This window comes from Pelodiscus sinensis, chromosome 31 (assembly GCF_052426305.1).
Source record: "Pelodiscus sinensis isolate ZL-2025 chromosome 31, ASM5242630v1, whole genome shotgun sequence".
NCBI classification, from domain to species: Eukaryota; Metazoa; Chordata; order Testudines; family Trionychidae; genus Pelodiscus; species Pelodiscus sinensis.
The window spans coordinates 15,931,727-15,999,750 of NC_143082.1; the positions used below are offsets into that span (position 1 = coordinate 15,931,727).

At 65.3% G+C, this 68,024-nt stretch overlaps 1 protein-coding gene and 1 long non-coding RNA gene across 4 annotated transcripts in view; one reads left to right on the forward strand and one right to left on the reverse strand.

Moving 5' to 3' along the window:
• Window positions 1-28,011: 28,011 nt before the first annotated feature.
• Window positions 28,012-44,652, forward strand: CALCOCO1 (calcium binding and coiled-coil domain 1). 3 transcript variants are annotated; one of them, XM_089774658.1, is made up of 15 exons: window positions 28,012-28,115; window positions 30,575-30,739; window positions 31,328-31,430; window positions 32,669-32,865; window positions 33,286-33,444; window positions 34,095-34,243; window positions 37,065-37,155; window positions 37,253-37,408; window positions 37,894-38,148; window positions 39,677-39,802; window positions 40,005-40,100; window positions 40,259-40,370; window positions 41,097-41,311; window positions 41,806-41,912; window positions 44,325-44,652. In XM_089774658.1, the coding sequence occupies exons 2-15, from the start codon at window positions 30,578-30,580 to the stop codon at window positions 44,527-44,529; spliced, it is 2,133 nt and encodes a 710-aa protein (XP_089630784.1). In that variant the 5' UTR covers window positions 28,012-28,115; window positions 30,575-30,577; the 3' UTR covers window positions 44,530-44,652. The 3 variants fall into 3 exon arrangements, with proteins under 3 accessions (XP_089630784.1, XP_075757749.2, XP_089630785.1); XM_075901634.2 differs by having other exon boundaries at window positions 28,040-28,144; XM_089774659.1 differs by lacking the exon at window positions 37,253-37,408 and having other exon boundaries at window positions 28,040-28,144; window positions 44,325-44,650.
• Window positions 44,653-67,326: 22,674 nt separating this feature from the next.
• LOC142818902 (uncharacterized) overlaps window positions 67,327-68,024 on the reverse strand; it is a 41,176-nt gene continuing 40,478 nt past the window's right edge. Inside the window, exon 3 of the long non-coding RNA XR_016348161.1 lies at window positions 67,327-67,782. This is a non-coding gene — a long non-coding RNA (uncharacterized LOC142818902). The remainder of the gene's footprint in view (window positions 67,783-68,024) is intronic.

The following is a 68,024-nucleotide window of genomic DNA, read 5'->3' on the forward strand; positions in this document are numbered from 1 at the left end:
GTCAGGAGTAAGGGGCACTGGCAGAGCTGGGAGGGTAGGGCCGGGATGGCAGGGGCTGTGGGTCAGGAGTAAGGGGCACTGGCAGAGCTGAGGGGTAGGGCCGGGATGGCAGGGGCTGTGGGTCAGGAGTAAGGGGCACTGGCAGAGCTGGGGGGTAGGGCCGGGCTGGCAGGGGCTGTGGGTCAGGAGTAAGGGACACTGGCAGAGCTGGGGGTAGGGCCGGGCTGGCAGGAGCTGCGAGTTGGGAGTGAGGGGCACCAGCAGGTCTGGGGGGAGCCTGGAGCTGGCGCTGCCCATCAGACCAGATACCCACTGAAAAGCGATGCTGCTGTTCCCTCTGCCCCCAGCTGTGCAGCTTGCTCCAGAGGTCTGGAAAACAGGGCTGCCACCTCGCCCCGTCCCCAGCGCCGGGCGCGTCCTGCGGTTCCAGTGATGAAGTGCGCCCAGCAAACACACTGAATTAAGCCTGTCATAAATAGACAAAAAATTAACTCCGGCCCCTTCCCGGGCCGCCTGTGATGATGTCGCCAGCCGCACCAGCAGCCAACGGCCTTCACTCGAGCTGTGAATTACAGCCAGCCAGAGGCAGCCAGCAATTACGGTAGAGCAGGGACAGCAGGGCCCCCTGCGGGAACTACGGCAGCAGCCTGGGGATGGAATCACACAGGTATGTTTGGGCTTTTGGGGCCTCCTGCAGGAATTATGGTAGCCTGGAAATTGGGGTGGTGCCTGCAGGAGTTATGGCAGCATGGGGATTGCTGGGCCTCCAGCAGGAATTACGGTAGCCCGGTGAATTCCAGGTCTCCTGCAGAGCCAGGTAGGTCCAGCAGAGGGCGCACCTGGCTCTTCCCCTGCTCCTGCATGCAAGAGGTGTGACCTTGAGCCACTAGGGGGGTGTGCAGCACCAGGCCCTCTAGCGCCCCCTTGTGGTGGAGAAGAGACCGCACAGGGCTGGGATGAGCAGAAAGGGGGTGGGGTCATTCTGGGGGACAGACCCTGGGGTTCCCTCTGGCTCTCTCCCCATGTCCCACAAAGGGTTCCCTCTAGGGCTGAGTGGTGGTGGGGGGGGGGGAGTTTGGCTCCACGGTGCCCCCGATGGTGGACAGAGGGAAAGACGTACTGAAAGGTGGGCTCCGGGTCACCTCCATCCCTGTTGCCGTGGCGCTGAGAAGGGGGGACCCCGATGGAGCCTCCGGCTGTCTGCCTCTTGGTGCCCATCCCCGCAGTCTCAGGGCTGGGCGGCCTCGCAGGAACAGAGTATCCGGGAGGGTTGTGGGGCTGCCACCGTGAGGGGACAATGATCGGGGGTGTTATCCTGAGCCCTTACAGCTGGCCAGCTGGCAGCATGTGCTGAGCTCCGGGGGCCAAGGACACAGAGCAGGCCTCTCTGGCTGCAGCTTCTCCGCTGACCCCAGGATCTTCCCGCAAGGTCAGAGCCGAGCCGGTGTTATTGAACAGCTCCGAGCTGCACGCCGAAGAGGGAAGCAATAGGCAGGAGCGAGTGAATGGGGGAGAAGGAGGGGAGGAGAGAGTAATTGTGCCTCTTTTCCCCGGTTTCAAGCTCCATAGAGCGCTGAATGCCATCATTCCAAGACACACACAGAACATTGCTTTTTAATTTAAGCCGTTAAGGTCAGTGGCAGCAAATGGGGCAGGGTTTTAAATTACAATATAAAAAAGAGAAAGGGGGGATGCGTGGGGGGGAGTGAGAGGAAGCCGCCAGGAGAGGGAGAAAACACGAGCCGCAGAGACAGGGAAAGAGGGAAGGGGAGGTTTGCCTCTTGGCTGCATCTCAGCAGCTGAACTTTTCTGCCTCCCCCGGCGGAAGGAAAATGCTGGAAGGAGCCGCCTGAGTACAGTGAAAGAAGGGTGGGGGGAGTGGGAGGGGCTTGGCAGGGGCGGGTGGGGGTAGATGGGTGACTGTAGATTGGGTGACTTAGGGGGTTAACTGTAACCTGGGCTGGTTAGGAGATCAGCTGTAGACTGGGGGGTTGTGGTCTAGCCATAGGTTGGGGGTTAGCTGTAGATGGGGGGGGGGTGTGGGGGGTTAACTGTAGAAGGAGGGTTGGGGGTTAGCTGTTGTTCGGGGGAGGGTTGGGGGTTAGCTGTTGTTCAGGGTTGGGGCTTAGTTGTAGTTCGGGGAGAGTTGGGGGTTAGCTGTAGACAGGGGAGGGTTGGGGATTAGCTCTAGATGGAGGGTTGGGGGTTAGCTGTTGTTCGGGGGAGGGTTGGGGGTTAGTTGTAGTTCGGGGAGAGTTGGGGGTTAGCTGTAGACAGAAGAGGGTTGGGGCTTAGCTGTAGACAGGGGAGGGTTGGGGATTAGCTCTAGATGGAGGGTTGGGGGTTAGCTGTTGTTCGGGGGAGGGTTGGGGGTTAGTTGTAGTTCGGGGAGAGTTGGGGGTTAGCTGTAGACAGGGGAGGGTTGGGGATTAGCTCTAGATGGAGGGTTGGGGGTTAGCTGTTGTTCGGGGAGAGTTGGGGGTTAGCTGTAGACAGGGGAGGGTTGGGGATTAGCTCTAGATGGAGGGTTGGGGGTTAGCTGTTGTTCAGGGGAGGGTTGGGGGTTAGTTGTAGACAGGGGAGAGTTGGGGGTTAGCTGTAGACAGGGGAGGGTTGGGGGGAGGGTTGGGGAGCTCTAGATGGAGGGTTGGGGGTTAGCTGTTGTTCGGGGGAGAGTTGGGGGTTAGCTGTAGACAGGGGAGAGTTGGGGTTAGCTCTAAATGGAGGGTTGGGGGTTAGCTGTAGACAGGGGAGAGTTGGGGTTAGCTCTAAATGGAGGGTTGGGGGTTAGCTGAAGATGGGGAAGGGTTGGGGGTTAGCTGTTGTTCGGGGGAGGGTTGGGGGTTAGGTGTAGACGGGGGTGGGTGGGGGGGTTAGTTGCAGATTTTCGGGGGCTCCATCCCCCAGCCCTGATCCCAGGTGTTTACCTACTCGGGGGGTTCATCTGTCCTGCTCCAGCGGCGACAGTTCGCAGCTTTGGGGCGGTCGCTCGTCAGACCCAGCGGGGTAACCAGACCCATCCGGAACCTCTCGCCCCAGTGTAGACGCACCCTCTGCCTCCTGGGCCTCGCCTCCCGGGGCGGGCAGAGCAGGGGCCTGCGCGTGCCCAGACGCTGCTGGAGGTGGCTGGGTAAGGAGCCGAGAGAGGCACACGAGAACGTTATTACATGTGTCACTAGCCGACGTTCTCAGCTGGGGGAGGGGGGCCAGGCAGACCAGCCAACCGTGGCCGCATTGGGCAACCCAGTGGTGCTGGGGGGGGCTGTGGCGCCTGCATCGGGGGCCGAGGTTCCTCTACCCAGCCCCGGCAGTGCTCCCAGGCGGGGCCGCAGCAATGGGGCCAGTGGGGCTTTCCCCTCTCCTGGTCCGGTGCTGGGACCGAGGGCCAGGGTGGAGGTTTGGGGCGGGGGGGTCACTTACCTGGGCCGGTGGCAGACAAGATGGCAAGTCCTGTCCCCAGCTGCCCACTCCCTTTCTGGTGCAGCTGCCCCCTAGTGGTCACCGCAGGATAGCCCTCCCCTGGATCGCTGCCCCCTAGTGGTCACTGCAGGATAGCCCTCCCCTGGATCGCTGCCCCCTAGTGGTCACCACAGGATAGCCCTCCCCTGGATCGCTGCCCCCTAGTGGTCACCGCAGGATAGCCCTCCCCTGGATCGCTGCCCCCTAGTGGTCACCGCAGGATAGCCCTCCCCTGCGCTCGCTGCCCCCTAGTGGTCACCGCAGGATAGCCCTCCCCTGGATCGCTGCCCCTAGTGGTCACCGCAGGATAGCCCTCCCCTGGATCGCTGCCCCCTAGTGGTCACCGCAGGATAGCCCTCCCCTGGATCGCTGCCCCTAGTGGTCACCGCAGGATAGCCCTCCCCTGGATCGCTGCCCCCTAGTGGTCACTGCAGGATAGCCCTCCCCTGGATCGCTGCCCCTAGTGGTCACCGCAGGATAGCCCTCCCCTGGATCGCTGCCCCCTAGTGGTCACCGCAGGATAGCCCTCCCCTGGATCGCTGCCCCTAGTGGTCACCGCAGGATAGCCCTCCCCTGGATCGCTGCCCCTAGTGGTCACCGCAGGATAGCCCTCCCCTGGATCGCTGCCCCCTAGTGATCACCGCAGGATAGCCCTCCCCTGGATCGCTGCCCCCTAGTGGTCACTGCAGGATAGCCCTCCCCTGGATCGCTGCCCCCTAGTGGTCACCGCAGGATAGCCCTCCCCTGGATCGCTGCCCCCTAGTGGTCACCGCAGGATAGCCCTCCCCTGCGCTCGCTGCCCCCTAGTGGTCACCGCAGGATAGCCCTCCCCTGGATCGCTGCCCCTAGTGGTCACCGCAGGATAGCCCTCCCCTGGATCGCTGCCCCCTAGTGGTCACCGCAGGATAGCCCTCCCCTGGATCGCTGCCCCCTAGTGGTCACCGCAGGATAGCCCTCCCCTGGATCGCTGCCCCCTAGTGGTCACCGCAGGATAGCCCTCCCCTGGATCGCTGCCCCCTAGTGGTCACCGCAGGATAGCCCTCCCCTGGATCGCTGCCCCTAGTGGTCACCGCAGGATAGCCCTCCCCTGGATCGCTGCCCCCTAGTGGTCACCGCAGGATAGCCCTCCCCTGGATCGCTGCCCCCTAGTGGTCACCGCAGGATAGCCCTCCCCTGGATCGCTGCCCCCTAGTGGTCACCGCAAGATAGCCCTCCCCTGGATCGCTGCCCCCTAGTGGTCACCGCAGGATAGCCCTCCCCTGGATCGCTGCCCCCTAGTGGTCACCGCAGGATAGCCCTCCCCTGGATCGCTGCCCCTAGTGGTCACCGCAGGATAGCCCTCCCCTGGATCGCTGCCCCCTAGTGGTCACCGCAGGATAGCCCTTCCCTGGATCGCTGCCCCCTAGTGGTCACCGCAGGATAGCCCTCCCCTGGATCGCTGCCCCCTAGTGGTCACCGCAGGATAGCCCTCCCCTGGATCGCTGCCCCCTAGTGGTCACCGCAGGATAGCCCTCCCCTGGATCGCTGCCCCCTAGTGGTCACCGCAGGATAGCCCTCCCCTGGATCGCTGCCCCCTAGTGGTCACCGCAGGATAGCCCTCCCCTGGATCGCTGCCCCCTAGTGGTCACCGCAGGATAGCCCTCCCCTGGATCGCTGCCCCCTAGTGGTCACCGCAGGATAGCCCTCCCCTGGATCGCTGCCCCCTAGTGGTCACCGCAGGATAGCCCTCCCCTGGATCGCTGCCCCCTAGTGGTCACCGCAGGATAGCCCTCCCCTGGATCGCTGCCCCCTAGTGGTCACCGCAGGATAGCCCTCCCCTGGATCGCTGCCCCCTAGTGGTCACCGCAGGATAGCCCTCCCCTGGATCGCTGCCCCCTAGTGATCACCGCAGGATAGCCCTCCCCTGGATCGCTGCCCCCTAGTGATCACCGCAGGATAGCCCTCCCCTGGATCGCTGCCCCCTAGTGGTCACCGCAGGATAGCCCTCCCCTGGATCGCTGCCCCCTAGTGGTCACTGCAGGATAGCCCTCCCCTGGATCGCTGCCCCCTAGTGGTCACCGCAGGATAGCCCTCCCCTGGATCGCTGCCCCCTAGTGGTCACCACAGGATAGCCCTCCCCTGGATCGCTGCCCCCTAGTGGTCACCGCAGGATAGCCCTCCCCTGGATCGCTGCCCCCTAGTGGTCACCGCAGGATAGCCCTCCCCTGGATCGCTGCCCCCTAGTGGTCACTGCAGGATAGCCCTCCCCTGGATCGCTGCCCCCTAGTGGTCACCGCAGGATAGCCCTCCCCTGGATCGCTGCCCCCTAGTGATCACCGCAGGATAGCCCTCCCCTGGATCGCTGCCCCCTAGTGGTCACCGCAGGATAGCCCTCCCCTGGATCGCTGCCCCCTAGTGGTCACTGCAGGATAGCCCTCCCCTGGATCGCTGCCCCCTAGTGGTCACCGCAGGATAGCCCTCCCCTGGATCGCTGCCCCCTAGTGGTCACCACAGGATAGCCCTCCCCTGGATCGCTGCCCCCTAGTGGTCACCGCAGGATAGCCCTCCCCTGGATCGCTGCCCCCTAGTGGTCACCGCAGGATAGCCCTCCCCTGGATCGCTGCCCCCTAGTGGTCACCGCAGGATAGCCCTCCCCTGGATCGCTGCCCCCTAGTGGTCACCGCAGGATAGCCCTCCCCTGGATCGCTGCCCCCTAGTGGTCACCGCAGGATAGCCCTCCCCTGGATCGCTGCCCCCTAGTGGTCACCGCAGGATAGCCCTCCCCTGGATCGCTGCCCCCTAGTGGTCACCGCAGGATAGCCCTCCCCTGGATCGCTGCCCCCTAGTGGTCACCGCAGGATAGCCCTCCCCTGGATCGCTGCCCCCTAGTGGTCACCGCAGGATAGCCCTCCCCTGGATCGCTGCCCCCTAGTGGTCACTGCAGGATAGCCCTTCCCTGGATCGCTGCCCCCTAGTGGTCACCGCAGGATAGCCCTCCCCTGGATCGCTGTCCCTAGTGATCACCGCAGGATAGCCCTTCCCTGGATCGCTGCCCCCTAGTGGTCACCGCAGGATAGCCCTTCCCTGGATCGCTGCCCCCTAGTGGTCACCGCAGGATAGCCCTCCCCTGGATCGCTGTCCCTAGTGATCACCGCAGGATAGCCCTCCCCTGGATCGCTGCCCCCTAGTGGTCACCGCAGGATAGCCCTCCCCTGGATCGCTGTCCCTAGTGATCACCGCAGGATAGCCCTCCCCTGGATCGCTGCCCCCTAGTGGTCACCGCAGGATAGCCCTCCCCTGGATCGCTGCCCCCTAGTGGTCACCGCAGGATAGCCCTCCCCTGGATCGCTGCCCCCTAGTGGTCACCGCAGGATAGCCCTCCCCTGGATCGCTGCCCCTAGTGGTCACCGCAGGATAGCCCTCCCCTGGATCGCTGCCCCCTGGTGGTCACCGCAGGATAGCCCTCCTCTGTGCTCGCTGCCCCCTAGTGGTCACCGCAGGATAGCCCTCCCCTGGATCGCTGCCCCCTAGTGGTCACTGCAAGATAGCCCTCCCCTGGATCGCTGCCCCCTAGTGGTCACTGCAGGATAGCCCTCCCCTGGATCGCTGCCCCCTAGTGGTCACTCCACAGGATAGCCCTCCCCTGGATCGCTGCCCCCTAGTGGTCACTCCACAGGATATCCCTCCCCTGCACTTGCTGCCCCCTAGTGGTGACTGAGTATTGTGTCCCTTTGATCAGCCCTCTCCCTTTCCCTGGTATGGAAAACAATCCAATTCCAGGCACATCCCATTTTCTTGCCACAACCAAACCCTGACCTTGCTTTAAGATAGGAGAAGAGGAAGCTGCCTGTCAAATGTGGTGGTGCTAGGTCTTCCCATTTAGGAGAAGTCCTTGAACAAATGGACTCACAGACAGACAAACAGACGGATTCACAGACAGACACACAACGCTCTAATATATAAACAACAACAAGAGCTCATGGTCCCATTGACATGTTGTGTTCGTCTATAAAGTGCTGCCAGACCGTTTGTTGTTTTTTTCTGTAACAGACTAACTCAGCTGCCTCCTGAAGCTTCTAATATATATAGAGAGAGATAGAGCCGTGGCCAGAGGCTGCAGCCAAAATCAAGGCCTTATTGGGCACCACACAATCCCAGTGAGAGGTGGTCCCGGCCAAGAGCAGACAAGAAATAGAGGGGGACAGAGCGATGAAGGGACTTGCCCAGGGTTACACAGAAAGCCTGAGATGGATCAGAACTGGATTTCGAACCTGCTTCTCTAAGGGGCCCGGCCTTCTCTGAAAATCAGGTGTCTTGAAGGGCTCCCAAACCAGGCTCCAGGATCACCCGTCAAGAGAGCCAATACACTGCCACGCCTCTGAAACTAGACCGATTGGAGCTTCGCTCTGAATTTGACCTTGAAAGCCACGAGATTCTTGTGCCTTCTGAGCCAGGCTCTGCGCCGTCCCACCGGCGCCCAGATGAGACAGGGATAGATGGCCGCAGAAAAATTCTACAATCTGTGTCATTTCTGGAGTGACTCCAGTTGGACAGGCTTCACCGTCAGAGGGGGAATTAATCTGCCTGGCCTCAGGCGATGCCAGGATGAAAGAAATGACAGAAATAAGCACTTTAGGAACACAGGTGGATAGAGGGAAAAAGAGACACAGACATTGTCCTACCTCAACATTTCAGGATGATTCCTAAATCTTGAAAAGCTGTTCCAGGCCTGTGCTGTTTTCTTTGACTAGGAACCGGATTCATCAGTTTCAGTTTTCTTCCTACTCCATTTCTAATCCATTTCACAGCCAGGCCGGGGTGCTCTCCCCAGGAGCTCTGGCTCCAAGACTATTGATTTGTCTATGGTTCCCATGGAGATTTTTCTTTTTAGACTGATCTTGGACTTTGGAAAAACAGATTTTAAAAAATCCAAACCTGCCAATGTAGGGCGGGGGGGCGGGCCCTGCTTTCAGAGCCTGGCACTTCTGTAATTCCCTGGGCCGGTGTATAGGCAGCTGCCTCAGGAAATCAGAACTCGTGGCTGCTATTTCTCATTCTGCCACTGATTTGCTGTGTGACCTTGGACATGTCACTCAGGCCGAAACTTTCACAGCCAAGTGAACATAAGCACATAAGAATGGCCATATTGGGTCAGACCAAAGGTCCATCTAGCCCAGTAGCCTGTCTGCCTACAGTGGCCAGCACCAAGTGCCACAGAGGGGGTGGACCGAAGACAATGATCAAGCGATTTATCTTGTGCCATCCATCTCCAGCCTCTGACAAACATAGGTCAGGGACACCATTCCTACCTCCTGGCTAATAGCCTTTTATGAACCTAACCTCCATGAATTTATCTAGCTTCTCTTTAACCTCTGTTATAGTTCTAGCCTTCACAGCCTCCTCTGGCGAGGAGTTCCACAGGTTGACTAAGCGCTGTGTGAAGAAGAACTTTCCCTTATTAGTTTTAAACCTGCTACCCATTCATTTCATTTTCACAGCCTCCATCTTGGGGGGGCCTTTGAAAATGGGGCTGTTACCAACCCAGCAATCCACCCCCCCCCCCCCCCGAGATGCAAGGGCAACGGTTCTGCTTCATCCCTTTGGGAAGTGCTGTGAGAAACAGGCGAGAGGGGAGCTGAGCACAGTGAGGAGCGAGCAGCACAGTGTTGAGGAAACTGACATCCCTCACATCCCCTCTTCCTCGCTCACTGAGCCAGGCACCGTCTCTGCCCCACGAAGGAGCAGGAGATGAGGGGAGGGGCCCTGCGCAGGTGGGAGGTGGGAGGGATTTGGGCACGTAGGAACCCTGGCTCCTATTTGCAGTTCTGCTGCTGACTGAGCCAGGGCAGGTTACGTCCTTCGCTGCCTCAGTTTCCCTTTTGGCCTGGACCATGTACAAAGTGAGGCCAGTTCAGCCCAAGACATGCTATTGAACCAGTGACATTTAAGAGCATCAGAGCGGCCAGACCAGGTCAGGCCAAAGGTCCATCCAGCAGCAGCGGCCAACGCCAGATGCCCCAGAGGGAGGGAACAGAACAGGGACTCATCAAATGATCCACCCCTATTCGCCCATTCCCAGTCCCTGACAAACAGGCTCGGGGCGCCCTCCCTGCCCATCCCAGCTAACAGCCATTGATGGCCCTAACCTGCATGAATGCATTAGCCCCGGCCGGTCGCTAAGCGGCAGCTCGCAGCGCGCGCTGGTCAACCCTGGGGTTCTCTGATCTGGTTTGCAAAGCGACTGGCTCTCCACGCGAGGGAGAATCCAGCCCCGCCTCCCTCCCCTTGGACCCTCATGTCCATTCGGAAACGTGCATCTCAGCGTCCTGCCTTTGCCCGTCCACTGACACATGCCCGGAGCAGCCACGCACGCAGGGCCTTAGAGGCTAGCAGCCGCCCGCCGGCCCCTAGGAGAGCTCCTTGTCCCTGTCCCACATGCTCTAGCCCGGGCTTTGGGGGCTGGCGAAATGCAGACAGCGTCTGGGCTACCGTCCCAGGGAGGGGCCCTGCGGCCTGTGCCAATGCCAGCCCTGGTTTAGTGGCCCTGAAAGTGACTCCTGGCCAGAGGCCCTGCAGTCCCCACAATGAGCCACCAGGTGGCGGTAGCTTGCGCCATTTTTGCCTTCCCAAGCCTTTAGTTCATGCATGGAGCATCACCGGCTGGATGGGGGGGGGAGTGGGGTTCTGCCCCCCCCCCCCCATGCCAAGGCAGGACACAGGGAGGGAGGCACCGGCCTGGTGTTGCTCCAGTCCCTCTGCAACAAAGCTAGGGGCCCCCAGGCTGGTGCGGGGGGGGGGGGTCTGCGCTACGGGGCACAGCCTGGCGTGCTCCTGTCCCAGCAGCAGGGCAGGGTGCTGGGGCAGAGGGGGCCACGGGACGGGGGAGGAGGAGCCAGATTTGGGCGGGGCAGGCTGAGGCCCGGGGAGATGGCAGTAGCGGAGCACCGGGGCCCCAGCGTGGGGATCGGCCCCTGGCTGTGGGGGCAGAGACAGGGCCTGCACTGAATGGGGGGGCTCTAGGTGCAGCCGGGGAACAGGCAGGGAGCTGGAGACGTTGCCCCCAAACTCTCAGCGCCCTGAGCGGCGCCAGCCTGGCTCCTGCTTGTGAGGTGCTCTGAGCTCCCCAGGGGCCGATCCCCGGGGCCAGGCCAGGTCGGGGGGCTGCAGAGCCTGCCATGGAGAGAGCTGGAGTCTGACGGGGCCGATTTCAGGCCATGGGCCGGGGCCAAGCGCTCGCACGACTGAGCCAGCCCCGCAGAGCAGATTGCGGGTCTGACTCAGGGCTCGGTGACCCCCCGGCCGTGGGCCGACACGCGGAGACCCCTTCCTGGGCACCGTGGGTTTGAATCCCGGCCTGGGGAAAGCGGCAGCGGGACTCTGAGGCTGCGTCTACACGGCAGCGCTACTTTGGGAACCGGGGGAACCTGAACTCGCTATCCCACCTCTTCACAGCAAGCCCGCGATTCCGGCATCCCTGCAGACCCCGGTCCACGGGCAGCGCGGGGCGTGTCGGAACCGCACTGTTTCGAAATGAGCGCCGTGCAGACAGCGCCAAAGGACCAATAAGCTCTTTCGAAATCGCATCGAAACAAGAGAGACAATTTGCGTCATTCAAATGGTGTCGTTTATTTCGCGTTTCGGTGCCGTGTAGATGCACCCTCAGAGCCCTACTCGTGCACCCACCCAGAGGTGGCTGCATTCCAGCTCCCGGCAGAGCCCGGGTCCCACGGTGCTGACGTCACCCCTGGAGTGTGTGGGGCCTGCCAGCAGGGGGAGGGGGAGGCCGAGGCTGCTGGATAAGCCGTGATATATGGCCCGGCTGATAAGAAGCGCTGTTCTTAATTGGCCTCGATTGCTCGTCTCATTGCCTCCCAAGATGAGTGTTGCCGCGGTTTTACTCTGCGCTGTAACACGCTGTCTGCTCCGGGCCCGGCTCCCTTAAATCAACCCAAAGGCCTGCCCAGGCCAGGCAGGACATCCCCCGGCACTCCCCCCGCAGCGGTGATAAGCCTGGGACCCGCCGAGAGCCTTTCCCCTCAGCCTCCCACAGCCCCTTCCCCCGGAGGGGAGAGCCCAGAATCCACCAGCAGCAGGACTGGATCGCGGCCCCCCCCGCTACCAAGAGGACACCCAGGCGCTGGCCCCGCCCATCCTAGCCAAGCTCCCGGCAGGACTGGCCGTCTGGCCCCGCCCATCCTAGCCAAGCTCCCGGCAGGACCGGCCGTCTGGCCCCGCCCATCCTAGCCAAGCTCCCGGCAGTACCGGCCGTCTGGCCCCGCCCATCCTAGCCAAGCTCCCGGCAGTACCGGCCGTCTGGCCCCGCCCCGTCCTAGCCAAGCTCCCAGCAGTACCGGCCGTCTGGCCCCACCCCGTCCTAGCCAAGCTCCCGGCAGTACCGGCCGTCTGGCCCTGCCCCGTCCTAGCCAAGCTCCCAGCAGTACCGGCCGTCTGGCCCCGCCCCGTCCTAGCCAAGCTCCCAGCAGTACCGGCCGTCTGGCCCCGCCCCGTCCTAGCCAAGCTCCCAGCAGTACCGGCCGTCTGGTCCTGCCCCGTCCTAGCCAAGCTCCCAGCAGTACCGGCCGTCTGGCCCCGCCCCGTCCTAGCCAAGCTCCCAGCAGTACCGGCCGTCTGGTCCTGCCCCGTCCTAGCCAAGCTCCCAGCAGTACCAGCCGTCTGGCCCCGCCCCGTCCTAGCCAAGCTCCCAGCAGTACCGGCCGCCTGGCCCTGCCCCGTCCTAGCCAAGCTCCCAGCAGTACCGGCCGTCTGGCCCCGCCCCGTCCTAGCCAAGCTCCCAGCAGTACCGGCCGTCTGGCCCCACCCCGTCCTAGCCAAGCTCCCGGCAGTACCGGCCGTCTGGCCCTGCCCCGTCCTAGCCAAGCTCCCGGCAGTACCGGCCGTCTGGCCCCACCCGTCCTAGCCAAGCTCCCGGCAGTACCGGCCGTCTGGCCCCGCCCCGTCCTAGCCAAGCTCCCGGCAGTACCGGCCGTCTGGCCCCGCCCGTCCTAGCCAAGCTCCCGGCAGTACCGGCCGTCTGGCCCCGCCCCGTCCTAGCCAAGCTCCCAGCAGTACCGGCCGTCTGGCCCCGCCCCGTCCTAGCCAAGCTCCCAGCAGTACCGGCCGTCTGGTCCTGCCCCGTCCTAGCCAAGCTCCCAGCAGTACCGGCCGCCTGGCCCTGCCCCGTCCTAGCCAAGCTCCCAGCAGTACCGGCCGTCTGGCCCCGCCCCGTCCTAGCCAAGCTCCCGGCAGTACCGGCCGTCTGGCCCCGCCCCGTCCTAGCCAAGCTCCCGGCAGTACCGGCCGTCTGGCCCCGCCCCGTCCTAGCCAAGCTCCCGGCAGTACCGGCCGTCTGGCCCCGCCCATCCTAGCCAAGCTCCCGGCAGTACCAGCCGTCTGGCCCCGCCCCGTCCTAGCCAAGCTCCCGGCAGTACCGGCCGTCTGGCCCCGCCCCGTCCTAGCCAAGCTCCCGGCAGTACCAGCCGTCTGGCCCCGCCCCGTCCTAGCCAAGCTCCCGGCAGTACCGGCCGTCTGGCCCCGCCCCGTCCTAGCCAAGCTCCCGGCAGTACCGGCCGTCTGGCCCCGCCCATCCTAGCCAAGCTCCCGGCAGTACCAGCCGTCTGGCCCCGCCCGTCCTAGCCAAGCTCCCAGCAGTACCGGCCGTCTGGCCCCGCCCATCCTAGCCAAGCTCCTGGCAGGACCGGCCGTCTGGCCCCTCCCGTCCTAGCCAAGCTCCCGGCAGTACCGGCCGTCTGGCCCCACCCGTCCTAGCCAAGCTCCCGGCAGTACCGGCCGTCTGGCCCCGCCCCGTCCTAGCCAAGCTCCCGGCAGTACCAGCCGTCTGGCCCCGCCCATCCTAGCCAAGCTCCCGGCAGTACCGGCCGTCTGGCCCCACCCGTCCTAGCCAAGCTCCCGGCAGTACCGGCCATCTGGCCCCACCCGTCCTAGCCAAGCTCCCGGCAGTACCGGCCGTCTGGCCCCACCCGTCCTAGCCAAGCTCCCGGCAGTACCGGCCGTCTGGCCCCACCCGTCCTAGCCAAGCTCCCGGCAGTACCGGCCGTCTGGCCCCGCCCCGTCCTAGCCAAGCTCCCGGCAGTACCGGCCGTCTGGCCCCGCCCATCCTAGCCAAGCTCCCGGCAGTACCAGCCGTCTGGCCCCGCCCCGTCCTAGCCAAGCTCCCGGCAGTACCGGCCGTCTGGCCCCGCCCCGTCCTAGCCAAGCTCCCGGCAGTACCAGCCGTCTGGCCCCGCCCCGTCCTAGCCAAGCTCCCGGCAGTACCGGCCGTCTGGCCCCGCCCCGTCCTAGCCAAGCTCCCGGCAGTACCGGCCGTCTGGCCCCGCCCATCCTAGCCAAGCTCCCGGCAGTACCGGCCGTCTGGCCCCGCCCCGTCCTAGCCAAGCTCCCGGCAGTACTGGCCGTCTGGCCCCTCCCGTCCTAGCCAAGCTCCCGGCAGTACCGGCCGTCTGGCCCCGCCCCGTCCTAGCCAAGCTCCCGGCAGTACCAGCCGTCTGGCCCCGCCCGTCCTAGCCAAGCTCCCAGCAGTACCGGCCGTCTGGCCCCGCCCATCCTAGCCAAGCTCCTGGCAGGACCGGCCGTCTGGCCCCTCCCGTCCTAGCCAAGCTCCCGGCAGTACCGGCCGTCTGGCTCCACCCGTCCTAGCCAAGCTCCCGGCAGTACCGGCCGTCTGGCCCCGCCCCGTCCTAGCCAAGCTCCCGGCAGTACCGGCCGTCTGGCCCCGCCCATCCTAGCCAAGCTCCCGGCAGTACCGGCCATCTGGCCCCACCCGTCCTAGCCAAGCTCCCGGCAGTACCGGCCGTCTGGCCCCACCCGTCCTAGCCAAGCTCCCGGCAGTACCGGCCGTCTGGCCCCACCCGTCCTAGCCAAGCTCCCGGCAGTACCAGCCGTCTGGCCCCGCCCATCCTAGCCAAGCTCCCGGCAGTACCGGCCATCTGGCCCCACCCGTCCTAGCCAAGCTCCCGGCAGTACCGGCCGTCTGGCCCCGCCCCGTCCTAGCCAAGCTCCCAGCAGTACCGGCCGTCTGGCCCCGCCCATCCTAGCCAAGCTCCCGGCAGTACCGGCCATCTGGCCCCACCCGTCCTAGCCAAGCTCCCGGCAGTACCGGCCGTCTGGCCCCACCCGTCCTAGCCAAGCTCCCGGCAGTACCGGCCGTCTGGCCCCACCCGTCCTAGCCAAGCTCCCGGCAGTACCGGCCGTCTGGCCCCGCCCCGTCCTAGCCAAGCTCCCGGCAGTACCGGCCGTCTGGCCCCGCCCATCCTAGCCAAGCTCCCGGCAGTACCAGCCGTCTGGCCCCGCCCATCCTAGCCAAGCTCCCGGCAGTACCGGCCATCTGGCCCCACCCGTCCTAGCCAAGCTCCCGGCAGTACCAGCCGTCTGGCCCCGCCCATCCTAGCCAAGCTCCCGGCAGTACCGGCCGTCTGGCCCCGCCCATCCTAGCCAAGCTCCCGGCAGTACCGGCCGTCTGGCCCCACCCGTCCTAGCCAAGCTCCCGGCAGTACCGGCCGTCTGGCCCCACCCGTCCTAGCCAAGCTCCCGGCAGTACCGGCCGTCTGGCCCCACCCGTCCTAGCCAAGCTCCCGGCAGTACCGGCCGTCTGGCCCCACCCATCCTAGCCAAGCTCCCGGCAGTACCGGCCATCTGGCCCCACCCGTCCTAGCCAAGCTCCCGGCAGTACCAGCCGTCTGGCCCCGCCCATCCTAGCCAAGCTCCCGGCAGTACCGGCCGTCTGGCCCCGCCCATCCTAGCCAAGCTCCCGGCAGTACCGGCCGTCTGGCCCCGCCCCGTCCTAGCCAAGCTCCCGGCAGTACCGGCCGTCTGGCCCCACCCGTCCTAGCCAAGCTCCCGGCAGTACCGGCCATCTGGCCCCACCCGTCCTAGCCAAGCTCCCAGCAGTACCGGCCGTCTGGCCCCACCCATCCTAGCCAAGCTCCCGGCAGTACCGGCCGTCTGGCCCCACCCATCCTAGCCAAGCTCCCGGGAGTACCGGCCGTCTGGCCCCACCCATCCTAGCCAAGCTCCCGGCAGGACCGGCCGTCTGGCCCCAGCCTCGGCTCTCACCACACTCCTACCCGCGTGAGGAACGGAGCCAAGGGGCCGGGGACAGGAGCCTTGGTTCCCAGCCCCCTGGACTTACCCCGCTGCCTCCCTCCCCTTCTGTCTGAGGCCGGGGTGGGGAACATACGGTCCGGGGGCCGGATCTGGCCCTGGCTTGCCTGGATCCAGCCCTGAGGCTCCGACACCTTTCCTCCTGCCCAGGCCCCGCACCCCAAGCCCGCTTCCCGGCAGCCCCCTCCCACACACTCAACCCCTCATTTCTGGTCGGGGGGCCACACAATCTCCTAGCCTGGGCCCCCCAGGCGGGTGTGTGCGGGGAACGGGGGAGGGTCCGTCTCCTCGGGCGGGGGCCATGTCGGTGACTTTCTTTAATTTTTTTGATTGCTCTGTGGGTCAGCGGCCCCCCGCCCCAGCACAGTTCCCCAGCCCCGCTGCAAGGCGTCAGGCTTAGACAGGGGCTAAGAGCCCCTCCCTGCCCCTAACCTGTCACCTGGCAGGAAGCAGAGTTTGCTTGTTCTGGCCACCATCCAGCAAGGCCCCCCCCCCCGACTCTACTGGGGGGGAGGCCAGGAATTTCTAAGGTGACAGTCAGGCAGGGCCCCCTCCCCCCCCACTTTTCCAGCTGGCCTCTCCCAGCCTGGCCCTGCTGCTCTTCCCACAGCCACGGGTCGGATTCCCGCCGCTGGAACCCACGGACCCTCCCCGGCGGAAGGGCGGGCGGGCGGGGGGGGGTCACTCCGTCCTGCCCCCGCAGAGGCACCGCCAGCCTCCAGGGTCCCAACCCACCAGCCTGGCACACCTGGTGCGGCCTGGGGCCCTGGCAGCTCCTGGCGTGCACAGACGGGCCAGGGAGCGCGAGAGAGGCGGGCGTGTCGCGGGGCGGGGGGGGAGGGTTCTTGGTGCCCCAGATTCGGGGCCGGTCAGGATCCTGTTTCCGCCACGCGGGGCGGGGGGGCAGGGAGCGCCCCTGCATGGGTTCAGCAGCAGCCAGATGGCCCCCGCCACCCCGGGACGCCAACGCTGGGGCCCGAGGGCCAGTGGCCCCAAAGCAGCCCCCTGCCACAGCTGGGAGCCCGGGGACGTGCTGGAGAGGGGGCAGGTGGCTCCTTCGCGCTTCGCCTTCCCGGGCACCTCCGCGGCGCTCCGCGAAAGCCAGGGCCGGTTTCCTGGGGAGAGGCTCTGGCTGGAGGCCCAGGGCTCGGCCTGCTGGCGAGAGGGGAGGGTAAGGGGGGGGCTGCAGGCCCCGGCTCTTGTCCGGACAGAGGATGGGGTTAGCCCTGAGCCTGTCTGTGTGATCCGTGCTGGGGGGGGGATCGTCCCCAGGAGCAACATGCAGGCGCCCACATGCTGGTGCCTCCGGCTGCTTAATGAGCAGCTAATTGGCTGGGGGGAGGGGGGGGCTGGGAATGGCTCTTTCCAAAGAGCAGCTTGGAGCGCCAGCAGCTCGCCCGGGGGGGCCTCGGGGAGGATCTGGTCTCCCGCAAAGTCTGGGGGGGCAGCAGCTGGCAGAGGGGTCTCAGGAGAGCCCTGGGCGCTGCGTGACCCCCCCCCATGAAGGGGGGCTGACTCCTTTCTGACCGGGGCTGGAGGAGACCAGTAAATTCCCAAGGAGATGCCCCCCCCCGAAAGCCTGGATCTGGATCCGAACTGCCCCCTCCTTGGGGGCTTCCAGCTCTGGCTGGTCCCGGGGGGGCCCTATGCAGCCGGCTGGACAGCACTGTCGGCTGACGCCCCCCTCGCTCCCCTGACCCGGGGCCAGCATTGCCAGCGCGTGCTCCCCCCACAATGCCGGAGCGACCCCCCCGAGGGGACGTGAGGGGGGCTCGGGCGCGTGGGGCAGCCCGTCCGTGGCGGTGCATTTCGGGGTATGGAAATGGGGCTACTCGCTGCTGGGCCGAGACCCCCCCACCCACGACACACAGCGGCAGAAGGGGGGTTAACGCCAACGGCTGCCCGTCACCGGGCTCCCCACCCCCAGACATGTGGTGAAATCCACCCTCAGCCCCTGCAGGCCAGAATCTAGGCGGCCCCATGTGGCAGCACCAGGCGGCCACCAGCCTTTCCTGGCACGGACCTGCTTGTCAGTTGGCGTCTCCCCAAACTCAGCCTCCCAGAGAAGCTAGGACCCCCCCCCCCCCCCCCGCCTCTCCTGGCCTGGCATCACCTTGTCTAGCAACAAACCCACCGCCCTGCGGAGCCACTAGGGGCTGTGCTGACTCGCGTAGGCGGGGCCTGTTGCATGGGTGGGGCTTAGAGAGCTCCTCCCCTTTCCCCCTTGCCCACCCCAAATGCCGTTGCCGTCCTTCCCCTCCAGATCCTGTGTTCCCGCAGGGCCGGCCGCCACCGGATGGGAACACTGCTCCGTCCGTATGGCCTGCGGGCACCGTGCCCACCCCGTGTGGCCCTGCCCTCCTGCGCTGGACGTCCGAACAGCCACCTGTCCTGGCCCTGCCGATCTGCCCCTCTTCCCCCAGAGACCCAACCCACAGCCACCCGCCACCCAGTGGGGGCGAGAACAGAACTCTGCCCACCCCCACGCAGAAACCTTCCGGGAACCGCAACGCCCCTCCCACGGGCAAACCCCGTGTCAATTTCACGCACCCCGGAAACGGGGTGGGGGCGGGGGCTGCTTTGTCGCTGAAACTTTGCTTTGCTACTTTGTTCCCGGCCCTCCCCTCTCCCGCGCCCGCCAGCGCGGCCTGCTCCCGGCCCATCCTGCCGCGCTCGCTTTCCAGGTCATGTTTTTAGTAATAACCTTTAATGCGGCTGGCCGGGGTCCAAATGGTTGCTATGGCGCGGTGCGTGGAACTGATCAGATGGACGATGAAGTGGTAAGGCCTCTCCGGGGGCCGATCCTACATAAAGCTCTCATTAATTTCTCTGAATTACACCAATTCCGGGACATTCTTTATGGCCAGAGAGGGAGGCAGACAGTTATATGACAGGACTTGCTGTGCTAAGCAGATGTGCCTGGTTCTCCGCTCTTCTATGCATACTAAACGGCTGCTCCAGAGACCCCCCCGCCCCCGCCTCGTTTCGCCGGAGCCGGGAAAATGGCCGCCGATGCCTCTGGCCTAGCGGGGGGGGGCCATCTCCGTGCCGGGGGGGGGCGTTGTTTGGAAGTGTGCAGCCTCTGATCCCCCCCCCCCAGCTGCCCTGTCTCGCCCCCCCCCGGCCCTGCTTGATTTTCTCCTTCGCTCGCTCCGCTTCCACCCTCTTTGTTTCGCCCCCGACCCCCCCTTCCTGCTCTCGACCGGGAGCTAGTAGGTGCCAGGGGGAGGGGGAGGCACGTTGTACCCTCTGCACCCCAGGCACCCCGTGACCTGACCAGCCACAACAAACATTTTCCAGGGTTCGGCCTCTGGACTCGGCTCAGCCCCTGGACATGGGGGGGAGGGCAGATTCCAATCCGGCCGGCCCCGCCAGGACGCCACAGGCTTTGGCTGGGCCAAGGGGGCCGACATCGGGGCTCCCCTCTGAGTTCTGCCCCGCGGAGCAGGAGAGACGTCTCCACTGGGCCCTGGGCGCCCAGAGCCCCGAGGAAACCCAGCAGAGAGCCGGGCCAAGAATGGGAGCTGGGCGGGCTGCCCTGACCCCAGCCCCTGAGCCGCCAAGGTCCCCGGGGCATCCTCACGGGGCTTTCCCACGCCTGGTATCACAGCAACGAGACCCCATCACCATGACAACGAGATGCAGCACCTGGCCGAGTGGGTCCCTGATTGGACGTGGTGCTGGCCGGCCCCATCCCAGTGCAGGGGGCAGGAGCCGGGGGAGGGAGGGAGATCGGGCTAAGCCAGGCCCAGGGAAGTGGGGGTCAGACCCTGCTTCTGCTTCAGGCAGACCCGAGGGCTACAGGGCAGACGATCTGGGGGGGCATCTTCTCGGTCCCTTAGGCAGCTCCGGGGGGGAGGGGAAGAGGGCTGGTGACCCTGGCAGGCGGCTTTTATATCCTCTATTTGGGAGAGGAAGGTTGGGGATTGGAGCAAAGGCCAAAGACCCAGGACTCCTGGGTTCTCTGGGGGGGAGGTGGGGAGGGGGGTCTAATGGGGTGGAGGGCAGCTGGCTTCCTTCACCGGCTCCCTGTGCAGCACTGAGTGAAGCGGTGCCTCGGTTTCCCCCCACCACAAAACAAGGCCGTCACACCCCTCCTTACTGAAAGTCAGGCCGGGCATCTCCTTCTGCACGTGTCCCCAAAACACCTTGGGAACCCCCCCGAGGGGGCCATGCAAAGGTTACCCCGATACCAGCCCCGCCTCCCCTTCCCTGTGAAATTGCTGTAAAACGGGCGGGGGAAGGGAGGCAGGGGAATCTCGCATTCCCCCCCGGAAGGCAAAGGGAATTTTTTTGTAAGTAATTAAAAGAGTTCGATGGTTCCCCAGACCCCATTAAAAGTCATCAGGTCTTCTCCAACTCCGAGATGCCATACACAGCGGCTTATATATGGCTGGTAATTTACGTAAAACAAGCCAGCAGATGGCTTAGCAATTTAGCAATTACCGGGTGTTAGAACATGTATATCTCCGCTTTATGAAGAATTTTATTATTCCTAATTGTGTCACCTTTTTTCTTTTCGGAACAGCTCCTGCCCGTTTCGTTTCTCTCCCTCCTGCTTTCGGGCCGGACTGAGAGGTTCCAATTCTCGCTGGCTTGGATCAGATCTGCCCCTTGGGGTGTTGGCCATTTGTTGTGGGGGCAACCGGGGGGGTGGGTGGAATTTGGGGGCTGTGGGATTCAGCTACGAGGCTGGTTTTTTCCCCCTTCCCTTTGCAATTTGTCCTTAAGGATAAGTCACGTTAAAGGTGTAATCGTAAAAAATAATTGCAGCGCATAAAGCTTTCTCCAAAATGTTGTGCCCATTACAAATCGGCAATGCTTTCCGACAGGTGCTAGGGGAGGGGAACGTGAGCCACTCGCTGTCTCAGGAAAACTGGGTTCAGAGCCTGGGTAAGGTCACTCGCGCAACGAGCCTGCTGGGTCTCAGCTTGGCTCCGGGAGCAACGTCGTCCGCTGCTGGTGAGCGGCGTGTAGGAAGTGGCGAAAGGGCCGGCTTTTCGGTCCTAGCGTGGGAGATGGGAGCTGCCCATGAAGCCCTCCTGGGTGCACGCAGGAAAAGGGAGGTATCCAGCAGCGTTCCCTGCCAGCCAGGTGCGTGGGCGGCCTCTCAGGACAGAGTCAAACGCCTCCCAGCTGATTAGCCAAGCTCCCTCAGCTAGACTTTTGCTTATACGGGTGGTGCACATCTGCACAGGCCATGGTGCACATCAAATTATTCCACACATGGGCGGCACCGCGTAGCGGGGACACTGGTGTCAAGTGAGAACAGGTTGTGTTTGCTGGGCGGGGGTTGAGGCTGCGCCCAGGATGTGTAGGGCCGGAAAGGCCGGGATCCTGAAGGTCAGGGGTGGGGGGCTCAGCAGAGCGATGTCTGTAGGGAGCCCAGGGCAGCGGGTCCAGACGGAGGGACTCCAGTGGAAGGGGGGGCCATGGCTGGATTTCTCGGGGGGCTGAGCTCTCACTAAACAGCGAGGCCGGTGTCCAAGGCACGACTGAGCAAAGCCCCATCGCGCCTCCCTAGCCCCTGCACTAACCAGACCAGGGCGGCCGCTGGAGCCAGCAGGCCCACAGCACGTCGCCGGCCATCGCGACCGGACAGAGCACAGGCCTGAGGGCCAAGGGCTCAGCTCCAGGCTCCCTGAAAGCCGGGCGCTGGGGCGGCCGCTCAGGAGAGATTCCAGCATTGCCCAGTGGATCAGCAGAGTGCCCGCGGCCAGGCCTTTAGTTTCTCCTGGTGGTGCCCATGCACATCTGCCTCGGTGCACGGAACAAAATTATTCCACACGCGGATGGAAAAAATGCACAAAACGAAGATTAGCGGGAACATTGGGTCAGCTCCCAGCTCAGAGGCTGGGCCCCCTGGAGGGATCGGTCCCTCAGTGGGAGGCGAATCCGCCCACCGGGGTCACCGTGGAGGTGCTGGGAGCTGAGCATTCGACGGTCCGGCCTCCCCTTCGCTGTGGTCCGTGTCCGGATGGGAGCGGAGCCCAGCTGGGCCCCTCGCTCCCTGACCAACTCAGCCGGGGGAGTCTGTGTGCAGCCCGTGTCCAAGCAGGAGGCTGCGAAGGGCAGAGCCGAGACCCCCGGAGCCCTTAGGCCTCGTCGAGCCCTTTGTGACAGGACGGCCCCTGGGCCCCACGTCACCGCTGAGAAGCGACTCGCCCTGGGGACAGAACCCGGCATCCCCGGCCCCCGGCGGTTCAAAGGCCTGGCGTTGCCGGGTCCCTGGGTTTGGGCTCGAGTCCCCCAGCTGGGGCGTTTCTCGGGGGGATTAGGGGAGCGCTCGGACCCTGCGGACAGGATCGGGGCCCCGCAGCGCAGAGCGGGCACAGGGCCGGCGGTGGGGCTGCCATCCCTCTGGGCAGAGCCGGGCCCTGGCTGGGCCCTCCAGGAAAAACCACTCCCAGCGTCTTCATGCCTCCCGGCAGCTCCTCCGGGACTCTCCTGGCGCGGCGCTGCCCCCGGCGCTGCCCTGCCCCCGGCACTCGCCTCCCCCCGGCGCTGCCCTGCCCCCGGCACCCGCCTCCCCCCGGCGCTGCCCTGGCCCCGGCACTCGCCTCCCTGCGGCGCTGCCCTGGCCCCGGCACTCGCCTCCCCCCGGCGCTGCCCTGGCCCCGGCACTCGCCTCCCCCCAGCGCTGCCCTGGCCCTGGCACTCACCTCCCCCCGGCGCTGCCCTGGCCCCGGCACTCGCCTCCCCCCAGCGCTGCCCTGGCCCCGGCACTCGCCTCCCTGCGGCGCTGCCCTGGCCCTGGCACTCACCTCCCCCCGGCGCTGCCCTGGCCCCGGCACTCGCCTCCCCCCGGCGCTGCCCTGCCCCCGGCGCTGCCCTGGCCCCGGCACTCGCCTCCCCCCGGCGCTGCCCTGCCCCCGGCGCTGCCCTGGCCCCGGCACTCGCCTCCCCCCGGCGCTGCCCTGCCCCCGGCGCTGCCCTGGCCCCGGCACTCGCCTCCCCCCAGCGCTGCCCTGGCCCCGGCACTTGCCTCCCTGCGGCGCTGCCCTGCCCCTGGCGCTGCCCTGGCCCCGGCACTCGCCTCCCCCCAACGCTGCCCTGCCCCCGGCGCTGCCCTGGCCCCGGCACTCGCCTCCCCCCGGCGCTGCCCTGCCCCCGGCGCTGCCCTGGCCCCGGCACTCGCCTCCCCCCGGCGCTGCCCTCCCGTCAAAACCCAGGGAGGTTTCCCTGTGGCCTGAGCATGGTTCTCCCCCACGGGTGGGCAGAGGCCTGGGACTCGGTCACCCCGCAGCGGGCACTGCCCGGGGGCATCGATTCCAGAGCCGGAAGGAACCACTGTGATCTCCGGGGGCAGGCAGGGCCCCGCTGAGAGAAGACACCCGACAGGGACGCAACCCGGCCGGCGAGGGTCCCGTGACCCCCGGGGCTCAGCCCCCTGGGCCTGCTTGTGGCCTGGTCTGTCCCGGAGACCCAGCCGGTTTCTCGGCCCGTCCCTCTCCCGAGAAGCCCAGAACTCCCGCTGGCGCCGGGCCGGGATGCTGGGGGCCCAGGCAAGGCCACGCCAAGTCCTGCCGGCACCGAGCGTCGGCACATCAGGGGTCCGGCCCCTCCGATTCGTGGGACTGGCTGAACCCCCCGGAGGTTTGCACCAATCAGGAGCGTCTATCAGTGCCCATTCGGTGCCTTGCGGTCGCCTGTCAGGGCCGGCGGCGCCGGGTGCTGTGAGCAGCAGGAAGGTCCCGGCTCCAGGAGGCGATGTGGGGGCCTGACCGGCTTTTCTGGGCTGGTGCAGGCTGAGTCCCACCCACAATCCCGTGACTCCAGGCGCTGGAGCTCTACAGAAACGCCCCCCAGCAGCGGGGGTGTCGGCAGCACCGCCCGCCCCTCCCAACGCGCCTCGTGGAGACCTCAGGCAGCCCCCCACCCACCGTGGCTAGCAGCCCCGCTGGGCCCCCATCGGCACCCTTGGGGAGCCCGGTTGGTCTCTGCTAGGGGCCCCATACTTCTTCTGGGCCTCATCACACCCAGCAGCACCAGGCCCGCCCCTGCCTCACCCCAGCAGCCCCACGGAGCCGGGCCCTCCGGGTCTAGGTCCCCTAACCCTGCCGCTTGGGGAAACCATCCAGAAAAGTCTTTGCCCCCACGGGAGGGTGGGGGGCCACTAGGAGCGCTGGGGGAGCATGGCTGACATGGGCAGGGGAGCTGGCCCCATGGCGAAGCAGCGAGCAGCAGTCACCAAGGTACCCGACTTGGCTGGGGGACCTCGGGCGAGCTCTGTGGGGCAGGGGCCATGTCTGGGAAGCGCCTTTTCATCCCCCCACCCTTCACCCGCTCTCGGCAGAGGAACACGCGAAGCTCTTGCAGGCTGCTGAGCAAGGGTATAAGTGGGCGAGAATGGGAGTGTGCCACGGCCCTCTGCTGGATGGAACCAGAACTGTTCCACTGTGTGACATAGACCCTCTACCGCTAGCCCCAATGGAGATTCTCCGCTAGCTCAAGTGGGTGTTTGGAGCTGCAGGAAATGAGTCCTACCCCTGCTGTTCCTGGGGCGTTGCCAGCTGGCTACGGGGGCAGCAGAGACTCCGCTGGAAAGAGGGGTTGTGGGCCTGGTGTGTGTTGGGGGGCAGCTGGCCCCAGAAGGCAGGACAGCTGATGTGCCCGGGGGCATGTTTTCTTCAGGCCCTGTCTGGAACCTGCACCTGGGGCCAGGGTGGTGCCCAGCACACGCCAGAGCCCCCTTGAAAGCTGCACAGAGAGACGCCCTCAGGGCGCTTTGCGAGGGAACAGAATTGCCACGTGCCCCTCCCTCCTCCCACCTGAGCGCCGCCGCGGGGCACCATGGAGCGGAAGGAGCCCCCATGCCAGGGCAGGCCCCCTGCTCTCCCCGCCTCGCAGCCACGGCGGCAGAGGAAGTGGGGGCAGCAGCTCTGAGCTGGGGTCCTGGCAGCCGCCGCAGGCCAGGGAGCCAGGCCTGGCCCCGCCAGATGGAGCCGGAGCTTGGCACCAGCCGAACGTCCCACCTCGTCGGGGGAAACTGAGACCCGTGACCCCAGCTCCTGGCAGGAGCCGCGCAACAGAGGAGCAGCGCTCTTGGCCGGTCCAGGCCGTGGCAGCGGCCCCATCTGGCAGGGCCTCAGGGCTGGGAAATAGACCCAGGCTCTCGGCCCAGCCAAGCCGGGACGCGGGCCGTCTGCTCGGCCCAGCTGCCGCGGCTGGACCCAGCGCCAGCACCAGCCGGGAACGGGCCAGCAAACAGCGCGGCCTAATGAAAGCGGCTGAACGCGCAGCTGCCTGCAGCCGACCAGACGTGCCTGGAATGGCAGCGCCTCGGGGGCACGTGGCCGGGGCTACAGGGGCTCCCTGGGCATGGCTGGGAGGACTAGTGGTCAGGGATCGTGGGAGCCAAGCTGACCTGCGCGATCAAGCGCCCCCAGGTGCACCCACCGCCGGTCAGAGCCAGGACCCCGGCCCCAAAGTGGCTGCGAATTCGCCACTTACCCCTCCCCAAGTGTGAGCTCCTCCAGCCAATCGCAGCCTTCCCCGGGAGCAGCGGTCACCTGCCAGTCGATCGGGATCTCCCAGGAGATCCTGGAGCCGTCGCTGGGGGATCCTGCCTGGTTTGGCCGGGAAGCTAGCGAGCGCTGGCCCTTCAGCTGCCCCCCCCCCCATCCTGCTGCCCCCCGGGAGCCTCCTGCTTGCTGTGCAGGAGGGAGACGAGGGGGGCTGATGTCAGGTGCCCCCCCCTTCCGTACCCATCTCCACAGAGCAAAGGGGATGGAGGGACTTGGCAATGCAAATCTGTCACGCTCACACGCTGGGGGTGTCTGTCCTTCCCTCGCCCCCCCAGCACACACGTGGGGGTGTCTGTCCTTCCCTCGCCCCCCCCAGCACACACGTGGGGGTGTCTGTCCTTCCCTCGCCCCCCCCAGTACACACGTGGGGGTGTCTGTCCTTCCCTCGCCCCCCCAGCACACACGTGGGGGTGTCTGTCCTTCCCTCGCCCCCCCCAGCACACACGTGGGGGTGTCACCACTTTCGCCGCTGGCCGAGTGGGGGATTTGGGGGTTGACTGGTCTGTGCGTGTCATCACTTCCGTTTCCTTCTTGCGCTTCAGGGTCATTCTTCGAGCAGTGAGTTCTCAGACGCCGGACCCGGCGTGGCTGGGGTAACTAGCCCCGGGGAAGTGTGCTCCCGGACGTGGCTGGCATGGCCCTGAGAGAGGCCGAGCAGGGGGTCTCCAGCTGCTGCTCTTGCCGGCGGCCACCGCTCCTGCGGCTCCCATTGATCAGTAACAGGCAACCGTGGCCAGTAGGAGCTGGGGGCTCAGTGCCTGTGGATGGGGGGCAGCACACGGGCTATTGTGTACACGCCAGATGCATTCAGGAGCAGTGCAGGGCCGGGGCAGAGGGGGGCTGCCTTAGCTCCTCTGCTCCATCCGCGGGGCAGCCGTCCAGCAGCTCCCACGGTGGGACTTGAACCAACAACCCTGCCCTGCCCAGGCAAATGCCCTCTCCGGAATCCCTGGGGAGATGCCTTAACAAAGGTGGGATCCCAGCCTGTCGGCCGCAGGGAAGCGCCCAAGAAGACGGCGCGAGGCTCGAAAGGTGAACAAAAGGGAGAGCCCCAAATCGCTTTCGAAAGCCGGTCTTGGGATTTTGAATACCGCTGGGTCTGGCTCAAAGCTGCTGTCAGCCCCCATTTTGGGGTCTGGATTCCAATGCCCTGATGGCCGGTGTGGATAATAACGAACAGCATCTCCCGTGACTGGAGCAGCATGCAGGGATTACATACGTACCCCTCCCTTGCAAGGTAGGGGAGTGTCATAGCTCCTCTGTTACAGGTGGGGAAACTGAGGCACAGAGCAAGGACGGGACTCAGCCAAGACCCCGCGGCGACTCCAAAGCACGACCAGGACAGGAACTCAAGCTGGGCAGCATTCCAAACCTGCCTCCCTCCCTCACGCTGCCTGCCGACGGCCCTCCGCCAGGAGCGGTCCCTGACGTGAACTCAGCACCCCGCTGGGGCTCACAAAGCTGGCCCCCTTTGAAAGCACTTAGAGCGACGCTGGGAAGTGCTGCACGGCTGGAACCTCTCTAGTCCGGCACCCTCGGGACCTCACCGGAGCCGAAGCGGAGAATTCGCCGGACACGGGAGGTCGATATTGTCCAGCGGCATCACCAGCAGGGCCCCTGCTCCCTGGGAAGACCTTGAGGGGTAAATTAGAGCAAAAGAACAGCCCAGAACCCGGAGAGCCAGGCCTGGGGTTTAAACTTTATGGGACCGCGGGAAACTTGGCCATCCCCATGAGAAGTGAGCATCCAGCGAACTCAGCTCCTGCCAGACACGGATGTTGCCGGCCCAGAAAGGCTCAGCCCCAGTAGTATTCTCACGCGTGTCCTGGTGTGTTCCCTCCTGCAGGCTGTCCAGGCCCCGACCTCCCTCCCGGAAACTCCAGCCCCGCGCTGATCCGACATTGGAGTCCACATCCTCATCAGCGAAAATGAGCCGCAGAATCCATAGGATGCTTCGGGGCGGCCGCCCCAGCCCCACACTTTAGGGGGCCCCACGGCAGCTGCCTCAACTGTCCCATATGGGCGGAAGCCGCAAGGCTTAAAGCGTCTGGGGGGATTAGTTGGGGCGCCTGGCCTGGGGCAGCAGGAGGGGTCAGAGCCCCCTCCCCGTCGCACTCACTGTGCCTCAGTTTCCCCACCTATAACAGAGGAGCTATGATACTCCCCTACTTTGCACCCCCACAGGTCACCTGATCCCCCTGCAGGGCCCGACCTTCCACGGCCCAACCCGTAGTCTGGAACCAATGCCCCAGGGCAAGGCTCGCTGCTTTGTGTGTTGAGCCCAGCAATTTATCGGTCACTAACACGATAGGCAACTGATGTGCTGCATTGTGTGCAGTGTTGTGCGGTTGTACGCACCTTGTGCGCACGGCTCTTGCTTGCTGTTGCATTGCGTGGTCGGTTTGTGTGACCTTGTGTCCACGGCTAGGCGGAGGTTGCATGGTGGTTCAGTTTGTACGTGGTGCATTTTGTGGGTTGTGTTTGTATTGCAGCCTGAGGGCAGCTCCTGTGTGGGGGGCAGGGGGTTCTTTTGGCGTGGCAGTGTCTGCCCCGCTCTTGTGTGTCGCACTGTGCAAGTCGCTTTGTGTCGCCTTGCACGTGCAGCTGTTGTTTGTGTGTGTGGTGTCAGCTTTGCTTGGACTTGCAAGAGGCATGGTGGGTGAGGCACAGAGAGAGCCAGGCCACTCCCTGCTGGCGGTAATGGCTCTCCCTAAACAACTTGAAACCTTACCCCTCTCTGACGCATACCCCAGACTTTCATGGCCCATGGGAGCCCGGTGCACCCTGGGAAATGAAGTCCCCTTGCCCCATGCTCTGCCTGAACTTTGCAGCCGGGCAAACTACACTCCCCAGCTTCCCCAGCCAGGCAGCGCCTGGGCTCCCTCCCCGCAGGGCTCCCTGGGAGCTGCAGTCTCCCCTCCGGCTCCCCCCCAGCGCCAGGCAGCCCGAGGGAACTACAATTCCCAGCAGCCCCCTGGGCGCCCCTTCCCCGCCCCCTGCTGGGCCGCGCGGTGTTGGTGTTGTTGGTGAAAGGTTAGTGGAACAGCTGATTGCTCGCTGGGGTAAGAGACCTGCTCTCCCTCCCCGGGCTCCCCGGCCTCTCCCCTGCCCGGCCCCTGCTGCTGCTGCGGGGCGGGGCTGGAGAGGGGGCAATTCCCCTGCAGCTGCCCCGTTAGGGGCGATCCGGGCCCCCCCGCCCCGTGCCTTGGCTGGGCTCCAGCCGCCCCCTGGCCTGGGCTTCGAGGCCTCGGGGAGCTGCAGGTGGGCACCCCAACCCTCTGGGAGGGGGCAGCCCAGGAGACGGACCCCCCAGCTGACACCCCCCAAATCCCCTCCTGCTGCACCCCCATCGCCCCGGCTGCCTCTGCTCTTTGGCCCTGTCCCCATCAGGAGATTAACCCCCTGCGGGCTCCAAGAGCAGAGAATCTCTCCCCTGCCTGCGTGTGCGCGCCCCTGGGGCTGGTGCATCGGGACGGTGCCCCCCATGAAGGGACCCCTCCCCCCTGCCGTTTCCTTCCCCAGCCTGCCTGCCGCTTGGGGCTTCCGAGCACGAGTTTCCTTTGTTGCTCTGAGCTGGAGCCGTTTGACTTTCAAAGCCTTTTATCCTCGGCGAGGAGGCCGCAAAGGGGGGATGGTTTCCCGAAACCTGCGGGTCCTTTTCCTTGTGTCGCCCGCTGCCCGGTGCGACCCGGCCTTGCACAAGTCTGGTGCGCCCGGCCTGCCCTGGGCAAGCGCCGGGGATCCCTCCCCGGGCCCTGGCAGCCCGGGGTGGCCGGGGCTGCTGCTGTTTTGCACCTGGCTGATTCCAGGGCTCCAAGAGCAGAATGTGGCTTCAGGCGCTGGCTGGATGGGGGCCAGGCGAGCCCACGCCAGCCGGGCGCTGTCTGGGCTTGTGGGGCTGATCGGCTCGCACGGGCCGCGAGCGCTCTGGAGCTGTGGTTACACCGGATTCCCAGCACCGCAAGGCCGAGAGGCTCCCAGTGAAATCAGAACAGCGGGGCCCTGGGCAGACACATTGGCAGAGGGTGGGAGGGGAAACTGAGGCACCAGGTGGGTAAGGGACTTGCTCACGGTCATGCAGCCGAGCTAGGTAGAAGCCGGGTGTCCTTAATCCTCGCTCTGGGCACTGGGCTGCCCTGCCGACCCAGAGATGCTCAGATTCAGTTTCAGTCCGAGGAAGTGCCTTTGGGAGGAGTCAGTGGCAGACCTGCCTCTTCACACCAGTGGGTCTGACCGTGCTTTCCAGAGGCGGGCAGTGTCATTACCCCGTGTTACAGATGGGGAAACTGAGGCACAGAGCAGAAGTGACTAACACAAGGTCACCCAGCAAAGCCAGGCGTGAGCTGGCACCAGGTCCGAGTGCTAGTTCCGCCCTGTGTGCACTAGGCCACGCTGTCTCCCGGCAGATCTGCAGCCCAGGTCTTGCTGCACCGGGAGAGTCGGTGCAGGCGCGCTTCGGGGTGCTCGTGCGGCCGCACTCGCTGGGGGCAGTCGCTGCCCACGGGCGCCAGTGACGGGCCCCGAGAGCAGGGAAGGCCCCAAGTTCCAGGGCACGTCCGTTACGTGGGATCCGCTGGTGAGGACTTTGGCTCAGCCATGGGAAATTGGGGAGCGTGGCTCACCTCCATGGGCCGTCCAGCGAACCCCTTGGCGGGTGCGTACAACCCCGGCTGCGCTGCTCCTCCTGGCCATGGGGTTACCAGACACTTTGCTGGTCTAGCTCCAGAGTCAATCACAGCTGCTGTGGAGAGCACAGTGGGTCCGTCCCAGCTGTGTTTTGCAAGCTAAGCAGCATGGGCCCCATTCAGTGGTTGGAGGGGAGCCCTCTGGGAACGCCCGGGGGTTGTAGTGAAGAAGCCGGGTGCAGTTTCTATTTCCGTAGCGTGGTAGCCCCCAGGAACTAGTGGGAAGCCTCGGACTGTGGCCACCAAGTCTTGCTGGTGGCTACTCTCCCCATTTTTCCTGAAATACTTAGGTACAAGGCAGTGGGCACAAACCCGCATGCAAAGCATCGTGAGGTGTTGCTAGCGAGCCAGCAGTGCCCGGTGAGCCGAACGAGCGTGGACGCATCGCTTCCCACGGCGGGCGTACTCCGCCCTGGGCACAAATTAAGCCCTGGACAGGGGAGGCTGCAGAGGTGGAGGGGGAGGATGGCTGGGAAGGCCGTGGGCAGCTGGAGCCTGAAATCCCAAGGCTAGGGGAGGAGACCCAAAGCCCCCACTGGAAACCTCGGCTGTGCATCCAGGAGCCCCAGAGCGTGGGGAGGCTGCCTTTCTAAGCTTGGAATCCTACCTCTGCAGTGTCACGTGGTAAAACGTTGCCTACCGTGTGGCCAGACGCGCTTCCCCAGGACAATAATGTTCAGCAAATTATGAGTTTTCAAATGCTCTGTCCCGAGTCAGACTCGGTACCCAACGTATCGTAATCTCGTAGGAAGGGGGAGGATGGGGATACTGACTGTCCTTCCTTCTTTGCCTTTCACCCCGTGGAAGAGGATGGAGGTGGTACCTCCCAGCAAGCTGCAGGCGCCGTCCCACCCTACCATGGCCTTCCTCAATGTGGCTCGCACCTACGTGCCCAACACCAAGGTCGAGTGCCACTACACCCTGCCCCCCAGCATGAAGCCGTCTGCCCGCGACTGGATTGGGATCTTCAAGGTATGGGGCGTGGGGGGGAGACGGATCCCTTCACTGGGCTCTCCCCTAGAGCTGCGCCCTGATTGGGTAGTGAGGGGGATGGGTAGACACCTCCCCTCCTATTGCCTTCCCTGCTGCCTCACTGCGCTGACCCCCCGCGTGCACGGGACAGGAGGGGCCCTCTTCCGCAGGCCGCCTAGAAATCCACCCGCAAGTCAGCCACGCCTGCTTCGCCCCACGCGTAGCAGCAAAACGAGGCAGCGTGGCCTAACCGCTAGAGCCCACGGCTCGTGAGAGCAGGCTTCTATCCCTGGTGGCCCTCCGCCTGCCTCAGTTTCCCCACCTGTCCACAGGGGCAGGCCGGCGAATGGCACTGCCCCGGTGTGCCGCGTAGCCGCGTCTTAGGGCGGGTTGCCTCGCAGACCCAGGTGTAGCTTGGCCAAGTGAAGCCCTCGCCTGGGGCTCCACACCGCTCAGAAACCAGGCCTGTCACAAAGCACATGGCGCCGCGGCTCGGGTCTGCCCCGCAGGCTGCCTCCAGCTGCACACGGCGCCCGAGCGCTAGCGGGAGGCTCCACTGATGCCAGGTTGCGGCGTCTGTCTGTCCAGGTGGAGGCCTCGTCGGTGCGGGATTACTACACCTTTGTGTGGTGCGCGGTGCCCGACGGGGGCGCAGAGGGGGCGCCCGTCTATTCCAGCGTCCAGTTCCAAGGTAGGTGGGGAGCCCTGGCTGGGGGCCCTGGCTAGGGCGTGGGGCGGCCCTGGCTGGGGGGGGGGGCGGTAGGGGTCCCTGGCTGGGGGCCCTGGCTGGGGGGTGGGGCAGCCCTAGCTGGGGGGTCCTGGCCGGGGGTCAGATTGGCCCTGGCTGGGGGGTTGGATGGCCCTGGCTGGGGGCCCTGGCTGGGGGGTGGGGCAGCCCTAGCTGGGGGGTCCTGGCCGGGGGTCAGATTGGCCCTGGCTGGGGGGTTGGATGGCCCTGGCTGGGGGCCCTGGCTGGGGGGTGGGGCGGCCCTGGCTGGGGGGTCCTGGCCGGTGGTCAGATTGGCCCTGGCTGGAGAGATGGAGGCCCTGGCTGGGGGTGGGATGGCCCTGGCTGGGGGCCCTGGCTGGGGGTGGAGCTGGGGGGTGGGGTTGCCCTAGCTGGGGGACCCTGGCCGGGGGTCAGATTGGCCCGGTCTGGGGGGGCGCTGGCTGGGGGGTAGGAGGGCCCTGGCTGGGGGGTGGGACGGCCCGAGCTGGGGGTCGGGGGGTCCTGGCCGGGGGTCAGATTGGCCCTGTCTGGGGGGGCGCTGGCTGGGAGGAGCCCTGGCTGGGGGGTGGGACGGCCCGAGCTGAGGGGTCGGGGGGTCCTGGCCGGGGGTCAGATTGGCCCGGTCTGGGGGGGCGCTGGCTGGGGGGTAGGAGGGCCCTGGCTGGGGGGTGGGACGGCCTGAGCTGGGGGTCGGGGGGTCCTGGCCGGGGGTCAGATTGGCCCTGTCTGGGGGGGCGCTGTCTGGGGGTAGGAGGGCCCCGGCTGGGGGGTTGGGGGGTCCTGGCCGGGGGTCAGATTGGCCCTGTCTGGGGGGGCGCTGTCTGGGGGTAGGAGGGCCCCGGCTGAGGGGTCGGGGGGTCCTGGCCGGGGGTCAGATTGGCCCGGTCTGGGGGGGCGCTGGCTGGGGGGTAGGAGGGCCCTGGCTGGGGGGTGGGACGGCCTGAGCTGGGGGTCGGGGGGTCCTGGCCGGGGGTCAGATTGGCCCTGTCTGGGGGGGCGCTGTCTGGGGGTAGGAGGGCCCCGGCTGGGGGGTCGGGGGGTCCTGGCCGGGGGGCAGGCACCGCGAGGGCCGACGCGCTCCGCTGACGGGGCTCTAGGGCCGTGGGCCGGGGCTCCGCAGGGCGGGCGCGGGGGTCAGACGAGCCGGGACCGGCCCGGCCGAGTGGCGCCTGACCCCGGCCGCCTGCGTCCGGCTGCAGCCAGTTACCTACCCAAGCCGGGCGCCCAGCAGTACCAGTTCCGCTACGTGGATCGCCGGGGCGAGGTGCGGGGCCAGAGCCCCCCCTTCCAGTTCTGCGAGCCCCGCCCCATGGACGAGCTGGTCACGCTGGAGGAGGACGATGACGAGGGCCACACGGACATGCTGCTGGTGGTGCCCAAGGCCACCCTGCTGCAGGTAGCGAGGGGGCAGGATTGCCTAGTGGGTAAGATACCAGGCTGAGGGCCTTTGCCACTGGCCTTGGGCTAGTTGCATCCCAGCTGTGTGCCTCAGTTTCCCCCGGCTCCAGCGGGGCTGTGAGCTCCCCCACGGCACAGGGCGGCAGGAGGGACTAGTGGGCGCAGCGAGGTACCCGGCCGCCCCTCCTGACCACTCGCACCCCTCCCCGACTGCCAGGAGGCATCCAGAGGGTTGGGGAATGGGGCGGAGCCTGTGCCTGGCCCCTCCCTCCAGCAGCTTCACCCTCTAGAGTCCCCCCCCAGCCTGATCCCTTGCCCACCCACCCGAGTTAACCCCTTGCCTGCCAGCGCTGGGCTGGGGCCCCGGGGGTGGGGCAGGGGCCTGCCCGGGGCCCCTTCTCACGGCTCCTGCCCCCAGAGCCAGCTGGAGGAGAGCCAGCAGGAGCGTGGCCGGCTGCTGCGTGACAAGCTGCGGCTGGAGGGGGAGGTGAAGGAGCTGCAGGTCCGGATCGAGCAGCTGGAGGAGGCGCTGGGCACCCTGCGGGACGAGCACACCAAGCTGGCTGAGCAGTACAAGGTGCGTGGGGCCCCGGGCCACGCCCCCAATCCCTCTTCCCGGGCAGGGGGGGTCCGGCGCCATCTCCAGCCACGGGGGGCAAACTGAGGCACGGGGCTGGTGAACGAGGCCTCCATCGCACGAGGGGCAAACTGAGGCACGGGGCAGGTGAACGAAGCCTCCATCGCACGAGGGGCAAACTGAGGCACGGGGCTGGTGAACGAGGCCTCCATCGCACGAGGGGCAAACTGAGGCACGGGGCTGGTGAACGAAGCCTCCATCGCACGAGGGGCAAACTGAGGCACGGGGCTGGTGAACGAGGCCTCCATCGCACGAGGGGCAAACTGAGGCACGGGGCTGGTGAACGAAGCCTCCATCGCACGAGGGGCAAACTGAGGCACAGGGCAGGTGAACGAGGCCTCCATCGCACAAGGGGTAAACTGAGGCACAGGGCAGGTGAACGAGGCCTCCATCGCACGAGGGGCAAACTGAGGCACGGGGCTGGTGAACGAGGCCTCCCGGTGCTTGTGCTCAGGCCACTGGGCTAGGAGGGGACCCCAAATTCCTCTCAGCGTCCCCTGGCTTAGCCCCAGATTCCAAAGGGCCTTTCCAAACTGGGGGGCCCCTGAGTTTCCCGGAGCGCCCAGACTGCCGATCCCTCCCCGCCCCAGGACCTCTCGAGCTCGCACGCCGGCGTGATGGAGGAGCGGGACGCACTGAGCCGGCAGCAGGCGGGACAGCTGGCCCGGATCCAGGTGCTGGAGGACGACGTGCAGGCCCTGAGCGAGAAGGCCCTGCAGAAGGAGGTGGAGCTGGACAGGTGAGGGGCAGGGGGCCAGCGCTGGGACCCCAGACGGGGGAGGGGCAGGGCGGGACTGTGGCTTGGCCCCGGGGGCAGGGGGCCCCCTCCAGCAGCCAAGCGGGTTCGCCTGCTCCGCGGAGTGGGAGGGGGCGAGGGGCGGGGCCATTTCGGGGGGCTGGGCAGGTGAGCGGACGGGGAGGGGACCTGGGCGGGGCCAGTTCGGGGGGCTGGGCCGGTGAGCGGACGGGGAGGGGACCGGGGCGGGGCCAGTTCGGGGGGCTGGGCAGGTGAGCGGACGGGGTGGGGCCCAGGGCGGGGCCAGTTCGGGGGGCTGGGCAGGTGAGCGGACGGGGTGGGGCCCGGGGCGGGGCCAGTTCGGGGGGCTGGGCAGGTGAGCGGACGGGGTGGGGCCCGGGGCGGGGCCAGTTCGGGGGGCTGGGCAGGTGAGTGGACGGGGTGGGGACCAGGGCGGGGCCAGTTCGGGGGGCTGGGCAGGTGAGCGGACGGGGTGGGGCCCGGGGCGGGGCCAGTTCGGGGGCCTGGGCAGGTGAGCGGACGGGGTGGGGACCAGGGCGGGGCCAGTTCGGGGGGCTGGGCAGGTGAGCGGACGGGGTGGGGCCCAGGCGGGGCCAGTTCGGGGGGCTGGGCAGGTGAGCGGACGGGGTGGGGCCCAGGCGGGGCCAGTTCGGGGGGCTGGGCAGGTGAGCGGACGGGGTGGGGACCAGGCGGGGCCAGTTCGGGGGCTGGGCAGGTGAGCGGACGGGGTGGGGACCAGGCGGGGCCAGTTCGGGGGCTGGGCAGGTGAGCGGACGGGGTGGGGACCGGGGCGGGGCCAGTTCGGGGGGCTGGGCAGGTGAGCGGACGGGGTGGGGACCGGGGCGGGGCCAGTTTGGGGGGCTGGGCAGGTGAGCGGACGGGGAGGGGACCGGGGCGGGGCCAGTTCGGGGGGCTGGGCAGGTGAGCGGACGGGGTGGGGACCGGGGCGGGGCCAGTTCGGGGGGCTGGGCAGGTGAGCGGACGGGGTGGGGACCGGGGCGGGGCCAGTTCGGGGGCTGGGCAGGTGAGCGGACGGGGTGGGGCCCAGGCGGGGCCAGTTCGGGGGCTGGGCAGGTGAGCGGACGGGGTGGGGACCGGGGCGGGGCCAGTTCGGGGGGCTGGGCAGGTGAGCGGACGGGGTGGGGACCGGGGCGGGGCCAGTTCGGGGGGCTGGGCCGGTGAGCGGACGGGGTGGGGCCCGGGGCGGGGCCAGTTCGGGGGGCTGGGCAGGTAGGCGGACGGGGCGGGGCCAGTTTTGGGGGCTGGGCAGGTGAGCGGACGGGGTGGGGACCGGGGCGGGGCCAGTTCGGGGGCTGGGCAGGTGAGCGGACGGGGTGGGGAACGGGGCGGGGCCAGTTCGGGGGGCTGGGCAGGTGAGCGGACGGGGTGGGGACCAGGCGGGGCCAGTTTTGGGGGCTGGGCAGGTAGGCGGACGGGGTGGGGACCAGGCGGGGCCAGTTCGGGGGCTGGGCAGGTGAGCGGACGGGGTGGGGACCGGGGCGGGGCCAGTTCGGGGGGCTGGGCAGGTGAGCGGACGGGGTGGGGACCAGGCGGGGCCAGTTCGGGGGCTGGGCAGGTGAGCGGACGGGGTGGGGACCAGGCGGGGCCAGTTCGGGGGCTGGGCAGGTGAGCGGACGGGGTGGGGACCGGGGCGGGGCCAGTTCGGGGGGCTGGGCAGGTGAGCGGACGGGGTGGGGACCGGGGCGGGGCCAGTTCGGGGGCTGGGCAGGTGAGCGGACGGGGTGGGGCCCAGGCGGGGCCAGTTCGGGGGCTGGGCAGGTGAGCGGACGGGGTGGGGACCGGGGCGGGGCCAGTTCGGGGGGCTGGGCAGGTGAGCGGACGGGGTGGGGACCGGGGCGGGGCCAGTTCGGGGGGCTGGGCCGGTGAGCGGACGGGGTGGGGCCCGGGGCGGGGCCAGTTCGGGGGGCTGGGCAGGTAGGCGGACGGGGCGGGGCCAGTTTTGGGGGCTGGGCAGGTGAGCGGACGGGGTGGGGACCGGGGCGGGGCCAGTTCGGGGGCTGGGCAGGTGAGCGGACGGGGTGGGGACCAGGCGGGGCCAGTTTTGGGGGCTGGGCAGGTGAGCGGACGGGGTGGGGACCGGGGCGGGGCCAGTTCGGGGGGCTGGGCAGGTGAGCGGACGGGGTGGGGACCAGGCGGGGCCAGTTTTGGGGGCTGGGCAGGTAGGCGGACGGGGTGGGGACCAGGCGGGGCCAGTTCGGGGGGCTGGGCAGGTAGGCGGACGGGGTGGGGACCAGGCGGGGCCAGTTCGGGGGCTGGGCAGGTAGGCGGACGGGGAGGGGACCGGGGCGGGGCCAGTTCGGGGGGCTGGGCAGGTGAGCGGACGGGGTGGGGCCCGGGGCGGGGCCAGTTCGGGGGGCTGGGCAGGTGAGCGGACGGGGTGGGGCCCGGGGCGGGGCCAGTTCGGGGGGCTGGGCAGGTGAGCGGACGGGGCGGGGACCAGGGCGGGGCCAGTTCGGGGGGCTGGGCAGGTGAGCGGACGGGGTGGGGCCCGGGGCGGGGCCAGTTTGGGGGGCTGGGCAGGTAGGCGGACGGGGTGGGGACCAGGGCGGGGCCAGTTCGGGGGCTGGGCAGGTGAGCGGACGGGGTGGGGCCCGGGGCGGGGCCAGTTCGGGGGGCTGGGCAGGTGAGCGGACGGGGTGGGGACCAGGCGGGGCCAGGCCCATCCCTGCGGACCGGAAGGGGCCCCGGGAGCGAGGAGCAGGCTCCTCAGCAAGGCCCGGCCCCCCGAGCGTGGCTGGCGCTGCCCGGAGCCGCCCGGGCTCACCTGGCCCGTCCCTCCCAGGATGAAGGACACGGTGAAGTCCCTGGTGCGGGAGCAGGAGCAGATCCACCACCAGCTCCAGGAGGAGAGCGCGGAGAAGGAGCACTACCAGGTGAGGGTCCCGGGGCGGCAGCGCGGGGCGGGGGTGCGGGGCCCCCGGAGCCTCTGGGCCGGCGCGTGAGGATGGTGTCCCCCCCGCCGCCCCCCAGGTCAAGCTGCAGGCCTCGGAGCAGGACAGCCGGAGCCTGGCCTGCGACCTGCTGCTGGCCAAGACCCGGCACGGCGAGACGGCCTCGCAGGCCCTGGTGCTGCAGGAAGACATCAGCAAACTGCAGCAGAAGCTGGCGGCCGCGCAGCAGAGGACGGTGAGTGCCCGGGCTGGGGGGCGCCCGCTCTGACCCCCCCGGCCATGGCAGAGCCTCCCCCGCCCTCTCCCTGCGTGGGGGTGGGCGTCCACCAGCCTGAGCCCGCTCCGGGGAACAGCGCCGCAGGGGCCTTGGCAGCCTCGGGAGATCTCGGCCAGGAGGGAAAGCTCCCGGCCCCCAGGAAGCCTTCCTCAGCCCTACTGGGATTTGAACCCCAGGCTCAGGGGAAGGCCAGCGGTGTCCAGCTCATGGGCCTCAGAGCTACCTGCCGCCTCGCGGAGCTGGTCCCTTGACAGCATCTTGCAGCAGGGAGTTCCACAGGTTAACAGCAGAGCATTTTTTTTTTTTTTTTTTTTAACAGTTCTCCGCTGCCCCCCTGTGGTTGTGTTTGGGGGTGGGGCGCAGGAGCAGGGCATAGCTGGTATCTTCCATCCCATTCGTTAGTTCTGATCCCCCCCCATTTTCTCCCCGCCCTGCCCCCCCAGGCCCAGCTGGAAGCGCTGTGTGAGCAGCTCCGCTCCACCCAGGACCTCCTTGCCGCCAGCCAGCAGAAGGTGGTGCTGCTGGGGGAGGAGCTGGCCAGCGCCGCCTCCATCCGGGACCGGACCATCTCGGATCTGCACAAGAGCCGGCTGGAGTCGGCCGAGACCAACATCAGGCTGGCGGACATGACGCTGAAGTGGAAGGAGGGGAAAGGCCAGTGGTGGAAGGAGAAGAGCAGCCTGCTGCAGAGCATAGAGGTGCCACCCCCGCCCCGCCAGGCCTCTCGCGTGAAGGGCAGCATCCGCCCCCGGGGCGGCCACCTCTGGGGTGGGGCACGGCCAGCATCCGTCCCCGGGAGGCAGCCACCTCTGGGGTGGGGCACAGCCAGCATCCGTCCCCGGGGGCGGCCACCTCTGGGGTGGGGCGCTGCCACTGCTCAGCCGGCCAGGCTAGGGAATGAAGGCGCATCCCCTGGCTGGGCTTGTCTCGGGGCTGAGGACGTCCAGGCCTTGGGAAAAGTCCCCGTCGTGTCCCCAACAAACCCAGCACTTGGTTCATGTCTCAGCACAGCGCCCCCTGCTGCTGCCCTGGGGCGGACACTGGCTGAGGGCAGAGCGCCCCCTACTGAGCCGCTGAAAGCCCCATCCAGCCGGCTCCCTGTCACCCAGCACCTCACCTCCTGAACCTCGCAGAGAGAAGAGCGCCCCCTGCTGAGCCTCCCGCCCCGCCCCCTGCACCTCAGCGCCCCCTGCTGAGCCTCTCGCCCCCTGCACTTCAGCGCCCCCTGCTGAGCCTCCCGCCCCGCCCCCTGCACCTCAGCGCCCCCTGCTGAGCCTGTCGCCCCCTGCACCTCAGCGCCCCTGCTGAGCCTCCCGCCCCGCCCCCTGCACCTCAGCGCCCCCTGCTGAGCCTCCCGCCCCACCCCCTGCACCTCAGCGCCCCCTGCTGAGCCTCTCGCCCCCTGCACCTCAGCGCCCCCTGCTGAGCCTCCCGCCCCGCCCCCTGCACCTCAGCGCCCCCTGCTGAGCCTCCCGCCCCGCCCCCTGCACCTCAGTGCCCCCTGCTGAGCCTCCCGCCCCCTGCACCTCAGCGCCCCCTGCTGAGCCTCTCGCCCCCTGCACTTCAGCGCCCCCTGCTGAGCCTCCCGCCCCGCCCCCTGCACCTCAGTGCCCCCTGCTGAGCCTCCCGCCCCCTGCACCTCAGCGCCCCCTGCTGAGCCTCTCGCCCCCTGCACTTCAGCGCCCCCTGCTGAGCCTCCCGCCCCGCCCCCTGCACCTTAGTGCCCCCTGCTGAGCCTCCCGCCCCCTGCACCTCAGCGCCCCCTGCTGAGCCTCCCGCCCCGCCCCCTGCACCTCAGCGCCCCCTGCTGAGACTCCCGCCCCCTGCACCTCAGTGCCCCTGCTGAGCCTCCCGCCCCGCCCCCTGCACCTCAGTGCCCCCTGCTGAGCCTCTCGCCCCCTGCACCTCAGTGCCCCTGCTGAGCCTCCCGCCCCGCCCCCTGCACCTCAGTGCCCCCTACTGAGCCTCTCGCCCCCTGCACCTCAGCGCCCCCTGCTGAGCCTCTCGCCCCCTGCACCTCAGTGCCCCTGCTGAGCCTCCCGCCCCCTGCACCTCAGCGCCTCCTGCTGAGCCTCCCGCCCCACCCCCTGTACCCCAGCGCCCCCTAGCGCCGCACTGGGCACTGAGTGTCCTTCCAGGCCAGTGTGGCTGGGGAGATGTGTCGGCCCCCTGCAGTGGGCGAGTGCCAGCCCCCATAAGCGCCCCCCCCCCCCCGCGCCCTTGCAGGTGGAGAAGGACAAGATCCTGAAGCTGAGCGCCGAGGTGCTGAAGCTGGAGAAGACGCTGCAGGAGGAGCGGGCCCAGAAGCAGGCGCTGAGATCGGAGCTGTCCCACGAGCGGGACTCCAGCCTGGTGAGGCCGGGTGGGCGCTGCCCGGGCACAGAGGGGAGCCCCATGGCCCGTGTGGGGGGGGATCAGCACCATGCTGGGGGGGACAACCCCGGAGCCCCAGGCTGGCGCTGCAGGGGCGCCGTGCCCCACAGGAGGGGGGCTTGGGGCTCCGGTGCCGGGGGGGGCGGTTCCCCGGGCGGGTCTAAGGCCTGTGCCCGCCCAGGTGCAGCTGTCGGAGACCAAGCGGGAGCTGAAGGAGCTGCGGGCGGCCCTGACGGTGGCTCGCAAGGAGAAGGAGCAGCTGCAGGAGGAGAAACAGGTGGGTGCAGCCGGGCTCCGGGGGGACGTGAGCCCCGCTCTCTGCCCCCCTCGGGGGCTGGGCAGGGGGCCCTGGTGCCTGGGCTGTGGGCGGGGCAAGTAGAGGCCCCGCCCCCCGGACTCGCATCTCCACTGCTGACCGTGGCGGGCTGCCCCCAGGAGCTGCTGGAGTACGCCCGGCGGCTGGAGGAGCGGCTGGAGAAGGTGGCCGACGAGAAGTGGAGCGAGGTGGCGGCCGCTGAGGAGGAGGAAGTGGTGGCTGCGGCGCTGAGTGAGCGAAACCCCCCCCATCTCCCCGCCCCTCCTGCCCCCCATCTCCCTGCCCCCTCATCTCCCCGCCCCCCATCCCCCCGCCCCTCCTGTCTCCCCCCCCCCCATCTCCCCGCCCCTCCTGTCCCTGCCCCCTCATCTCCCCGCCCCCCATCTCCCCGCCCCTCCTGCCCCCCCATCTTCCCGCCCCTCCTGCCCCCCATCTCCCTGCCCCCTCCTCTCCCCCCCCCATCTCCCCGCCCCTCCTGCCCCCCATCTTCCCGCCCCTCCTGCCCCCCCATCTCCCCGCCCCCGGCATCTCCCCGCCCCTCCTGTCCCCCCCATATTCCCGCCCCCGGCATCTCCCTGCCCCTCCTGTCCCCCCGTTATCTCCCCGTCCCCAGTATCCTCCTGCCATTATCTCCCCCTCCCCCCCATTCCATTCCCCCTCCTACATCCCTTTCCCCCTAACCCCCCCTCCCCGTTTCCCCATCCCTCTTCTGCTCCCATCCCTGCCAGGCCCCCGCAGACAGGCGGGTCCCCTCGCTGCTTTCTCACTCTCCACTCGCCCCCCTCGGCCTCCCGCCAACATCGCCCTGTGCCCCCGCGAACCGTCCATACCCCCTGCAAGCCGGTCTGTGGTGCTGCCCCCCGAGTACCCAGCACAACCCCCCTGCAGTGCCAGCTGTCCCTTGGCTCCGCCCCCTCTAGCTCCGCCCACCTGACCCGGCCGCCTCCCCCTCCCCAGGCTCCCTGGACTCCCCGCTCTCGGACTCGGAGGATGAGTCCCCCGAGGACATGAGGATCCACCCCCAGCTCAGCCCCTACAGCCTGTGCGACAACCGGGCCACCCCCAAGACTCCGCCCTGCCTGCGGGAACCCCTGCACAAGGTGGTGATCAGCCAGCCCGCCCCCATCACCTCGCAGATCAAGCAGCCCACCGAGGACAACAGCTCGGACTCAGTGAGTCCCTGTGGGGGGAAGGAGCCAGGAGTGCTGTGCAGCGCGGAGGGGGGAAACTGAGGCACAGGGACTTGGCCTCAATCACACAGAGAGCCAGGGGCAGGGGTGGAAATAGAACCCTGAATCCTGGCTGCCAGCTGCCTACTCTACCCACTATACCACACTCCCCCCTGCAGCTGCGGGTGGAACCTGGGAGTCCGGGTGGGGGGGAGATTGAAAAGGGCCCAGGATGGGACAGCAGAGGGAGGGGCAGTGGGGTGAGCTCCACCTGGCACTGGGTCCTTCTGCCCCTGCGTTGCCAGGACGCAGCCTGCTGCTGCCAGAGGTGAAGGGGAATTCCCAGCCATCCTTAGCAGCGCAGGGCCTATGACACACAGCGGGACTGTTCTTACTGCGTCCAGCAGGGGGAGCCGTGCCCCGGCCGGCTGGCTGCTGGGGGGGGACAGTCACTGCTCTGTGTGAAGGGCCCGGCGCTCACCCCGCTCTCGCGGCAGGAGGCGGAGGACGAGAAGGCCGTGCTGATGGCGGCCGTGCGGAGCGGAGGGGAGGAGGCCAGCCTGCTGCTGCCTGAGCTGGGCAGCGTCTTCTACGAGATGGCCAGGTGAGGGGCCCGGCCGCGCGGGGGCTGTCGGCAGAGCGGGGGGGGGGAGGCTCCTTCGCCCACCCGCTGGGAGCGGGAGGAGGGAGCAGAGCAGGGGATGGGAGCAGGAGGGGAACAGAGTGGGGATGAGGGGAGGCAGAAGAGCAGAGCGGGGGGATGGGAGGAGGGGGGAGCAGAGCGGGGGGGATGGGAAGAGGAGAGGGAGCAGAGCGGGGGCATCAGAGAAGGAGAGGGAGCAAGCAGGGGTGGGAGGGGAGGGGGGGAGCAGAGGGGGATGGGAGGAGGAAGGTGGGGTAAGCAGAGCTGGGGAATGGGGGGGAGGGAAGGGAGCAGAGCAGGGGGATGGGAGGAGGGGGGAGAGAGCGGGGGGAGAGGGAGAGGAAGAGGGAGCGGAGGGGTGGGAGCGAGTGGGGGGGGGATGGGAGGAGGAAGGTGGGGTAAGCAGAGCTGGGGAACGGGGGGAGACGGGGGGGACGGGAGGATGGGAGGAGGAGGGGATGGGAGGAGCAGGGGGGAGAGGGAGAGAATGGGGGGGGGTGGGAGCGAGTGGGGGATGGGAGGAGGAAGGTGGGGTAAGCAGAGCTGAGGAACAGGGGGAGGCAGGGAGGGGAGCAGAGGGGGGAGGGGAGCAGAGCGGGGGGAAGGGAGGAGGAAGGTGGGGTAAGAAGAGCTGGGGAACGGGGGGAGGCAGGGAAGGGGGACGGGGGGTTGGGAAGCGGGGGGATGGGAGGAGGAGGGAGGGGAGCAGAGCAGGGGGGTGGGAGCGAGTGGGGGGAGGGGAGCGAGTGGGGGATGGGAGGAGGAAGGTGGGGTAAGCAGAGCTGGGGAATGGGGGGGGACGGGGGGGTTGGAAGCGGGGGATGGGGGCAGCTTTCCAAGCTTCCTCTTAGTTAGTAAAACTGTATAAATTTCCCTGTGGGCGCGAGGAGCCGGTGACTTTTACAGCCAGTGGCCATAAAAGTGGCAGCGCGGAGCCGGGAGATGGACGGCCGTGTCAGGGCATTTCTGAATCAATTTTCAGCATCATTAGATTCCTTTCTCCTGCAGACTGAGGCGGGGGGCGGGCTATTTGCAAGTGAAATAGATCGAATCACCCAGCTTCGGGCGAGGGGGGCTCCAGGCAGAGGGCTGGGATGGGAGGGGGCAGGAAGGGCAGGGAGGGCACCGAGGGAAGAGAAGGGATTGAGGTATGGAATGTGGGTGAGATGCCACAGTTGGGGCATTGGCAGGGTGGGGGTGGGGATGAGATGGGTAAAAGAGGTGGGCTGGGGCTGGGATGGGAATTTTAGGGAGGACATGGTGGGTGCAGTGGGATGGAACGTTGAAGGGGGGCAGGGTCGGTGCAGTGGGATGGCACATTGGGGGAGGGCATGGTGGGTGCGGTGGGATGGCACATTGAGGGAGGGCATGCTGGGTGCGGTGGGATGACACGTTAGGGGAGGGCATGGTGGGTGCGGTGGGATGACGCGTTAGGGGAGGGCATGGTCGGTGCGGTGGGATGGCGCGTTAGGGGCGGACATAGTGGGTGCAGCGGGATGGTGCGTTAGGGGAGGGCATGGTGGGTGCGGTGGGATGGCACATTGGGGGAGGGCATGGTGGGTGCGGTGGGATGGCGCGTTAGGGGAGGGCATGGTGAGTGCGGTGGAAGGGCATGGTGGGTGCGGTGGGATGGCATGTTAGGGGAGGGCATGGTGAGTGCAGTGGAAGGGCATGGTGGGTGCGGTGGGATGGCGCGTTAGGGGAGGGCATGGTGGGTGCGGTGGGATGGCGCGTTAGGGGAGGGCATGGTGGGTGCGGTGGGATGGCGCGTTAGGGGAGGGCATGGTGGGTGCGGTGGGATGGCACATTGGGGGAGGGCATGGTGAGTGCAGTGGAAGGGCATGGTGGGTGCGGTGGGATGGCACGTTAGGGGAGGGCATGGTGAGTGCAGTGGAAGGGCATGGTGGGTGCGGTGGGATGGCGCGTTAGGGGAGGGCATGGTGGGTGCGGTGGGATGGCGTGTTAGGGGAGGGCATGGTGGGTGCGGTGGGATGGCGCGTTAGGGGAAGGCATGGTGGGTGCGGTGGGATGGCGCATTAGGGGAGGTCAGGGTGTCTGAGGAATAAGAAATTCTGGGCTGATGGAGATATGCCCCCTGTCGAGGGGGAGGGGCCGTTGGCAGGCGGGGCTGATCCTGTTCAGGGAATTTGGGGCTGCTCTGCATTGGGCAGAGTTTGCCAGGGAAGGAAAAAGCAAAGAGGGAGCCGGGGGCCCAGCCGCCGTGGCGGACAGAGCAGGAAGGCGGGGGAGGACCCTGCCCCCAGCCCGGCTGAGCCCACAGGGCGTGGCGGGGAGGAGGGCAGCCAGGCCAGGCCCCACGGGGCGGGGGGCTAGCTCTAGAGTGCCGAGCCCGACTCTGTCGCCCCCTTGCAGCGGCGTGACGGGCCGGCAGCCGTCGGACCCGGGCCCGTGCGGGCTGGGCGGCTCCCCGCTGGACCTGCCGGCCTCCCCCGGGCGCTGGAAGGAGTGTCCCATCTGCAAGGAGCCGTTCCCCCCCGCGTGCCACAAGGAGGCGCTGGAGGAGCATGTGGACAGCCACTTCTTCTTCAGCGCCCAGGACCCCTTCGCCTTCGAGTGACCCCCGGCCCCCCCTTCCACCCGCCTCCCCCCCCGGAACCCACCGCTTCTGGCCCTCGGACCCCCTCTTCCACCCGCCTCCCCCCCCCCCCCGGAACCCACCGCTTCTCCCGGCCCTCGGACACCCCCCTCACCCCCCCCCCCGACCCACCACTTCTCCCGGCCCTCGGACCGCCCCCCCCCGACCCCCCTTCCCCCCCCCCCCTCCCCCGAACCCACCGCTTCTCCCTCCCTCAGACCCCCCTTCCACCCGCCTCCCCCCCCCCCGCTTCCCACCCCCTCTTCCTGGCCCTCGGACCCCCCTTCTTCACCGCCCCCCCGACCCACCGCTTCTCCCAGCCCTCGGCCCCCCCCCCTTCCACCTGCCTCCCCCCCCCCAAACCCACCACTTCTCCTGGCCCTCGGACCTCCCTTCACCCCCCCCCCCAAACCCACCACTTCTCCCAGTCCTCAGACCCCCCTTCCACCCGCCTCCTCCCCTGAACCCACCGCTTCTCCCGGCCCTTGAACGGCCTCCCTGCCTCATCCTGCCTCTCCCAAACCCTCAGGCCCCCCTCCGTGTGGGGCAGGGGGCACAGCCCTCGCATGATCCTTGGGGGGCAATAGTGTGGACCCCCGGGAGGACAACGAGGCCGGGTGCCTGGCACAGCCCCTGGAGGGGACCTGGGGGGACGACCCCTGAGGCTGCCCCCCATTGATTTTTACTTGTCACTGGTTTTGAACCTGGCTTGTCCGTGGTGACTGTCCCGCCTCGCTCGTCCGTGGGCCCCTCCGCCGCCCGCGCCAGCCGCCCGCGGCCGCATGCTCAGTGCTTAGTGTTGATTTGCGGTTGGTTTGCTTGATTTCGGGGCGAGGGGGGTTCGAGCCCCCAGCTCCCCTGTACACCCCCGCCCCCCTTCGACTGTTCTCAGGCCCTTGCTTTTCGTAGGCACGGTTGCAATTCCCGTCCGTCACTTTTAACTTTTCCAAACTCCATGATACCGCTGGGAGTCGGCGCCTGCCCCCTCCTCTCCGCGGGGGGCGGGGGAGAAAGACCCCCGGCGTCCGGCCAGCCGGCGGGGTGGGCGCAGGGAGGAATCGGTTCGTGATTGTGCCTTGGAAGGAGGCTGCGTGTGGAGTGCTGGTTTGGAGACGCTCTCGGGTGTGGTTGGTGCCCTGCCGGGTGCAGCTGGCCCTGCTTCGCCCCGTCCCGCCCCCTCCCCTTTTTACAGATGTTTCCCCCCAAACGACAGCTCCGGTCCCCGACGTCAGAGCAATAAGAAACCAGCGCGCCGCCCACGCAGCCCGTGTATAGTGTGTATATATATTTATATGCCCTGTCTTGGCTATTCTAATAAAACTCCCCCTCTTCGAGGCCTGGTGATGTACGGTGGACGGGCCGCGGAAAACCTTGCGCCAGAGCCCTGCTGGGCCGGCCGCTTTGCGCTGACGAGCCTTCGGAAGAGCCGCAGCCTGGGCGGGAGGGGCCGAGATCCAGGCTGGACCGGCAGCCGATGGGCCAGGCCCGGCCTTAGGGCAAGACGGTTCCCTTGGGCCCTGCTGCTCGCTGCCTTGACTGGGAGCCGCCTGCTCCTTGGCCGGGGTTAGAGGCCAGCGGTACGACCCCGGCTGCGTGACCCCCCCGGGCCTGTCTGTGACCAGGGCCCCAGGCTCCCCCCCCGCCCGCCTCGCCTCTCATGCAGGGGGTGAGCGGGAGGGCCTGGACTTGCCCCTTGGGCAGAAAGGTGCCTGCGTGGGCCCCCGGGATCCCGGCTGGCCCGGTGGCCATGGGGTGCCCGGCTCAAGCCAGGGGCTGGAAGCTCATCTAAGAAGACTGGAGTGGGCAAGGCTGGGGCGCCCGTGTCCAAAATGGCATTTCCGGGGTCCGAGGCGCTGGCCTGGGCCTGGGCCTGGAGCAACGGGCTGCAGGCCTCAACCCGCCCCGGGCACCGGGCTGACCGCCCTGTGGGCCGCTCTCCCACAGGCCGGGGAAAAGCTGCCGCTTTACGGGGACGTCGCTCTGGGTGGCAGACGCTCGAGGTCTCCCGCTGCCGGCTCTAAACCCGCCTTGGCATTTCTAAACATTCTCGAGGGCAAGTTCCGAACTTCCCAGGTGTGACAGCCCACGCGGGGGGGGGGGGGGGGCACCGAATAAAATCGAGGCCAGCGATAGGCACTAGCGGGAGCTTTAAAAGGGCTCGTTTCACAGGCAGTCATGAGCCTGTCAGCTGGGAGGAAGCATTTAATCCAAAAATAAATGGGAATGGGAATTGGTTAACACGTTACTGGGGGCGGGGGAGGGAGGACGGACGGAAGGAAGGAATGAATTCTAGAAAACGGATGAGGGAAGCGCAGGACACAAGGAGCAATCTACGGCCAGCAGAGAGAGGGACAATGAGGGGTTTCCAAAGTATGCTAGTCCGCTCCCTGGCACTGGTGTGTTACTAGCTGGAAATGACGCCATTATCCAGAACACGGCAGAGAAAGCGGCCGAGTTATTTCTGTTCTGTATCTGGGGAAAGCCCGGTGCTGCGGTGCTACCCTCCCGCTCCTGCCATTCCGCGCGTATCTCAGGAGGGTCTTAGAGCAGCTACGCAAGTTAAATATGGTAAAATCAGCAGGGTCAGGACACTTGCTGCCAAGAGCTGGAAGAGAGTTGGCCGAGGGGCTTGCCGCGTGGTTAATACGCGTTGGAACCCCAGGAAGGTTCCAGAAGACTGGAAAAACACTCACGCTGGGCCCGTTTTTAAGGACACACAGGCGGAGCCAGGCACTGCCCGGTCTGTCCGTGCTTCTGCGGGAGATACGGGAGTGACTGGCAGGCGAGTCACGTCCTGAAGCATTAAAGGATGAGCAAGCGGGCGCGTTCAGGGAGAGCCCTGGGGCCGGGTCAGGGATTTCGACACGAGGATCTGAAGCGAGTTTAACGAGAAGCCAAAAGAGCAACTTGAGTCCAATCGACAGGTACCCGCAAGGGGAACAACCCCCCCTCCCCCCACACACACCCCTCCCTGGGCAGGTGTGTCTAGGGACGTGCTAGTGTGACTGGACTCTTCTGTCTAGCGAGGAAGCCCAATTGAGGGTTGACCCAAGCCAGGCTGGAAGGAAGGGGAGCGTGTTTATCGGGGAGAGCAATTCAGTATTGGAACAACGGCCCGGGGGTCGCCGTGGGGTCTCCCCCAGGGACCAGTTTGGACTCCAGAGGGGAGGTTTCCCCATGAGATCGGCTCTAGGAAGGACTCCGGGGCAGTTCTCCGGCCCGTGCGGTGCGGGAGGGCAGAGGAGACGATCACGGTGGTGCCTATGGGCCTGGGCATCGATGGCTTGTAAAAGGGCTTGGCTCCCCCAGAGCAGACCCCCCCCAGCACTGGGCCTACAGCGCCCGTCTCCCGCGAGGTCTGGGCATTGACTTTCCTGCCCCTTCTACCTGATCCCACGCTCCAATCCCTCGCCTGCCTTTGATCCCCCCGCCCCTCCGTCCCCACAGGCTTCCTGCCTGCCTTGCCCTCTCTGTCCCATTTCGCCCCCATTGCTGCTGCCATGGGTGGCATGGGGGGGGGGGGTTTCTGCACCCCCCCTCCTCCCGCCCATGGACCATTTGGATTTGCCAGCAAAAAGCAGCAAAAAGTTGGGGTTGGCAGACATGCCGCAGTGCATCATGGGAGCCGTAGTTTGCAGGGCCTCACAACTTCCTCCTCCGATAGGGCAAGCTCTCTGGGTGGACTACAAGACCCATCATGCACCACCATCCCCCATGGGCGTCCAAGCATCTCAGACTACATCTCCCATGATGCTCTGGGGGGTCCCCCCTTCTTGCCGAGGGTTTGTCATTCAGGTGCCGCAGGCTCCTCCCTGGGCCTGGCTTCCAGCCCCTGCGACGTCTCCCAAGCTCCTGGCAGGCCAGGGCCGAGCGCGCTGCATTGGGCAGCCGGGGGGCAGCCCCCCTCTCTCCGTGCACCCAGCTCCGGCGCCCTGCATTGTCCGGGCGCGGGGCCGAGGGCCGGCTGGCTTCGGGTTTTCCCTGCAGCGCAGGAAGGGTCTGCGGGGCAGCCCAGTCACTGCCCTGCTGCATGCCTCAGTTTCCCCACCAGCACAAGGGGCGCTCTGATACTGCCCCCCCCCACGGGGGATGCGACTCCGGGCATGGCTGGGAAGCACTTGGAACTCAGGCACAGGACGTGAGGAAAGGAGGCCCTGCGTGGGGTACCGCTAGAGCTGGGACCCAGCCCCCAAGCCGGGCCGGTGGCGGACGCCTCCCCCAGGTGCCTTGGGAAGGGGGAAGCAGGGGTTGTCCGGTGGCACCTGCCTGCCCCTGAGGCCGGCCAGCCCGGCTGGATTGCGAGGCGACGCTCCAGCCCTTTCGACGTGGAGCCCAGAGGCCCTAGGCCTGCCAGGAGCACCCAACTTCAAACCTGGGGCCACCCGCTCCCGGCACTTACAGGAAGGCCAGGGGAGGGGGGGATGCATGGGGCCAATCCTGGCCTGTTGATCCCGCAGGCATGTGGGGAGAATAGAAGGGGGGGGGGGCTGCGGCTTTACCCCCGGAGCCAGCAACAGCCCAACGAAGGAAGGACGCAAACCGGCCCCTCTTTAATGAGGGGAACTTTATTTGCTCCTGAGATGGAGCATCCAGGAGCTACGGAGCTGACGTTTACGAGGAGCCGAGCGATAATAAGGCCAGGTCGTTCTTCCTTCCCTCCCCACGGCCCCACCGCCCGCCCCAACTATCTCCTGGCGGGAAGGGTCTCTTTCTCAGCCGGTCCGGATCCACGCAGCGCTGCCTCGCCCCCGGCCCAGATCCGCCCCCCACCCCGCACTCTTCTCCAGCCCCCCCCCCCGACTCCTCCCTGCAAACGGGCGCACGCAGCCCCTCGCCGGCGGTTGCAATCCAAGCACATTTGTCTTGTGTCTTATAGGCCGCGGCTGCCGCCTTTTTATTGCAAGCTTGGTGGAGTCCTGCTTGTTAGATTGAATTACATGATTCACTGTTTGATGGTGCTTTTCTATTGCCTTATAAATTTTGTTTATTCCTTCCCTGACCCTTTATTTACAGCCTGGGATTTCTCACCAGATACAAAATAAATTTATAAACAAATCAATTAAATATTTCTTCACAATTTGTCAGCCCCCTCCACAAAAGACACACAATATTTCCAAGAGTTATGGCTGCGGGGAGCGCGGCGCATGCTGCAGCCAGCACCACCCGGCCCCACGGCGGAGCCCGGGGCCTGCCAGCCGGCGCTTTACGCTGACTCAGCGCGGGGGCAAGGCGCAAGAGGCTGGCTCTGAGTTGCGCTGGTTGGCGAGGGGCGCGCAGAGGGGGGTTCCCGCGTGTCGGAGTTGGGCGTGGGGAAGATTTCAGGACGTGGGGGGCGGTGAGGGGGCGGGAGGAACTGCTGGTTGGGGGTTGGGGATGAGATCTGGAGTGTTCCCTGCAAGCCAGGCGCTTGGGCGGCCCCTCTGGAGAGATTCAAATGCCACCCAGCTGGTTAGCCGAGTGTCCGCAGCCAGCAGGGTGTGGTTCTATGGGTGGTGCACATCTGCACATGCCCTGGTGCACAGCACAGCATTTATTCTGCACATGGATGGAAAAGATAGGACAGAACAAAGGAGCAGGAGCAGCCAAGGGGCCGCCCAGTCGGATGGTTGCCTGGTAGACGGCAGGCAGTGAGTGGGGGGGGGGGTCGCTGCCCCGTTGGGCCCAGGGTGCAACTCTGGATCCCAACCGGATCCAAACTACAGCCCATCTCTGTAGGAAAGGTAGAGAGCTCGGCGGGAGGGGGATGGATTGAGGGAGGGGAGGGGTTGTGGGGTCTATATGGGGAGAGATGGACTAAGAGGTCTGGAGAGAGAGAGAGAGATGCATGGAGATAGATAGATGGGGTGGGTGGGGATAGATAGATAGATAGATAGATAGATAGATAGATAGATAGATAGATAGATGCTGAAGAGGGTCCCTTGGCCGGGGAACAGGCAGACATACAGACAAGCAGACACATGGACAAACTCTGAAATATATAGGAGATAGCTATCCTTGTCTTCACCTCTGCCCCCTGCTGGCCCAATGGGGTTATAACTGTCCCAGTCCCCATCTCTGGCCCCTGACTGCCCCCTTGTGGTCATTCTGCAGTATAACTGTCCCTCCTACCAGACCCCTCCCTTTCCATTTGGTGAGAAACAATCCAATTCCAGGCACATCCCATTGTCCTGGCACAACCAAACCCCGATCTTGCTTAAAGTTAGGAGAAGAGGAAGCTGCCTGCCACAGTGGGTGACCCTAGCTCTGACCAGGTGTGACGTAGTGGGGGGGCCTTGCTAGGGCTGTGGCGACCTCTGCTGTCTGGTCATTATGCAAAGGGGGCTCCAAACCTGTCTGACCAGCTACCCCCCATGGGGAGAAACAAAGGAAGGTGAATGCCTCCCCTGGCTGGGGGGCGGGGCTGGAGGAGAGTTAGTTTTAGTTTCTGTCAGGGAGCATGGAGGAAGCAGCCTCAGCAACAGGCTGGGGGGTTTAGAAGCCGAGACACCCCCCCCATCTCAAGGGGGGCTGAGGCATCCTAGGCCTGCCCTGTAACCTGATGACATCTGTGCTGTGCTGTGCTGTATCCTGGAGAAGCAATAAACCACCTCTATTCTACTGGCTGGGGGAGTCTGTTCGTGCCATTCCGGGGGTGCAGGAGGCGGGGGACCCCCAACGCGCTGTCACACCGGGTAGGCGAAGTTCTTCAACAAATGGCCTCGCAGATAGACACACACAAAGTTGCTAAAGTTTATATTATATTATGAACCATTTCCACCACGATGAAAGGCAAACAAAATATTTCAGTTCACAAAACAGCCTTTTGTCCTGATTTGGGAGGAACCCTGAACAGAGAATTCTGAGCCGTGCCCATGGAAACGCCAGTTTTTCCAGCCTCTCGGATGGCAGCACCAGAGCCTGACGCACACAAGGCACGGAACGCACCTGCTGTCACAGTTCTTGGCGGCTGCACCCCTCTCAGATCCAGGTGCTAGATCAGAACAAGCACCTCCATGAATCGGCGAGTCCCTCCCTGGCGCAGGCCTGGGCGGCAGTGTGCTAGGTGCGGTACCAACACACAGAGTTCAAAATGAAATACCCAAGGGGGAAACTGAGGCACAGAAAGGGAGCCTGACTTCCCCAAGGTCATGCAGCAGAACCAGGAATAGACCATCCCGTGCTCTCACCACTGGGCCATGCTCCCGCCACAGCCTGAGGGTCTCTGGTTGCCACAGGACGCAGTGACTTCGGTGTGACTTTGTCAAAAAAATCTCATTCTCCTTGTCTATATTTAGCTGAGTTATTTTGTTCTGTGGCTCCCCTAGCACAGCCACTTGGCTCTGGGGCACCTGCAAATCACTCCCGTGTTGGGCTCTTTCCGGACACGCCATCCCCACCTGCCGGAGAAAGCCAGCGGCTTTTCAGCTTTGCGGCTAGTCCCCCTGCAAGACGCACGAGGCCGCGGGAAGGCTGTTTACACTGCATATGAACAGGAGTCGTTTCCCATGACTTAGATGCCAAGTTCCATGCTCAGAGCAGCACGGCCGGGCTGGCCTCCAGTTCTCTGAGCGCTCTCCGGCGTCGAGGGAGGGGCAGTCAGGTGGGCAGCTGTGATGCCTAGTGGTTACAGCAGAGTTCAAGGCGTCGGGCCTGAAGGACGGTGCCATCTCTTACCTGCTATTTGATTTATAGCAGCAGTTAGAACAGGAGCGGGCGGGATACAGTCCATGGACCGGAGCCGGCCCACCAAGATGCTGGATCCGGCCTGTGGGCTGCCCACTCTGGCCCATGGGCCGCCCTGCGGGCACCCAAGCCTCTGCCCCAGATCACAACCCCCTCCCTCACCCAAACCCCCTCTCAGCCCCCACCCCCTCCCTACTACCCCCAACCTCCATCCCAAACCCCCTAGAAAAAAGCAGCCCTTGACCTCTTACCAAAATCTTGGGAGTGCCCCCATCACAAATGACTGCCCATCCCAGAGTTAGAGGCTCCAGCGCAGCTCAGACCCCCTGTGCAAGGCTCGGCACCGACACAGAGCAAGAGGCAGGCCCTGTCCCCAAATTACTCACAGCCTGAATGGACAAAAGGGAAACCGAGGTACCAAGGGGGCCTTGGCTTTCCCCAGAGCTCAGACTAGAACCTGGGAGTCTTGAATCCCTGGCTGGGTCTTTGCACCACTAGGCTGCACTGCCCCATCCCCCAGCTTTTCTTTAGCCCCTAGCCTAGCAGCCAGGCTACTGAGCTAGGAGTCAGGAGATCTGGGTTCTATTCCCAGGTCCCTGCTCCGGACCTTGCAGGTCACATCTCTCAACGCAGAAGCGGGTCACCCCTGCCCCTGGGGGGATGTTTGTTACTGAGGCCACTTGTAACAGCAACTGTGACCCCCAGACTATTCATGCCTAGGTCACTAGGACCTTTACGAGGGAGCAGTGCTGTGTCCTGCCCACTCCAAGGTAAACTGAGGCACAGAGCAGTGCTGCGTCCTGCCCACACCTAGATAAACCGAGGCACGGAGCAGTGCTGCGTCCTGCCTACTCCTAGGTAAACTAAAGCACAGAGCAGTGCTGCGTCCTGCCCACTCCTAGGTAAACCGAGGCACGGAGCAGTGCTGCGTCCTGCCTACTCCTAGGTAAACTGAGGCACAGAGCAGTGCTGCGTCCTGCCCACTCCTAGGTAAACCGAGGCACGGAGCAGTGCTGCGTCCTGCCTACTCCTAGATAAACTGAAGCACAGAGCAGTGCTGCGTCCTGCCTACTCCTAGGTAAACCGAGGCACGGAGCAGTGCTGCGTCCTGCCTACTCCTAGGTAAACCGAGGCACGGAGCAGTGCTGCGTCCTGCCCACTCCTAGGTAAACCGAGGCATGGAGCAGTGCTGCGTCCTGCCCACTCCTAGGTAAACCTCGCTCCCTTTGGGGAGCCCTGGGGTGGCTGGGAACCCGGGCGGAGAGAGGCAGGCAGCACTGACCTCCCAGCCGCCACGCACAAGCCAGGAGCCCCTGACACTTTGATGGCGCGGCTGAAATACTGTCTTTTTCTAAAATTTACCTGCGTGCAACCTGGGGCCCTTGCAGTGATTTGCAGCGGCTGTAAAACTGCCTCCCGCCAGCCCCTGCTGCCCCCAGAGGCCCCTGCTGGCGTGCGCCCAGCCGGGGGGGCCTGCCACGTGCAGCACCTGCGCCCGCCAGCAATGCCGAGTCAGGCCGTACCCGCGCTGAACCTTCGCCACCTGCTGCGCCGCCGGAGGGCTGCCTCGGCCTGGCTCCCCGCGGGGCTCGCCGCAGTGCCCCGGCCTCGTTCCGCACCCGTTCGCAGAGCCCCAGGAAGCAGCCCAAAGCACTTGACCCTGGAATGCAGCCACCTCTGGGGGGCAGCGCGGGGCGCGAGGCCACGCAGCAGCACGGGAAGGCGATTCCACGCTCTCCCTGCCACGCACGACGGGGGGAGGGAGGGGGCTGCCCCCCAGGCCTGTGCCACCGTACACAGGAGTCCAGAGACCGACCGGGTTGAGCATTAGGGGGCGGATGCTGAACTGGGGAACCGGGACGCCATCGGTTCAAGTTAACCGGTGGGGCTGGAGTCGGGTCCTGTCTGCAGCGGGGGAGGGGGGGCCACTCCAGCCCCACGGGGGGCTCGCCGTGGACAGGGGCTGCACCAGTGTCCCCCTGCGGTGCCACTCCAGCCCAGCTGCGGGCGGGGGAGCAACACCCCCCCAGTTACGCCGTTAACCAGTGTGACCACGCGTCGAGCCAGTGACCACATGACAAGGGATTTTACACCCCTGGGAGCAGCATCCACCATCGTCGCACAGACCCCCGAGGCGCCCGGCTCCGCTGAGTCCCACGGGGAGAGCCAGGGGGCTGAGGCGCAGGGGAGGGCGGGGGCTGCCGGGGCCCAGGGAAGGCAGCCGGCATCAGAGGCCTGGCTTTTTCGGCGGCTTGGCAGAATCCCAGTTGCCATGACGACCACCCTCTGCGTTGCCATGGCACCGCTCGTCGCCGCGTTGGGGGGGCCCATGAGCAGAGGCTGGTCCAGGGAGGCGCTGGACCCCGCAGCCGCAGGCACGGGCGAGCTCCCGGCTCGGGCCACGGCAGGAACCCAGCCCTCATCCAGCAGCAGGGCCCCAAGCCAGACCCCCGGCCGGTCGGCTGCGCAATCCCCACACGGGCTTCCAAGGCCGGCGGGTTTTTAAAAAGAATCGGGGACGGGGACGCAGTTTTAGTCACGTCCTGCTTTTAGAGCCCACATCCAGGCTTCCCTCTGGACCCCCAGGGCTGGGACCTTGGGCCCCCAATGCCCTCCGAAAATCCGGCCCTTTCGTCCTTTCGTTCAGCGGGCGCTGAGGGGCGCGGAATCACGGGACTCCGGGCGCTGGGGCTTGGTGCTGACGAGCTATCGCCGCCCAATAGCGATGCCCTTTGGAAACTCCAGCTGGGATTGTCCACGGACGGCAGGTAACAGGCTGCCTCGGCCCTTTGCAAGAGGCCGCACGACAGGCCGGGTCCTGGAAATGTAAGCCGCGGATTAGCCGGTCCCTGCTCCGATCATCTGCCAGTCAAAGGGTGAGGAAGCCAGGGCCCCCTGCAAGCCGGGTGCTTGGGCGGCCACTCCGCAGAGAGTCAAACGCGCCCCCCTGATTAGCAAAGCGTCCACAGCCGGGCTCTTTGTCTCTCCCAGTGGTGCCCATTTGCACAGGCACAAATATTTATTCTGCACATTTGGAAAGAAACCCACGCACGGCTGGGAAAGATTAGCGGGCACGTCGGAGGAGGCAGGGATGTTTGGAGTGGGCGGGACGTTCCCTCCAGCCCTTTCCGTCCATGTGTGGAATAGTGTGCGCGCGCGCTGAAGTGTGTGCACCAACGGCAGAAACACAAACCCTAACGGGGGGCTCTGTTGGAGCCACCTTTGTGCTGCTCATCTTCCGCTCTGCCCCCAGTGGACCTTTCGCCACAGACAATCCCCATTGCAAGAGCCTCCAGTAATGGCCTCTCCCATCTTGCTTAGGGGGGCTGGGTGGTGACAGGACCCAAACAGAACGTCACAGGGCCTTGATTCTAACCCCTCCCAGGGACTCGCTGCCCCCCAAAGGGGCAGACCCCCCAGCAATGTTGGGCTGATGCCCCAGAAGGGCAGCTCTGCATTCTGTCCAGCCCCCGTGTGCAAAGGGCGGGGAAAGGAGCGGTGGAACCAAGGTGACATGTGGTTGTGCCTCAGTTTCCCCATCTGCACCGAACACACCAAGGCAAGGCAGGCATGACCGGGGTATGAGAGGAGGGGCCTGGCTGGCAGTGTAGGCCAGTAGTTAAGGCCGAGGACTGGAAGCCAGGACTTCTGGGTTCCCTGGCTGGTTGACACTGGTCAAATCATTCCCCTGCTCGGTGCCTCAGTTTCCCCTCGCCTGTAAGCACTTTGGAGCAGTGGCTGCCTGAGCAGCACCCGGCCCAGTGAGGCCTCTCGGAAGCACCTTAATAAACACTGTTCCCAGGTCTGCTGCGCTCGGGCGTCGGAGGGGACCCCGTGCTCCTCCGCCATCGTCTGGAGACACAGGAGAGGGGGCAGGGGTCTGGCCTGGGGGCCACAAGTGTCAGCATCACAGCCCGAGCGGCTGTCCAGCATCCCCGCTCCTCCCCCGCGCACAAACCCAGCCCTGGCCGGGAGCCCGACAGGCTGTTAACTCCCCTGCCTCCAGCAGCTGGTCCAGACTCTGGACTGCCTTGGGTGGAGCAGACATGTGATGGACACAAAGGCCATGGCATGAGGTGGAGAGAGACACACACTGACACGGGGACACGCATGTTCCGATGCCGATCCCCATGCTCACCTGGACACAAAGACACGCATGTATATATATATGTACCCATGCACGCGTGTACGCCCACTCAGACATACCTTCAGTGCCCGGGGCCGGTATACACACACACACGCACGCAGACAGGTGCACCAACACACACAGCCACACCCGTCCATATGGACACATATGCCTGGGGCACGTGCTCCTCCAACAAAGCTACACAACACATGCCCCACCATGCAGCCCCGCAGCCACCCATGTTACACACCCTGGGGAGCATACAACACAGCAAAGAGCTTTCCCAGGATCTCCGAAAACTGGGCAACCGGGCAGCCGAATGGCAGGCGACATTCAGTGTGATAACTGCAAAGCACGGCACGTTGGAAACCAGCGTCCCAGCCAAGAGAGACCTGGGGTCACTGTGGAGAGTTCTCTGAAAACGGCAGCAGGACGCTGGGAAGCATTAAGAAAGGGACAGAGCATACGGCAGAAACGGCAGAGTGCCTTTCTAGAAAGCCCCGGGGCCCACACCCTGTATCCTACGGCCGCCCCTTCTCAGAACCATCTCTTGGCATTGGAAAGGGGCAGAAAATGGCAATAAAATGCTGAGGGTTTGGAACGGCTGCTGCGAGGAGAGCTTAACTAGACTGGGACTTTTCAGCATGGAAAGGAGACGACTAAGGGGGTATGATAGAGGCCTATAAAATCAGGACGGGCATGGAGAAGGTACCTAAGGAAAGGTTATTTATGCTTTCTCACAACACAAGAACTAGGAGTCACCTCATGAAATTAATAGGTAGCAGCAGGTTGAAAACAAATGAAGTATTTTTTCACAGGATGCACAGTCAACCTGTGGAACTCCTCGCCAGAGGATGTGGTGAAGGCCAGGACTCTAACAGGGTTCAAACAAGAGCTAGACACATTCATGGAGGTTAGGTCCATCGATGGCTATTAGTCAGGATGCGCAGGGAGGGCGTCCCTCGCCTCTGTCTGACAGAAGCTGGGGATGGGCGACAGGGGAGGGATCACGCGATGATACCCTGTTCGGTTCACTCCCTCTGGGACACCTGGCCCTGGCCGCTGTCAGAAAACAGGACACTGGACTGGACGGACCTTTGCTCTTATGTTCTTACGTTCATAACAAATACAAACCCAACACACACACCACCATCCCCTACTGCACTCATGCAGACTGTCAGCCCCTCCGCACACACTCCCTGTGCGTGCACACACACACACACACACACACACACACACACACACACACACACATCCTCCCATGAACACGCGCACACACACACACACACACGGACATGCACACACACACGGATGTGCGCACACACACGTACGCACACACACGGACGCCCTCCCATGCGCACACACGCACGCACACACAGACACACGGATGTGCACACACACACACACACACGGATGTGCACGCACACACACACACACCCTCCCATGCACGCGCGCACACACACACACACAGATGTGCACACACACACACATGTACGCACACACACGGACGCCCTCCCATGCGCATACACGCACGCACACACAGACACACGGATGTGCACACACACACACACACAGATGCACCCTCCCATGCATGCGCATGCACACACATACACGGACATGCACACGCACACACCGCGCAGGGCCTGTAAATCAGGTCGCTGTGATGCACCAGGTCTCCTAGCACCCTTTTGCGCGCAAGTCCGTTCCGTCCCGGCTCCAGGGCTCTTAGACTGAGAGAACCTGACTGCATTCCAGTAAAATCCACGGTAATGGATGGCCACTATTTCAACCGTGGCTCCTCTTTATTGATTTTCCTTTAATGAAAGTTAATTATAACAATGATTTAATTAATAGAATCTCTCTCTTCCTTTATTGCTTCCCGCATTAGGACTATTAATAAATATGACCCAGACTGACAGCAGAATTAATCATAAACTTGGAATCTCATCCAACGGGCGCGTCTCATCCCAGACTCAATACCAGCCCCAGCGCCAAGCCCATAAAATTTACAAGGGTGGGAGGGTTAATAATACAGGAATTATTATCAAACTTTTACATTCTTAAGTAGGTTTATGAAATCGTCTGTTGAGTTATGGCTAATGACATCAAGGCCAAAGAAACGACATGGCCAGGGGGTGGTGTCTGTGTGTGTGTGTCTGTGTGAATAACGTTAACAGCCCGCAAAGAACACGTGCAAACACACTGAGATTCTGGCACTGAGAAAAATGTGGAAGATTCCAATGCTAGATAACCGGAGGGTGTGTGTGGGGGGGAGTGTGTGAGTGTGTGTAGATGCTTTACCTGCTCGCAAAGAACACACACATTCATAGACACAAAGATTGGCACTGAGCAAATACGAGAGATTCCAGTGCTAAGTAGGCTTTACCTGCAAAGAACACGCACATACACATAAAGACAGAGGCAATGCCAGGTAGCGTGTGTGTGTGTGTGTGTGTGTGTGTGTGTGTGTATTTTTGTGTGGCTTTACCTGCAAAGAACACGCACATACACATAAAGACAGAGGCAATGCCAGGTAGCGTGTGTGTGTGTGTGTGTGTGTGTATTTTTGTGTGGCTTTACCTGCAAAGAACACGCACATACACATAAAGACAGAGGCAATGCCAGGTAGCCTGTGTGTGTGTGCGCGCGCGTGTAGCTCTACCTGTCTGCAATGCAAGCACACACCTAGTGTGTATGTGTTTTCCTGCCTGCTAGGCACATGCACTTAAATCAGCACAGAGCTCACTGCACCCCGCAGGGCTCTCCTAGCTGGGCTCTGCTCCGCAGGGGTCCCCGCCAGCTGCTGTGCTTGGGTGAGCCGTGCCGGCTGGAATTCCAGGCCCAGACTTTTCTGATGTGGGATGCCGACGTTCCCCGGTGCCCGGCCTGGGGCCTGCATGTCACAGCCTGGCCCCGGGAAGCCCCGAGGGCCAGGGGGCCCCGCAGACCCGCATCGGGGGAGCCAGACTCTCAGAAGAGCTGGGAGCCCGTGGGGAACCCCAAACCAAGTGGCCAGGTTTTCCCAAGGACTCGGCCCATTCGTGGGCAAATCCGGGATGTGCCGGGAGTGAGTCTGCTCCACCCTGAGCTACCTGAACCGGAGCCGGGGGCCGGCCTGCGCTGTGGGTGCTGAGCAGGGGAGGAGCTGAGCCGGGGAGCGGCTCTTTGGTGGCAACGTGGATACTCCGCACGCCCTTCGGTGTGTGTCTCGGCCTCGGCGGGGCTCAGCGTCCGCCCGGCCCTGGCAACCGATGACAGCCCCACATGGCTCAGCATTTTGAAGCCAGTCCCACGATTCGTGGCAAGGGCCCTGAGTCACAGGTTTGTCTGAACGGCCTCTGCAAACCGCCCACACCTGGAGCATCCGGCAGCAAATCACTGTGGGGAAGCAGCACTGCAGTGCGGTGTTTCTGCAGGCTCCTGCACCGTGTTCACTGGCAGTGTGGCCTGTATCGCAGTGCGGTGTGTTTCTGCAGGCTCCTGCACCGTGTTCACTGGCAGTGTGGTCTGTATCGCAGTGCAGTGTGTTCCTGCAGGGTCCTGCACCGTGCTCACTGGCAGTGTGGCCTGTATCGCAGTGCGGTGTGTTTCTGCAGGCTCCTGCACCGTGTTCACTGGCAGTGTGGTCTGTATCGCAGTGCAGTGTGTTTCTGCAGGGTCCTGCACCGTGCTCACTGGCAGTGTGGTCTGTATCGCAGTGCAGTGTGTTTCTGCAGGCTCCTGCACCGTGCTCACTGGCAGTGTGGTCTGTATCGCAGTGCAGTGTGTTTCTGCAGGGTCCTGCACCGTGTTCACTGGCAGTGTGGCCTGTACTGCAGTGCGATGTGTTTCTGCAGGGTCCTGCACCGTGCTCACTGGCAGTGTGGTCTGTATCGCAGTGCAGTGTTTCTGCAGGGTCCTGCACCATGCTCACTGGCAGTGTGGCCTGTACCACAGTGCGGTGTGTTTCTGCAGGGTCCTGTACAGTGTTCATTGGCAGTGTGGCCTGTACCACAGTGCGGTGTGTTTCTGCAGGGTCCTGTACAGTGTTCATTGGCAGTGTGGTCTGTATCGCAGTGCGGTGTGTTTCTGCAGGCTCCTGCACCGTGTTCACTGGCAGTGTGGTCTGTATCGCAGTGCGGTGTTTCTGCAGGGTCCTGCACCGTGCTCACTGGCAGTGTGGCCTGTATCGGAGTGCGGTGAGTTTCTGCAGGGTCCTGCACCGTGTTCACTGGCAGTGTGGTCTGTATCGCAGTGCAGTGTTTCTGCAGGGTCCTGCACCGTGCTCACTGGCAGTGTGGCCTGTACCGGAGTGCGGTGAGTTTCTGCAGGGTCCTGCACCATGTTTCAATCAATGCAACTCGCAAAGCAGTGAGGTTCCTTCCTGCACATGGTACAATAGCAATACCCGCTGCACTAAAACATGGTGGCTGTGTCTAGACTGGCAAGTTTTTCTGCAAAATCATCTGCTTTTGTGGAAAAACTTGCCAGCTGTCTACACTGGCCGCTTGAATTTCCTCAAGAACACTGACGATCTCATGTAAGATTGGCAGTGTTCTTGCGGAAATACTGTGCTGCTCCCATTCGGGCAAAAGCCCTCTTGCGCAAATCAATGGCGATTGGGGCTTTTTTGCGGAAAAACGTGTCTAGATTGGCCACGGACGCTTTTCCGCAAAAAGTGCTTTTGCGGAAAAGCGTCCTGCCAATTTAGACGCGATTTTCCAAAAATGCTTTTAATGGAAAACTTTTCCGTTAAAAGCATTTCCGGAAAATCATGCCAGTGTAGATGTAGCCGGCGTGTTCATGCAGGTCTCTGCACCCGCAGGATGGCAATGCAACGTGTAGCACAACACAGTGTGTTCCCGTGGGGCTCTGCGCTGGGCTTCGCTGGCAGCCCCACCGGGCTACAGAAAACACAGCGACTGGGGGGCAGCCGTGGACTGGCTGTTTCGGGGACGCGCTGACAGATGAGCCATTCCCTGCAAAGTGACCCTAGCGCGTGTCATGGCCCAGCTGGTGCTGCCGGGAGATTTGTGTCCATTCACACTCCCGTCTTTGTCCTGATGCCTCTAAATCCTCCTGGAGGAAGAGGCCATCAGCCAGGGACAATCGATGGCACCGCAGTGAGTCACTGGCGGGACCGTGCGCACTGCCTGCGTGTCTCCAGGCAGGGCCAAGTGCACCATGCAAAGGCCACGGTTCCCAAACAAGGGAGGTGCCCAAACGCCCCAATTTTCAGCACGCTCCACAAAGCCAGCCCTGGCCCGGTGCCCAGACGCTGCGGTGACAGGCACCCTAGAAATGCTTAAAGTGGCTAGATCTGTGGCCTGGCAGCGCCCAAGGCCCCTCTGTCTACACTAGGGGTGCGTCTGCTCGGCTCGCCGCCCGGTACAACACCCGGCGCCCCCTTGGGTATGTGCATGGGCAGCTGCACACCCGCTGCTGGCTCTCGGGGCATGTCTGTGCGCACAGAGAATCACACCTCAGATGCAGACGTCTCCTCGGGCAGAGGTGTGTTTGTAACGGCTGCTAGGGCCCCGGGGCTCACCTTGGCCAGCTGACGGGTGTTCAAGTGATGGCACTTGTGCGAAAGCTTGTGGCGAGGAGGGCGTCACCACGTGTGAACACCATCCTCCCAAGACTTGTGACCTAATGCCCCCTCTCCCACAGTGCACATGGTGATATTCGCACGGCAAGCCCAGGCTACGTGGAGCGGGGGGGTGGCTTCCTTGTGCCAGGAGACATACTCCTACCTCGTTCCCGTACGTTCGCACACTCGGGGCAGCCAGCTGCCATGACAACACGCCGTGTTTAGCGCACACACTGTGCCACGCTAGTGCGAGGACGTCTCCTCACGTGGAGACTCTCACCCCCAGCTTGCAGCGCAGACGGAGCCAGAGTGACCTGTCCAGGGGCCGAGAAGGCTCATCTGCCCGGACTGCTCGCTCACTAGATGTCCCAGCTCCGGAGCACACGGCCCAGTGCAATGCTAGCGCCTGCCGGGGTGGCCTGTACAGGAGACAAGTGGGTCATGACTTTTGCCTCCCAACTTTTGCCCTCCTGGGTATTATTCACAACCCGGCTGCAGAGAGAGTCCCCTCTCACACCAGGCACTGCCCCAAAGAGCTCACAGCCTGACGAGCTACAGGGTAGGAGGGGAAACTGAGGCTCAGAGCATGGGGAAGTGATTTGCCCAATCCCTTGACCAGCACAGACCTGTGGAACTCATTTCCACAGGATGTTGAAAAGAATAGGACTTTAACGGGGTTCAAAAAAGAGCTAGATACATACATGGGGGTTAGGTCCAGCAATGAGTGTTGGCCAGGCTGGGCAGGGAGGGTGTCCCTTAGTCCTCATCAGACGGCGGCTGCATCAGCTGGGCTGAGCGCTCCAAGGCAGATGGTTTCGCCAGGGCGCCCCGGGAGCGACAGCCCAGCTCCTGCCTGGCTCAGGCCGGCCTCTGGATTCAGCCCCACTCGGAGCCGGGCCCCTGTCCCTGGAGGCTCTCGGGGCGCCCACCTCTGTGCCCCAGCCCCATGGTCCCCCAGCTCCCTTGCTGGGGCTGTGCCCCCAGGGCGGCACTAGTGACCCTGAATGAAAGCGCCCCCCCCCCCCCGCACCGTGCCCACGGGCCAGACTCGGGCCCAGCGTCAGTAGCGGGTCCGGCAGCACCGAGTCTGGGAGGGCCGGAGCCGGCTGGGCTCATGCAGGGAGCTAAGGCAGTTTCTGCCCAGCACCCCATGGGCAGGCAGGGGGACGGCAGAGCTTCCGGGCTGGATGTCCCAGGGCCCTGCTCGGTGGGGCCCAGAAGTATGGGAGCAACTGACATTCCTGCCCGAGGATGGCAAAGCCACATTGCCAAAGGATCCCCACCGAGAACAATGGAGTATCTCCTCCCCCCACCGAAAACAACAGAGAAACCCCGCTGAGAAAAGTGGAGTGTCCCTCCCCCATTGAGAACAATAGAGAATCCCCCACAGAGAACAATGGAGTATCCCCTCCCCCATTGAGAACAATAGAGAATCCCCCACCGAGAACAATGGAGTATCCCCTCCCCCTGCCAAGAACAATAGAGAATCCCCCATTGAGAACAGTGGAGTGCCCCTCCCCCATTGAGAACAATAGAGAACCCCCCACCGAGAACAATGGAGTATCCCCTCCCCCATTGAGAACAATAGAGAATCCCCCACCGAGAACAATGGAGTCTCCCCTCCCCCTGCCAAGAACAATAGAGAACCCCCCATTGAGAACAGTGGAGTGCCCCTCCCCCCAAGAACAACAGCGAACCCCCCACCGAGAACAATGGAGTATCCTCTCCCTCCAGAACAATGGAGAAGTAGTTAACCCCTCCCCCCCACACTGAGAACAATGGCAATGGAGAACAATGGGAGTCTTGGCCCTCCAAGGACGGTGCCAGCTAGCGGCTGACCAGGCTGCCCCTGCGGGCGGGATTTAGCGCCGGAGCCCGGGGCGCGTCGCGGCAGGCGGAGCAGACGGGACCTGGAGGGCAAAGGCCGGGAGGGGAGGCCGGGCTGTGAACCCGCCACTCGGAGCGGAAGAGAAGCCAGGGCCCGGCCCTTCGTCAGGCCATTTCCACCAGCACAGCGCCGTGTTTCACACTCGCCTTGCACTAGTGCAACAGCCGGGCTGAGCCCCGTGATCTTCTCGGGGGGGGGCGCAGGCTCTGATGGCCCCGCCCGCAGCGCCTCCCCTCCCGGTGCGACCCCCAGGGCCGGGGGCCAGTGGCACCGCTGCGCGGGGGAGGCGGTGAATCCCGGGAGGGGGAGGGGGCTGCTGGACGCGCTGGCAAAGCCCCCCCGCGGGGGGGAGGGGCAGCCATTCCCCCATGCCCAGAGCAGGGAAATCGGGAATTTTGCTCTGGCCTCGGCGATTCCTGAGGTGCTAGAGACCCCTGCTGGCTGCTCCGGGAGGAGGCTGCTTCCTCCGCCCCCCAGCCCCCGGCTGCCCCCGCCGCCCGCGGGGAAACGGGCCAGGCCGGGCTGCCTCGGGGGCTGGGCCGGGTCCGCGGCCAGGGGGCTGCGGGTGACTGGCCGTAGGGAGGGGGGGCCATGCCCCCAGCTCCAGGACGGGCTTTAGGAGCCTCTGACCTGGATGCGCCTTGCGCCCCAGCTCCCCTGAAGCCCCCGCCCGGCTGCCTTCCTGGAGGGGCCCGAGCTAGCTCAGCCCCCGGGGGCAGCGGGGCTTTCGGACCAACCTGGGGCAGCTGCCGGGGGGCAGGACGCGGCTCCCGCCTGCCTAGGGCCGAGGCTCCCCCTTGGCTAGCGGCAGAACGGGATCTACGGCTCTTGGGTGAATGGCTCCGGTTCCGCCCCCGGGCGCCGCGCTGCTCGGTCTCACCCACGAGCCAGCGGCCGGTGCCCCCAGGGCGTTCCCCGGCGGCACCCTCCCAAGGCTCGTCCGGGAACGAGCAGAGAGCCGCCAGGCGGGGCTGCCGGATACGCCCCCCTACGGCCGGGCCCTTGGGGCCCTGCGTGACCCCGAACGCGCCAGGCAGGAGACAGGAGACCCGGCTGGCGGGCGAAGCAGCCCCCAGGGAGTCCCGCTCGGCCCCGCTTGCCAGCCCCCCAGGGAGCAGAGCCCTGTTGGGGGCCCAGAGAAATGCCCCCCACCCCGCCGCACAACCCCAAACCCACGCTGCACAAGCGCCGTCGTGACACACGCCGAGGCACACTCGCACCACACACTCATGCACTGGCAACACACACACGTGCGTACACCACAAATGAATGCACCCTCGCCACACACTCACACCCAGCACACTCACGCCACATAAGGACACTCTTACCCCCCCACCACCACTCACCCCACACACAACACACACCTTCACCCAGACAAAACAGCCCCCCCCTTACCACACACACTAGCACACAACATGCACCCCCTCACCCAAACACACACCGTTATCCCACACACTAATACACAATACACACACCTTCACCTCCCCACAGTCTCACCCAAACACCTGCACCCCTTTTTACCCCCCACACTAACACACACACACACCAAGCCAACGCACACTCACCTTGCGCTCACTTACACCTCACCTCCGAGAGCACCCCGCCACCGCACACACACCCCGTCCCCGCCCGCCAGTCACCCACGGGGCCTCTCCCTCACCCCTCCGGGGCCAGGACAGAAGCCCCAGCAGCCTGGAGGGCCCAGGCCTGGTCTCCTCTCCCCGCGTCTGGCTCTCTCCGCGAGGCGCTTGCCAGCTGGGGGCATTAGGCAGCCCCGCTCTCCCCTCCCCCCGCCAGGAATTGCCCCTCGGCAGCCACTAGACCTGGGCGCAGGCGCCTGCCGCTCGCCCCGGCCCCATAAGTGCTAAAGGGCCCTCGGCTGGCTGGGGAACGCACAGACCATCCCGTGGCGTGAAACCTCACTCCGCTGCCACCGCCCTTCACCCAGGCTACACAAACGGGTGGTCGAATGGCGGGTGCAGGTCCTACACCCAGCTCCGCCTCTGACCACTGGACTCAAGTCTCGCCCCTGCCCTGTGCCTCAGTTTCCCCTCCTGCCCTTGGTCGGTTCAGCCTGTGAGCCCCTTGGGACGAAGGCCATTTTGGTCCTCGCCTCAGCCGATCCCCCCTCTCCCCCCCCCCCCCCCGGCTCTGCTGCTGCTGCTGCTCAAACAGCTGGAATGACGGAGGAATAGCTGGAGCCCTGACACCCATGGCCGGCCAGCGCCCACGAGGTATTTCCAGACCAAAAGGAACCTGATGGTGGGGGCTGAATTGCAAGGCTGGAGCCGTCTTTGCACGGTGCCCGGAGGTCAGATGGGAGCGACAGAGCCAGGTACAGCTGGGGAGAGCGAGCCCAGCAGCAGCGTCACCCCAGGAGACGGAACCCAGCTCCCGGGTACCCTGGACGCACTGAGAGGCCCATATTCTAGCTACACACACCTTTGTCAGTCTGTCCCCGTGCACACCCACCCCTATGTCCCCGTGCACACCCTCCTGTCTGTCCCCATGCACACTCATCCCTGTGAACCCATGCACACCCATCCCTCTGTCCCATGCATACCCATCCGTGTCCCCGTGCACACCCATCCCTGTGTCCCCGTGCACACCCATCCCTGTGAACCCGTGCACACCCATCCCTGTGTCCCTGTGCACACCCATCTCTGTGTCCCGTGCACACACCCCGTCTGTCCCCATGCACACTCATCCCTGTGAACCCGTGCACACTCACTGGTCTGTCCCGTGCACACCCATCTGTGTCCCCATGCACACCCTCCCATCTGTCCCCTTGCACACCCACCTGTCTGTCTCATGCACACCCATCCCTGTGTCCCATGCATACTCATCCCTGTGTCCCCGTGCACACCCACCCGTCTGTCCCTGTGCACACTCACCGGTCTGTCCTGTGCACACCCATCTGTGTCCCCATGCAAACCCTCCCGTCTGTCCCCTTGCACACCCGTCTGTCCTCGTGCACACCCACCCATCTGTTCTCGTGCACACTCTCTCATCTGTCCCCATGCATACTCACCTGTCTGTCCCCATACACACCTATCTCTGTGTCCCCGTGCACACACCCATCTGTCCCCGGCACACCATCTATCTCCCCAGCCTTCTCTCACTCGCCCATGGCCCGGGCTGCTCCCTTGTGACGGGTGGGACAGGCGGGCTGGGCCCAGCAGGCGGCGGCTCTCAGCTCCGCACAGCGGTTCTGCAGGGCCCTGCTCCGCACATGGGGGGACAGGCAGGGCCCTGCCCCTGCTCCCGCTCGTTGTCCTGCCGCTTGGTTTGGCTCCAAAGGCAGCTGGCGGCAGCTTGTGCTGGGCCTGACAAGGGGCCCCGTGCACAGGCTGCCGGAGTTGCCCCTCCTCCATCCCCGGCCCCGATCCTGTGAGCTCCAGAACAGGGCTGGGCCAGGGACGGGTGGGGACCTTGGCATCATGAGGGGCAGCTGGATAGCAAGGGGCAGGCTGCTGGCTATCCCTCCCCCCCCCCCGGCTGCTTTGAACCCTTCTGCTGCCCTCCTCCAGCGCACAAGTGTCCAACGAGCAGCCGAATCTCAGAGCCACCACCCCCCCAGCGTGCAGCTGGACATGGGGCCGGGGGTCACACGTCCCACCTCGGGGGCAGGGGAATGGGTGACGGGGCAGGACTCGAATCCACCCCCGAGTCACTCCGGGCCTGCGGGGGAGTCCCAGGGGACCCCGAGCTCCCCAGCCCAGATGGCACTATCAGCCCCCGGGCACACAGGCCCTGGATTAACCCCACACACCTTGACGCATTTATTGGATTTTAAGGGGATCAGGCAGATCACTGCTGCACCCCAAGGTCTGTACAAAGGGGCCATGCGAGGCGTCCAATGAAAGCGCGTGTCCTACCGGTTCTGTGTCTGCTACGCACGTACCGGCGGGACATCTCCTGTGGGGATATGGAGACGGGCTGGTCCTGGCGATGTTCTCCGCCTGAGACGGAGCCGTGGGCCTGGACGGCCTGTTGTAAAGAGCAACTGTTCAGTCAGGGACTCTGCTAATTAGCGCAGCTCCAGGGACAGTGGCTGTCAAGGTGCCCAACACGCCTGAGGGATGCTCCGGAGACCTGCAAAGCAGCCAGTATCCAGTGGCTGCCGACACGGGACACGGGGACAGGTCACTGGTACCCGGGATGGATAGAAAGTGCCATGAGGCGACTCCATCCGGCCTTCAATTCTGCTCCTGTTCCCAGATGCAGCCTCG

What these genes read in the sequence shown, in the direction of transcription:
- CALCOCO1 (XM_089774658.1), top strand. Translation starts at nt 30,578, where the DNA reads ATGGAGGTGGTACCTCCCAGCAAGCTGCAGGCGCCGTCCCACCCTACC. An exon ending in ACGAGCGGGACTCCAGCCTG is followed by an intron (nt 39,803 to 40,004) that starts GTGAGGCCGGGT and finishes GTGCCCGCCCAG; the next exon opens with GTGCAGCTGTCGGAGACCAA. An exon ending in GTCTTCTACGAGATGGCCAG is followed by an intron (nt 41,913 to 44,324) that starts GTGAGGGGCCCG and finishes GCCCCCTTGCAG; the next exon opens with CGGCGTGACGGGCCGGCAGC.